Raw genomic sequence first — 68,117 nt, 5'->3', positions numbered from 1 at the left:
GAAGAACAAAGATCCCCCTCTCTGGAGCCCCAAACGGACTCCAAATCTGGCCTCCTGGTGAAGAACAGGAGGTGACGGCGGCTCCGTCTCGTGGATCACGATAATTCTTTCTCCCTGATTTTTTCTCCAAATATGTGATTTTATAGTATAAGGGTTCAGGTCTGCGGGTCCACCAGGTGGGGACAACCCACCTGGGCATGCCAGGAGGGGGCGCACCCTGGTGGGTCGTGCCCACCTAGGCGCCCCCTCCGTGGATCTTGGCTCCAGAAATTCTCTTTATTTATATAAAAATTCCTCGCAAAGTTTCGTTCCATTCCGAGAACTGTTATTTCTGCACAAAAACAACACCATGGTAGTTTTGCTGAAAACAGTGTCAGTCCGGGGTTAGTTTCATTCAAATCATGCAAATAAGAGTCCAAAACAAGAGGAAAGTGTTAGGAAAAGTAGATAGTTGGAGACGTATCAACTCCCCCAAGCTTAAACCTTTGCTTGTCCTCAAGCAATTCAGTTGTTAAACTGAAAGTGAAAAAGGAAAAAATTTACGAACTCTTTTGCTCTTGTTTGCATAAATAAGCTTAAACAACACCCAGGTTTTCAGCCAACATTATAACTAACCATGCCGACAATAACTCTTAAAATTATATTAACTCATATCAATGACATAATCAGCTAGCTAGCAAATCTCAAACGGCAACACGTTGTCAAAAAAACCATGATACAATATGACAATAATGGTATCTCGCTAGCCCTTTTTGAGACCGCAAAACATAAATGCACAGCACCTCCAAAGTTCAAGCAGCGACTAAACATTGTAATTCATGGTAGAAAATATCCAGTCATGATGCACCCAACATTAGCTACACACAATGCATAAGCATGACAGCAGTGCTCTAAGGTTCTGGCTCTTATTTTAGAAGGTGATGACACAACATAAAAGTAAATAGATAGTCCCTTCGCAGAGGGAAGCAACGTTTTGTAGAGGTGCCAGAGCTCAAGTTTTAAAACTGAGGTAAATGATATTTTGAGACATGCACCCTTCTTATTTACTTCACGACCATTAGTTATCAATATTTTCCATGCTAAGCACGCTAGTGGCGGTTCCCAAGCGATAAAAGTAAAGGTTTTGACTCCATTGGGAGTTTTTGTTTGATTATTTGTAAGCTTTTTCTGTTTGCAGTTTGGGACTGGGCGTTCCTATTACCACCCTTTTCTCGTGCGATGGCGAATGAATAAACACTCGACCTGAGAATAACCCGCTTAGCATGGAAGATACCGACCACCTCCTGTCATTCCATGAATGATCCAGGCACACAAAAAGGATATTTATTAGAAGTTTTCAGAGGTGGCACATGCAAATTTACTTAGGACGGCAGGGTAATACCGCATGAACATGCAAAGTAATGTATTATGATTAGATTGGGTTCAAGGTTTTTGATGTACAAGCATAATTCCCACTTAGTACAGGCAAAGGCTAGCAATTAGATTGAGAAGCGGCCAGCTAGAGAGCAACAACGATCATGAACATGCATTATGCATAAGTAACATTGGACACTAGCATGAGTAGGATATGAACACCATGAACATAAATATCATAGAGGCTATGTTGGTTTTGATTCAACTACATGCATGAACATGTGCCAAGTCAATCCACTCGAACATTCAGAGGAGGATATCATATCATCATACTACATCACAATCATTTTAACGTAATGTTGATATCCAAGATAACTCATTATCTACTCCTACTACTTATGCATGTGGTTTTCTTTAATGAAAATCGGAGGGGGTGAGAAGCCCTCTCTTTCTTAAAAAAAGCTACTTATGCATGGCATGAGAAACTATAATCTCTAATTGTCATTGTAAACATGTTTAATCATAATGGGTTGAATCATGGATACTAGTTTAAACATATTTACACAAACAGAACAAGTCGAGTTCATACCCTTTTCTCTCTGCCATGGCCAGTTCATCGAATATCGTCATTATTGCCTTTCACTTGCACGACCGAACGATGTGAACATAATAATAGTGCAAGAGTGTCGTGGACTAAGCTGGAATCTGCAAACATTTTATTCAACGGGAGAAGACAAGGTAAAATGGGCTCTTTATTAGATCAACAATTATTCAAATGAGAGCCACTCAACATTTTCATCGTGGTCTTCTCCTCGGTAAGACTCGAATAAAAAGAAAAGAAATTCAGAGAAACACACTGAAATATTTTTGAAGTTTTTGGTTTTCTTGATCAAGCAAACAAAAAAGGAAAGCAAAAACGAGAAAAATAATTTACACGAGAAAGCTCTCAACAAGAAAAAGAAAAACAAGGAAATATGTTTGGGTTTTCTTTTTAGTGCTATAGCTAAGCATGCATGAAAAGTAAATTAACTACAACTAATTTTTTTGGTTTTCCTAAGGTTCTTCAAACACACAAGAAGAAAGCAAGAAAATAAAATTAAGCATGGATGATACAATGAAAAAGTGTAAACACCGACAACTCGAATGAGATGTGTGAACATGAATGTAATGTCGGTGAGAAACACGTACTCCCCCAAGCTTAGGCTTTTGGCCTAGCTTGGCAATCGATCAGTAGCTTGGATAGTAGTCGGAGTGGTAGTTCACGGAGCCTCTCGGTGTGGATGCCTCGGCCTACCGTGCCGCCTCGACCGCAGCGTTGTGGGCTCAGGCCTCGCTCTCAAGGACGAAGTATCCTCCCTTGCTGTGATAATCAAAAAGAGCAGGCGCAGGAAAATATGTGTGCGCAATATATATTTTGTTAAACAACAAGTTATAGGTGAAATTTTGAATATTTCCTTTAAGGATCTTATGATTTTTATAGCATCAAAATCTAAATACTGTGTGGGTAGGATAGGATCAAAGGGCAAAGGTGAAACACCTAGCTCTCTTGCTAAACGTGTGGCATAAATTCCACCATAGAAATAGCCATTGTTAGCATTGTGTTGTAACCTGCATGCAACAATCGCCCCAATATTATAACTTCTATCACCAGTGAGAGCAGTGCGTATGAGGCTCAAGTCTGGAGCACAAAGTGTACTACAATCTTGTTTGCCTATAATTTTTCTTAAAAAATAGGTGACAAAAATTTATCAAAAAAACTTTACAAGATTGGTAGCAACTACTCATAGGGATACATAGAGGCCATAGCAAGCATTCAAACTACTTAGAACTCTAAGAATTCAACATGCAAGCTCATCTATAGCAGCACCAAGAGTAGCTAATTATTCAAAATATAAACAACTAAAAAAAACTATTGGACAAACGGTGGAGTCACATACCAAGCAACAATTCCCCGAAACAGTTTCGAAAATGGAGCTTCGAGCAAAGAGATCGAAATCCGCGGGTTTGAGAGTAAGGACACGGGAGAGAGAGCTATGGGGAATTTTTTCTAGAGGTAAGTGATGATGTGGTGTGAAGGGATAAGTGAGGGGGACCATAACCCACCAGGGCGCGCCTGGGGGTCCTGGCGCACCCAGGTGGGTTGTGCACACCTGGTGCACCTCCCTCTAATGTTATTTGCATCAAAAATTCTTAAATGATCAGAAAAAAGTCATATTAAATTTTCAGGGCATTCTGAGAACTTTATTTTTGGGTCATTTTTTATTGCACGGGAAATTCAGAAAACAGACAAAACATGGCATTTTATTTTATTTAACTCATAAAAATAGAAAACAAAAGGCAGGGACAGAAGGTAGTGCTTACTAAATTCATACCTCTCAAAAATGATCCATTAGTAAGGTTGATCAGGTCTTATTAACAACCATTTTCGATTAGCATGAAACCGAAGAACTTTCGTAAATCACTAAGTTACCTCAACGGGGATATGAATGTCCCCAACAATAAGCATTTCATATTTCTTTTTGGCAGTAGGTTGAGGTATTTGAAAACTTCCAATAGTGATTGTCGGAGATTTTTCAATAACATTAATACCATTCACTTGGAATTGTTTCTTCGGAAAGTGCACCGTATGCTCATTACCATTGACATGAAATGTGACTTTGCTTTTATTGCAATCAATAACAGCCCCCTGCGGTATTCAAGAAGGGTCTACCAAGGATAATCGACATGTTGTCGTCCTCGGGCATCTCTAGTATAACAAAGTCAGTCAAAATAGTAACATTAGCAACAACAACGGGCACATCCTCACAAATACCAATAGGTATGGCAGTTGATTTGCTAGCCATTTGCAAAGATATTTCAGTAGGTGTGAGTTTATTCAAATCAAGTCTTTTATATAAAGAGAAAGGCATAACACCAACACCAGCTCCTAAATCACATAAAGCAGTTTTCACATAATTCTTTTTGATGGAGCAAGATATAGTTGGTATTCCTGAATCTCCAAGTTTTTTAGGTACTCCATCCTTAAAAGTATAATCATCAAGCATGGTGGAGATTTCAGCTTCCTGTATTTTTCTCTTATTAGTGATGATGTCTTTCATATACTTTGCATAAGGAAGCATTTTCAAGATATCATTCAAGTGAGTACGCAAAAAGACTGGCCTCGGCATTTCAGCAAAGCATTCAAAATTCTTCATCATCTTTCTTTTTAGTTGACTTAGGTGGAAAGGGCATAGGTTTTTGAACCCATGGTTCTCTTTCTTTATCGTGTTTTCTAGCAACAAAGTCTCTTTTATCATATCTTTGTATTCTTAGGTTGTGGGTTATCAAGATCAACTGGGTTCTATCTCAACATCATTGTCTGGTTACTATTGTTGAGTATTTTCATGAACCCATCATTATCTTTTTCATTATCAGAAGGTGGGTGTTCACTACCAGGTTGAGTTTCAGCATCAGAGATAGAAACTTCATTATCATTATCAGGAGGTTTTTCTACTTCAGGTTCACTAGAAGCATGCAAAGTCCTATTGTTTTTCTTTTTCTTCTTCTTTTTAGAAGGACAAGGTGCATTAGTGTTAGCTCTTTGAGAGTCTTGTTCAATTCTTTTTGGATGTCCCTCGGGATAAAGTGGTTCCTGAGTCATTTTACCTCCTCTAGTTGCAACTCTAACAGCAAAGTCATGTATATTATTATTCATTTCATCTAGCAACTCTCTTTGAGATTTAGCAACTTGTTCTAACATCATTTGAGATTCTAAATAACAAGTCACTCAAGCGAGCAATCATGTCAGAATTGTATTTCAATTGTTTCATAACATTTGCATTAAAGTGATCTTATTTTCTAATATAGTTTTCACACTCATAAAGGCATTGGCTAGGGTGCATATTGTGAGGATTGTCATTATCATTGAATTTCATAAAAGAATTTACCTCTACCACCTTAGGAGGTGGTGGTGTACTGAGCCCATGTATTTCTTCGATAGGAGGTAAATTTTTAACATCCTCGGCTTTAATACCATTTTCCTTCATGGATTTCTTTGCCTCTTGCATATCTTCAGGACTGAGATATAATATACCCCTCTTCTTCGGAGTGGGTTTAGCGGTGGTTCAGGAAGAGTCCAATCATCATGATTTTTCAATATGTTATTCAATAATTCTTCAGCTTGCCCAACAGTTCGTTCCCTGAAAACACAACCAGCACAACTATCTAGGAAATCCCTAGAAGCATCGGTTAGTCCATTATAGAAGATATCAAGTATTTCATTTTCCTTAATAGGGTGATCAGGCAAAGCATTAAGTAACTGGCAAAGCCTCCCCTAAGCTTGTGGGAGACTCTCTTCTTTAATTTGCACGAAGTTAAATATTTTCTATAAAGCAGCTTGTTTCTTATGAGCAGGGAAATATTTTTCAGAGAAGTGATAAACCATATCCCGGGGACTACGCACACAACCAGGAGCAAGAGTACTGTACCAAGCTTTAGCATCACCCTTTAATGAGAACAGAAATAATTTAAGAATAAAGTAATAACGAATCTTCTCATCATGAGTAAAAAGGGTGGCTATGTCATTCAACTTAGTAAGATGTGCCACAACAGTTTCAGTTTCACAACCATGGAAATGATCAGATTCAACCAAAGTAATTAACTCTGGGTCGACAGAGAATTCATAATCCTTATCGTCAATAAAGATAGGTGAAGTAGCAAACTTAAGATCATATTTCATTCTAGCATTCAGATATTTTTCTTTATACTTGCATAGTAATTTCTCTAAATCATCTCTATCCTTACAAGCAAGAACTCTAGTTGTCTCATCATTCATAACATAACCTTCCGGTACCTTATCCAATTCATATCTCAGAGGGCTAGTTCTAGCAAGTGTTTCAGGAGTTTCAGTTTCAAGCTCATCATCAGATTCAACAACATCATGTTGTCTTACTCTAGCAATTTGTTCATCAAGAAAATCACCAAGTGGCACATCATTATCATCAAGCAAGGTACTAGCATCATCATAAGCATTATCCATAGCAGAAGTAGCATCATCAATAACTTGCGACATATCAGAATTGATTGCATGTGGTGGTGTTGCAAGTTTACTTATAACAGAAGGTGAATCTAAAGCAGAACTGGATGGTAGTTCCTTACCTCCCCTCTTCTTAGAGGGATAAATCTTAGTCTTAGCATCCTTCATAGTGATAAATTGATAATAATCCCAAGTGACTCAACAAATATAGCTATGCTCCCCGGCAACGACGCCAGAAAAAGGTCTTCATAACCCACAAGTATAGGGGATTGCAACAGTTTTTGAGGGTAGAGTATTCAACCCAAATTTATAGATTCGACACAAGGGGAGCCAAAGAATATTTGAAGGTATTAGCAGCTGAGTTGTCAATTCAACCACACCTGGAGATTAATTATCTGCAGCAACATGATCAGTAGCAAAGTAATATGATAGTTTTGACATTAGTGACAATAGCAATAGCAATAGCAATGGTAACAATGATAGCAGTAATTTTGTAGCAAGTGCAACAGTAACGATAGCAGTAGTAACTTAGCAAGAACAATATAAGATAAATTCATAGGCATTGGGTCGGTAATTTGTTGGGTGATATTCATCATGTGACAGTCATAACCTAGGACGATACGGCACTAGCTCCAGTTCATAAATATAATGTTGGCATGTATTCCGTAAATAGTCATACGTGCTTATGGAAAGAACTTGCATGACATCTTTTGTCCTACCCTCCCGTGGCAGCGGGGTCCAATTGGAAACTAAGGGATATTAAGGCCTCCTTTTAATAGAGAACCAGGACAAAGCATTAACACACGGTGAATACATGAACTCCTCAAACTACGGTCATCACCGGGAGTGGTCCCGACTATTGTCATTCCGGGGTTGCCGGATCATAACACGTAGTAGGTGACTATAACTTGCAAGATCGGATCTAGAACATGTGGATATAATGGTGATAAGCATTAAGCCCTAACAAAACTCATAGCACCCGGGCCCAAAGTGACAAGCATTAAGCATGGCAAACTCATAGCAACAACAATCTCAAAACATAGTGGATACTAGGGATCAAGCTCTAACAAAACTAACTAGATTACATGATGAATCTCATCCAACTCCTCACCGGCCAGGCAACCTACGAAGGAATTACTCACTCCCGGTGGGGAGCATCATGGAATTGGCGATGGAGAAGGGTTGGTGATGACGAAGAACGAAGATCCCCCTCTCCGGAGCCCCAAACGGACTCCAGATCTGGCCTCGCGATGAAGAACAGGAGGTGACGGCGACTTCATTTCGTGGATCGCGATAATTCTTTCTTCCTGATTTTTTCTTCAAATATGTGATTTTATAGTATCAGGATTGAGGTCTGCGGGGCCACCTGGGTGGGCACAACCCACCAGGGCTATCAGGGTTGAGGTCTGCGGGGCCACCAGGTGAGGACAACCCACCTGGGCGCGCCCTGGTGGGTTGTGCCCACCCAGGTGCCCCCCCCCCCTCCGATGGATCTTGGCTCCAGAAATTTTCTTTATTTATATTAAAATTCTTCGCAAAGTTTCGTTCCATTCCGAGAACTTTTATTTCTGCACAAAAACAACACCATGATAGTTCTGTTGAAAACAACGTCAGTCCGGGGTTAATTTCATTCAAATCATGCAAATTAGAGTCCAGAACAAGAGGAAAAGTGTTAGGAAAAGTAGATACGTTGGAGACGTATCAGCTCACTTTGTATTTTCTTCTCCGGGACAGCGACTTGCAACGTAAACTATGAGTGCCGACATCTTCTGGTCTACATCGACGACTTCCAAGGCCACTGCTTACACAACCTCCTTGATTTAAACAAGTTTGATATGCTGAGACGGAGGTGTAGCAAACTTTGCTCACATTGCCCACTGATAGATGCAAGAGGAAGAAGACATCGACATCCTCAAGTATCTCGATATATTTTCTAATTTGTATAAGTTTTTTTTAAGGATTTGTGCCTTTAGTCTTTTTTGCAAAAAGAAAGAAACTACTACTCCGTCCTATAATGTACTCTCTCCGTTCCGAATTACTTATCGTAGGTATGGATGTATCTAGATGTATTTTAGTTCTAAATACATCCATTTCTGCGACGAGTAATTTGGAACGGAGGGAGTAAGACGATAGTACACGACTACAACAAACATAATACGTGAAACTAAAAACCGACACCTAGTAAACTACACAATATATATGTATTTGTTTTAACTTACACTCACATTTTACCTTAGAGTTCGTGTTGTAATTATATTTTAATCTACAACTTCCCTTCTCTCTACTTTTATCTCTCATCCAACTCAACAAAAATATAAGAAATCTGGTAACGCCCGAACATCCATGTACGAGCATATGGCAAATCTAACGCTTTCGATGATAAGTTTAGTGACGCGAGGATGACAATTTTAGTTGGCAAGTATAGTAACTTCGTGCTTCAATTTATTTTTGATAGAAATTGTTGTGTGTGTCAACTAACTTGTTATCTCTACATTACTGGAATTGCCATAAAAAAGTTCGATCTGCCGTATGCTCGTACCCGACGTCATGTATTTATCATTTTTGAAATATAATATCACTTTAATTCTTACCGCATGCTTACATCATCTTATTGTACAAGTCTCCTGACCTTGTTGCACGCGTCTCCTGATGCTAGCAGAGGGAAACGTGTATCATTCTCTCGACCCACACTACACCTTACTTTTCTCTTTCTCTCGAGGAAATTAGCATCTCTAGGTGCTTTGCTTGGGAGCAACAAAGCGCAGGAGTAGAGTACAAGTCACCGTTAATACTACTACCACTTGTTTAGTATAGTACCACCACCCAAATTAAATTACTACCAACATCTTACACAGACAGACACACGAAAGAGGGATGGTGGCGTCATCTCATCACCAACTGTAAAAGGTTAAAATGCCCATCTTTTGCTTCCAGCAGTGTTTGTACTTCGCTTTAAGTACAGGTCGCACTCAACCTGATTCCCAACCAAACCATGCGCTCTACTCATCCATCTTTGACCACTCAGTCAGCAGCATGCCAGTACATGCCAACAACGTTAGCACTTCTCAGCAACATTGCCCAAGCAACCATGGGAAAACACGCAACAACAAAGCTCGAGTCTCAGGAAATTTCAGGGAACGTCACACAGGCCACAGTTTTCAGTAGAGTCGCCCAGAAATATTAGGCGTTCCAAAGGGAGCCTGAAGAATCTCAAACAACCAAAGGACCTGATCTAACGACGTCAATCGAAATTTGCATCAACACCAGCAGCACAGCATGGCAATGCTTGGTTGTTGCTCTTTGATAATACCACATTGACATATGTAACATTGGATAATTTGCACTGCAAGTGTACCACAGGCAGAGTTAAGCAATGCCGATGTCAGTCCATACATGTTCCAGTTCCACAAATCAGATTAGAATTATCTCACGGCCGAGAAAAGAGAATAAACTATATCAATCAGCCGCCCCGTGCCTCCCTCCTGGTGGCATCATGGAGGATGTCGATGTCAACCCCATCCTGCGGAAGCAGGACGTAACGCACCACAGATCCCCTGATGAAGCAGTTCCGCACCGATAGCTGCCAACAGGAATTGTCAGATTAGCGTGTGCAAATGAGATCAATGTTAGTACTACTTTACTAGTTTCCATAGTAGCGACGAACAGATGCATCCGAGTGTTCTCCAGATATACTAATTGACCGGCCGAGCATGACAAGAGTGGCGTAACATACATGGTTTGGTGACCAAACACGGACATGAAAGATATCTGACATACAGGCAACTATCACGGCCAACAAAACATTATACTATATGATACTAGCTTTACTTCCCTTTGGGAATACCTATATGCACTCGTCCTTTATTAATTCACTATAAGCTACCTACTCCCTCTTGAAAGAGTGTACTTCCAACTTTGTTGAAAAGTCAAACTTCTTTATGTTTGACCGTATTTATACAATAATAGACTAACATTTATGCTATCAAATTAGTCGCATTAGATTCCCAGCAAAAAAAATAGTAGCGTTAGACTCATGATAAAATATATTTTCGTCATATACCTATTTGGCTTCACAAGCATTGATATATTTTGCACAAACTCGGTCAAACTTTGAGATAGTTTGACCCTCCAACAAAGTTGGAAGCTCTTTCAAGGACGGAGGGAGTAGGGGTTAAAGCTCTCACAGTCAATTAAGGTGTACAATTTGAAATTTTGCCCCACGACTTTGACTTGGTCACTCGATGGGTCCCTTTGGTCACTACATGGGATTTACTTTTTGTCACTGCATGGGATGTCCGTTAGACTAGGCGTTTGGTCTAACCAAATCGATCAGTTCAGTTCTTCAATTAATAAAGAAATTTGGTTCCTTCGTGTATGTGATGACTGGTCGGTTACTCCACAAATGCAAAACCGATTGATTTTTGCACCTAGAACTTGGTTCAGCCCTCGGTCATGACTGAAGAGGACCGGTATTTTCTGGGAGGAACAAATCAGGAGTCAAATCTTAATAAGCAAGAAACGATGGAACATACGAGCAGAAATCAAGCACTGGCAATAATGGTAGGAGAAAGGAAATGCCAGAAATCGTTGTTGGCGAGCCGCAGGCTATGAGAGTGCTATGAATGCTATCATCGACCATGAAGGAGCCATGGCCATCGCACGTGGAAGCCATGTGAACGACCGGACACTGTGCGTTAGGAGATCCAGGCACAACCTTCGGCCATGAAGGACAGAAGGAGCCATGGCCACAGCCGCGTACAAGTCATGGACGCTGGCGATTACTGGGACTATGCGAGGTAGGAGAACGGAGGTGGCCGTGCTACGGTTTAGAATGGAACGCATTACGATTGGGGGTTGCGTACGTTTGGGCAGATGTAAGGCTACGTAGGTGTAGTTGGTAGATGGGCTATTGCCTATTCGGCTTAGTTTGCTAGGCCTTGATGCAATATCTGAGTCCAATGAGCTAAGTTCGGTTTTGAACATTGCTAACCTTTTTCGACTTTGGCCTTGGTTTTCTCGATCCAGTTTTCGGTTCACGGTTTTTCTGCCCACCCCTACCGGACACTTGTTACACCTAGCCCAATATGATGTCCCGTGTCACTTAGTTGCCCTTTTCGGCGGTGTGTGTCTGCTGCACATGTGTTTGCTTAATTGGGGTCCTTAGGAGAGACGAGAAGGGTCACTTTGCTACTTGCGACCGAAAACTATGGCGTCGGTTCACTCGACTGTTGTGTCACTCTATCTTTCTATTCTAGCTTCCCTTCAAGTCCGTGCTCTTCCGCACCTATTGCATCAACGAGATTGGGCAAAGTGGACGTCGTCCGCTCCTCCGTGTTGAACCTCGACCTATTGCATCAATAAGATTAGGCGGAGTGTAGACGTCGTCCGCTCCTTCGTGCTGGACCTCGACTGTTTCAGCATGGCCTTCAAGCTCACCGGGTTCACCACCTTCTATTCACCGTTGACACTCTGAACCGGTGTAATGCCGCCACAACGGATAAATGATTTCTTGGCCTCGTGGGTGCTGATTTTGGTGGTATAGGTACAGATAGCTCAACTTGCCAAGGATGAAGGAGGGGAAGAAGGCCAAGTTCAATGTCGGCATCATGGAGCCCAAGGTTGGGTTCCACATCACCGAGGCCACCAGAATATGTTGCGAGTCCAGCGAGTATGTGTAGGAACTACTTCATGTCGTGTGACTGCATTTCGATTAGTTCATTAACCATCCTTGATTTTCCCTTTTGTTGTGATCCTTCTTTTAGTTTTGGTTTGGTTTGGGGATAGGCAATGAGGAGAGGTCATGTCATTCTGAATCCTGAGATTCAATGTTGATCACTCTAAAGCGCTTCCACGAGAGACAGATGGACTTTGAGGGAGAAAACAAGAAGAAGATTGTTCACCAGTCTGTCTCCCAACCTCTTTAAAGCAGCTACCTACCGTGATCTGGTCTTGGGACAGCATTGGCACCCCCGTTTGCTGGATCTTCTAGGCACTCTAAAGCGCTTCCACGAGAGACAGATGGACTTTGAGTTATAGACGGAGAAGAGACTTTAGAGGATCAAGAGTGATTCCTCAATAAAACAAATGGGAATTTGAGGGAGGGCTGAACGCGAGGGTGTTTGGTCGATGGGTTTTGGGCGACGTGTTTCCATTTTGATTTGATGGATCTTTGGGGGTTATGGTTGTTGCGATGGTGCGCACGTGCTGTGTGTTCTTGCATTGGGGAGCATGGTGCGGTCTGTCACTTTATTAGGGGCGGTGTCTTAAGATTTTGTTGTTATTTCTTTGCGTTTGTTGGTTGGAGTCCTTCGGTTTCTTTGTTCTTGACTTCTTGTGTTGCCTAGGCCTTTGTTCTTGTGTGTGTGGCTGACCGTGTTCTACCAATACAAGGAACACTGAAGCAACCAGTGAGACGCTCGGAGGCAAGCGGTGCGGCATAGCACCCGCACGCTTCTAGTAACAAGCAATCTTCACTAATGGTTATCTACTCTAAATACCAATGAGAGCAGTTCAAAAGGGTATCCACTCTGAAATACCTCCACAGAATATCAGTAGTTCAACTTACCTGCCCAAAAGGACAACTACAGATATACAATACTAGATCAGTGCATTATATTCTATCCAAAATGGCATGCATCGCCCATTTGGTCGTATGGAGAAAAAAATATTCCAGACATTGTTTTAAAGGCGTCTGTAAGGCGACGACAGGGCACCCTCCGATGGCAAGACGTCGAGCCTGCCCTAGACAGCTTTGTAAAGCATTCACTTTAGACCATAGGGTATATGAATCATCTTCCTAGGCATGCAAGGTGGCGCCTTGGGCCATTCAGATGCCTTTGGCTGCTCCCATGCGAGGAAGAGTGAACCGAGCGGGAAACTTCCGCAGGAAAGATTGGGCCCACGCACAACTGCAAACAGGTACAAGGTGGAGGGTGGGAGAGAGGATCGAACCAATCGTCCAATCCACGCGAAAGGGATTCCTTTTCTCCTCTCTGACCTTTGGCAGCGGCTCCTTCCTCCATGGCTCCGATCTGTGCCTCTCCTCTCCGGGCTCAGCTCCCCCTCCTCCTCTGGAGCAACAGCAAGGTGTGACTCCCATTCTAGTCTCGCTTCTCACCTGCCCTTCTCTGCTTTTATTCCACCCCTCCAATACTCTGTTTCTCCCTGCAGTGTAGCTAGATGTGCTTGGCTGCTTGCCTGTTCCTTCTCCTCTGCATCCATTTCCTCCCAAATCTGCTTCTCCATCCACAAGGCAGCAGCCCCACCACCTCTTCTCTCCTTCCCCATGTTTGATCTGGTTGCTCTAGTGATTTGGCTCTTCTCTCTTTTTATTTCATGGCTGATTGGGCCTTCTCTCAGTGTTGCTGCAGTAGCCAGTTGTCCTCATGGATCCTGTGGCTGGTAATGCTTATGATCTATTCAACGATCCTAGGAGAAGAGCTACATCCGATGATCCAGCTTGGAAGTATGGGTTCTGGCCAGATTTAGAGAGGAAAGATTTACTCCAGTGTACATTGTGTGGCAAGATAGTCCATGCTGGAGTGAGAAGGCTGAAGCAGCACCTTTCTGGGGGTTATAGTGATGTGGATAAGTGTCCCGAGGCATCCATGGAGATTAGGATAGAGATGCGCAATTCCTTAAACACATATGTATGTACAGTTTATTATGTTAATGCTAGTTGTTAAATCTCCTAATTGTCTGCCATATATTGTATATGTATGTGTCTAAGGCGTCGCCTCGCCTTACAAACATTGATTCCAGCACAATGTTGGCTTTTAAACAACAAGGTTCACACAACAATTCAATTCCAACTGTTCAGATTGTTACATGTGTAACGTGTACTGGGATTAAGGGACCAACATTTCCTGTGCCGGTAGTAACAACACCTTCTATAACATGTTATAAACCAGGTGAAGCACTCATTACCAATCTAGTACAAAATTTGTTGCATGTATGCAGCTAGAATCTTAACCTTATGAAATTACCTGGCATTGTTATTTCAAGAAGCTTAACGTACCAAGATCAAACGAGTACTACCAGATTTTTTGGTACAGCATGAGCTAACCATGTCTGGTTAACACTAGAGGCCCTAGTTTAAAACTTAACCGAATCAACATATGAGGTATGTGAAACATAACACAGAGACCCACTAGAGACACTCGTTTAAGACTTTAACTGAATCAGCATATAGAATATACAGAATATAATCAGGTCGCACACGTTATGCCTTATTATTTCTACCATGTCTTTAGAGCTTTAGACTAAAATTGTATGTTTTTCAGGAAGCGTGGATAGCATCCATTTAGACAACACCCCTGAATTGAGCTCTAACTAATGATATTAAGGTAGACTGCTAGGAAGTCGAGATGACGCAGCGCAACCATCACTGGTATATAACTTACAATTAGATTGCTTGCTTAAACCTACTCTTTGGTCTTAACTTCCAAGATAAAACCTTAACCATTGCACCAAGAATCTGGAATCGCAAGTCTATGATCCCAACATATGAACCAACCACTACCCTGTGTTTCCTAAGTCAACGAACGCACCTTGCAGCCTATAACAAGAGTATGACACAAAAACAATCACCTAAGCAGCAAGATATTGGGTTAGTCTTCATCTAGGGAATCAAGCGATCCATACAGCGCTCTACTAAAACAGGCAGGCAGCTTATAGGCATTGACTAATTAAGCACTGGCATAAGCCGGATGAAGATGGTCATACCATGTGGGGATACTTGTCCTGGTCGACGACCCGAGTGTTCTCGAGCTTGATGTTGAGGTACTGATCCACCGAGTGGAGCGTGCCGCGGATGGCCAGGTCGTTCTTGAGCTCGACCGTAACCTCCTTCCCGACGAGCTCCTTGAAGTAGGAGAAGAACAGCTGTACAACAAACGAGCATCAAATCAACCATGCCGGCTTCAGGACCTGGCTCAAAAGCCTGAGCTACTCACCATATTGGCTTCAGAAAGCTCGCCGCCGATCCGCCGGAGGGGGGCAGGACGCTGGTCGGCAGAGCCAGACGGTGGTTGACGGGGTTGGGGCGCCGCCGCCGGATGGGGGTCGTGAAGGGGGGAGAGGGAGATTGAGTGGGAGGGACTCTGGTTTCTGGGAGACGGACGACGAGAACCCTAGGCTAGCGTCGCGGGCTGATTGGGCGGACAAGGCCCAACCTGCTGTTAATGGAGTATATGGGAACGACCGACTAACTTTTGTTTTTGAGCAAATCCGACCGCTGTTTCGGCGATTCTTTTCACCGGGGGGAACGACTTCTTCAAGGAAGCAGCAACTCTTCAGGGGAGCCTGGTAAATGGGCCGACCCACATACTGCTCGGCGAGTTTTATCTTTTTTTTGTTTTATATACAACTTAAAATTTTCAATATTACCTACAAAACTTAAATTTTCAATTAAGTTCAGGAAATTAAAAAAATATTGAAAACGTTCAAAAATGTGAACAATTTTTGAATACATGTAGTAACAAAAACATGTTCACGTGATTCAAAAAAATGCACGTGATATTATAAAAACAACGTTAACCAGGTATCTAAAAAATGTTAAACATCTATAAAAATATTCCTAATGTATACGACAAAATGTACAACGGACATGAAAACATCGAAATGTAAAACATACATGAAAAAAAGTAGACATCAAAACATAGAAAAAATGTTAATTATGTATAAAAATGTGAAATTGGTATAAAAGAATGTTCCTAGTGTATAGGAAAAATGTACAACATACATGAAAAAAGTAGACATCAAAGGCATATATTGGGAAAATGTATTTTTGAAAAATGTTAAGCGTGTATAATAAATGTACATTCTGTCTAAAGAAGAGTAGACACGTGTTGAATTTTTTTTGAAAATAAACAGAAGAAAACAGGTGAAAAATAGAAAGAAGAAAGAAAACTGACAAAAAAACAAAGAAAAGAAAAAACAGAACAAAATTGTGCATAACATGAGAAACAGAAAAACCTTGTCCTACAGTAAAGGGCCGGCCCAGTAGAGCGCTCACGAAAGGCGAGACTGAACTTCACCTCGCAATGGGTGATACATAGCTCTGGCGACTAACTGGAGGGTACCCCCTTCACGAGGACCTCTAAGGGGCACCCGGGACACTCCTGCATTGACAAATGGTGCACCCGGCCGCCGTCACATGTCGCGCGGTTGGCACACCTGTGGGGACGTCTTTTTTATTCATTTCTGCATGCATTTTGGATTATTTTTTTGGTTTGGAGTGGATTTTGCTTGTTTTTTCCTATGTTTTTGTGGGAAAAAAACTATTTTGTCTTTTTCTATCATGTGAAGCACTCCGTGTGAAAAAAGTAGAGTTGTGCTTCACAGTGAAGCGCTGACGTGTTTTTCACTATCAGGAAGCATAGAAATCACAACTTTGCTTTTTGAAAAGTAAAAAAGCATACTTGTGCTTCTGTGAGAAGCACAACTATCCTTCTTGGAAATGGTTCACGAAAAGTGAAAAGTACGGTTGTCTTTCCGGGTTTCTGTTTGTCGTTTTTTCCATTTCTTTGTTTCCATTTTTTTAGGAGGGGAATTTGTCCAAACTTATTAACATGGGATCTATTTTAGAGGATCTCGATGCGAGAAACACAACGATAAAAACTATTTGGGTGTACGGTTCAAGAGGTAATACATTTAGAAAAAACATGAAACTCTCAGGTTGCGACAAGTGTTACACATGCAGTGAGCCACTCGTCACCATAAGAGAAGATGAGAGTGTTTTTTGTAACGGGTACCCTCCAACTAGTGATTTCAGAAAATTATACTTTTCACCCCGAATCCACTTCAATAGGACCATAGTTAATAAAAGGGTAAATGTAGCCTTTGAGTGGCTTTGCGACACATCGAGGGTGGTTTTGGTTGTAATAAGGCCGATTGAATTATGAATGGTACAATGATGTGTCACTAAACGGTTTGGGGTGAAATTTCCCCGTTTGCAAGACGAACCCTAGCTCCCGAGTTCCTCTATCTCCCTGGAACCCTAGAAAACGATTTCCCCCAAGCTCACATCCGACAAGGATTCATCAACTTAACGAAATGCATTGAGGTGCCTTCACATGACAATGGCACCAGCGATTGTTGTGTTAGATCCTGATGACCCACAAGTATAGGGGACCTATCGTAGGTCTTTCGATAAGTAAGAGTGTCGAACCCAATGAGGAGCAGAAGGAAATGATAAACAGTTTTCAGTAAGGTATTCTTTGCAAACACTAAAATTATCGGTAGCAGATAGTTTTGTGATGAGGTAATTTGTAACGGGTAACAAGTAATAAAAGTAAATAAGGTGCAGCAAGATGGCCCAATCCTTTTTGTGGCAAAGGACAAGCCTAGACAAACTCTTATATAAAGGAAAGTGCTCCCGAGGACACATGGGAATTATCGTCAAGCTAGTTTTCATCACGTTCATATGATTCGCGTTCGGTATTTTGATAATTTGATATGTGGGTGGACCGGTGCTTGGGTACCGCCCTTCCTTGGACAAGCATCCCACTTATGATTAACCCCTATTGTAAGCATCCGCAACTACAAAAGAAGTATTAAGGTAAACCTAACCATAGCATGAAACATATGGATCCAAATCAGCCCCTTACGAAACAACTCATAAACTAGGGTTTAAGCTTCTGTCACTCTAGCAACACATCATCTACTTATTACTGCCCAATGCCTCCCTCTAGGCCAAACAATGGTGAAGTGTCATGTAGTCGACGTTCACAAGAGGGGTATTAATATGCATAATGGATCTGAACATATGATCTTCCACCGAATAAACCAACTAGCATCAACTACAAGGAGTAATCAACACTACTAGCAACCCACAGGTACCAATCTGAGGTTTTGAGACAAAGATTGGATACAAGAGATGAACTAGAGTTTGAGATGAGATGGTGTTGGTGAAGATGTTGATGGAGATTGACCCTCTCCCGATGAGAGGATCGATGGTGATGACAATGGTGATGATTTTCCCCTCCCGGAGGGAAGTTTCCCCGGCAGAACAGCTCCACCGGAGCCCTAGATTGGTTCCGCCAAGGTTCCGCCTCGTGGCGGCGATGTTTCGTCTCGTGAGCTTGCTTATAATTTTTTCCCGGACGAAAGACCTCATATAGCAGAAGATGGCACCAGAGGGCTGTCAGGGGGCCCATGAGGGAGGGGGCGCGCCCCCACCCTCGTGGATGGTGGGATGGCCCCCCTCTAGTACTTCCTTCGCCCAATATTTTTTATATATTCTGAAACGTGCTCCCATGAAGTTTCAGGACTTTTGGAGATGTGCAGAATAGGCCTCTAATATTTGCTCCTTTTCCAGCTCAGAATTTCAGCTGCCGGCATTCTCCCTCTTCATGTAAACCTTGTAAAATAAGAGAGAATAGGCATAAGAATTGTGACATAATGTGTAATAACAGCCCATAATGCAATAAATATCGATATAAAAGCATGATGCAAAATGGACATATCAACTCCCCCAAGCTTAGACCTTGCTTGTCCTCAAGCGGAAGCCGATATAGAAAAATATGTCCACATGTTTAGAGATAGAGGTGTCGATAAAATAAAATACGGACATGAGGGCATCATGATCATTCTTATAACAACAACATATATATATATATACATATATATATATTGTCATATGATTTCTTATGCTAAAGTACCAATTCATTCACAATTTCAAGTATGAATCAGAAACTTCATTGAAAACTAACAAACTATAATCTCGGCCATTGAAGCAATTGCAATTTATCGTAACATCAGAAAGAGTCAATATAAGAGCTTTTCATCAAGTCCACATAACTATCATTTAGTCTTTCACAATTGCTAACACTCACGCAATATTTATGGGTATGAAGTTTTAGTCGGACACAGAGAAAGATAGGGGCTTATAGTTTTGCCTCCCAACCTTTTACCTCAAGGGTAATGTCAACAATAATAGTTCATGAAAACTCACATCCAATTAGCTATATATATCAGGATCTTTCCAATACATTGTGCTTGCCAAAGGATAAAATGAAAAAAGGAAAGGTGAAGATCACCATAAAAGATAGGCCCTTCGCAGAGGGAAGCAGAGGTTGTCATGTGCTTTTATGGTTGGATGCACAAAATCTTAATGCAAAAGAACGTCACTTTATATTGCCACTTGTGATATGGACCTTTATTATGCAGTCCGTCGTTTTATTTCTTCCACATCACAAGTGAAGGAAATATGCCCTAGAGGCAATAATAAAGTTATTATTTATTTCCTTATATCATGATAAATGTTTATTATTCATGCTAGAATTGTATTAACCGGAAACATAATACATGTGTGAATACATAGACAAACAGAGTGTCACTAGTATGCCTCTACTTGACTAGCTCGTTAATCAAAGATGGTTATGTTTCCTAACCATGGACAAAGAGTTGTCATTTGATTAATAGGATCACATCATTAGATGAATGATCTGATTGACATGACCCATTCCATTAGCTTAGCACCTGATCGTTTAGTATGTTGCTATTGCTTTCTTCATGACTTATACATGTTCCTATGACTATGAGATTATGCAACTCCCGTTTGCCGGAGGAACACTTTGTGTGCTACCAAACGTCACAACGTAACTGGGTGATTATAAAGGTGCTCTACAGGTGTCTCCAAAGGTACATGTTGGGTTGGCGTATTTCGAGATTAGGATTTGTCACTCCGATTGTCGGGGAGGTATCTCTGGGCCCTCTCGGTAATACACATCACATAAGCCTTGCAAGCATTGCAACTAATGAGTTAGTTGTGAGATGATGTATTACGGAATGAGTAAAGAGACTTGCCGGTAACGAGATTGAATTAGATATGGGATACCGACAATCGAATCTCGGACAAGTAACATACCAATGACAAAGGGAACAAAGTATGTTGTTATGCGGTCTGACCGATAAAAGATCTTCGTAGAATATGTAGGAGCCAATATGAGCATCCAGGTTCCGCTATTGGTTATTGACCGGAGACGTGTCTCGGTCATGTCTACATTGTTCTCGAACCGTAGGGTCCGCACGCTTAAGGTTTCGATGACAGTTATATTATGAGTTTATGAGTTTTGATGTACCGAAGGAGTTCGGAGTCTCGGATGAGATCGGGGACATGACGAGGAGTCTCGAAATGGTCGAGACGTAAAGATCGATATATTGGACAACTATATTCGGACATCGGAAAGGTTCCGAGTGATTCGGGTATTTTTCGGAGTACCGGAGAGTTACGGGAATTCGCCGGGGAGTATATGGGCCTTATTGGGCCATACGGGAATAGAGGAGAGAGGCCAAAAGGAAGGAGGCCTGCGCCCCCCCTCTGGTCCGAATTGGACAAGGGGCGCAGTCCCCTTTTCCTTCTTCCTCTCCCCCTCTTTCTCCTTCTCCTACTCCAACAAGGAAGGAAGGAGTCCTACTCCCGGTGGGAGTAGGACTCCCCTTGGCGCGCCCCCTCCTAGGCCGGCTGCCCCCTCCCCCTTGCTCCTTTATATACGGGGGCAGGGGGGCACCTCTAGACACACAAGTTGATCTTCGTGATCGTTCCTTAGCCGTGTGCGGTGCCCCCCTCCACCATATTCCACCTCGGTCATATTGTAGCAGTGCTTAGGCGAAGCCCTGCGACGGTAGAACATCAAGATCGTCACCACGCCGTCGTGCTGACAGAACTCCTCCCCAACGCTTTGTTGGATCGGAGCCCGGGGATTGTCATCGAGCTGAACGTGTGCCAAGAACTCGGAGGTGCCGCAGTAACGGTGCTTGGATCGGTCGGATCGTGAAGACGTATGACTACATCAACCGCGTTGTCACAACGCTTCTGCTGTCGGTCTACAAGGGTACGTAGATCACACTCTCCCCTCTCGTTGCTATGCATCACCATGATCTTGCGTGTGCGTAGGAAATTTTTGAAATTACTACGTTTCCCAACAACAAGATCATATAAAGCTTATTTTCTCCACACTAACAAATCATACATATTTAGAGAGCAATTTTTATTGCTTGCAATAATGACAACTTACTTGAAGGATCTTACTCAATCCATAGGTAGATATGGTGGACTCTCATGGCAAAACTGGGTTTAAGGATATTTGGAAGCACAAGTAGTATTTCTACTTGGTGCAAAGAATTTGGCTAGCATGAGAGGGAAAGGCAAGCTCAACATGTTGGATGATCCTTGACAATATAATTTATTTCGGATGTAAGAAAACATAACCCATTACGTTGTCTTCCTTGTCCAACGTCAACTATTTAGCATGTCATATTTTAATGAGTGCTCACAATTATAAAAGATGTCCAAGATAGTATATTTATATATGAAAACCTCTCTTTCTTTATTACTTCCTATTAATTGCAACGATGACCAAAACTATGAATGTCAACTCCCAACAATTTTTATTCATCATACTCTTTATATGTGAAGTCATTACTCTCCATAAGATCCATATGATATCTTTATTTCCTTTTTTATTCTTTCTCTTCTCCTTTATTTTTATTCCCTCCAGATCATAGCAAAATAATCAGGCCCTTGACTCATAACTAATCTTTATTATATATAGCTCACGGACTCGATTACATAGAAGGATCATAAAGCAAAACTCAAAACTAGATCATACTAAAACTTTATTCTACTAGATCAAGATATTATCAAAAGGATCGTACTAAGAAAATAGGTAAAGATAGGAGTGTGATGGTGATACGATATCGGGGCACCTCCCCCAAGCTTGGCAGTTGCCAAGGGGAGTGCTCATACCAGATACTCAGTTCTTCTTTGTTGGTGAATAAGATGTTGGTGATGATGACAATTGTGCCTTCAGCTTTTTCATATTGTAATTGAGAAGAGCGATCTCCTCCTTTAAATCATTGACCTCTGCTTCTAGCTTCAAGATCTTGTCGCATAAATCTCCTTTGCTTTTCTGCCGAAAACAAGAAGGAATAGATCGGTTGTTAGACAGTTTAGCCCTCTTGGGGAGACTAGACTTCTTGAACTTCACGTGCATACCCCCAGGTTGAGGTAGAAGGACATCCTCCTCCTCCGAACTTGAATCATTGATCATTCTCAAGTCAACATCTTCCTCATCATCTGTAGTTCGACCACAAGGAGATAGGTGTAACGCCCCGTATGTAACTTTCCATATTTGTATTCCAACTCTTGCCATTTTCGTCTCTAAGTTATGATATTCCCTCGTGGTTGGGTTTCGTCTTCGTTTTGCTTTTTTTCCATGTCATGCATCTCATATCATGTCATCATGTGCATCACATTCGCATACGTGTTCGTCTCATGCATCCGAGCATTTTCCCCGTTGTCCGTTTTGCATTCCGGCACTCCTATGTCCTCCGGCGTCTCCTTTTGCCTCTTTTCGTGTGCTAGTGTTAAACATTCTCGGATTGGACCGAGACTTGCCAAGCGGCCTTGGTATACCACCGGTAGACCGCCTGTCAAGTTTCGTACCATTTGGAGTCTGTTTGATACTCCAACGGTTAACTGAGGAACCGTAAAGGCCTCGTGTGTGTTGCAGCCCAACACCCCTCCAAAGTGACCCAAAATCCATCCAAACCCCCTCCATCCTCTCGGCCGTTCGATCACGACCGCGTGGCCAAAAACCGCACTCCATTTGGACTCTCCTAGCTCCCAGAATCTATAAATAGCCCCCCCCTCCGAAATTCCGGGTCCTGAAACCCTAACCTACTCCCTCTCCACGCCGGACACGTCCGGACGACGCCGGACGCGTCCGCCGCCGCGCCCAGCCAGTCGTGAGCCGCCACGTGTGCCACCGTCCGCTCCTCCGTGCCGCGGCTCGCCAGGCCCGACGCCGGCCCCCGCAGGCCCGCTCCTCCGTGCCGCCCGCGCCCGCCACCTGCCGCCGCCCGCTCCTCCGCGTGCCCTCCGCCGCCCGCTGCCGAGCACGCCGCCGCTCACCCCGCGCCGCTGGCCGCCGGATCCGTCAAGCCCGTGGCCGGATCCCGCCGCTCCGGCCTCCTCCCACGCCTCCCCGCACCTCGCCGGCGAGCTCTTCCAACTCCGGCCGTCGTCTCCTCCAACTCCGGCGTCGTCTCCGGCGAGTTCCGCCGCCGCCTCGTTTTGCATGCCTGGGTCAACCCTAGATCCGGAGGTGATTTTTTCTTCCAAGTCCCCGGATCTGTAACTTTTTCAGGCCATGTTCATCGCATCATATCTCATCATCCGTAGCTCTGTTTTGCGCGTGTGAGATATCAAATTGTTCGTTAAGATGTCCTCTTCATTTTGTTCCATTGCACCATACTTGTTTGAGTCCATCTTGATGCCTAAAATGCTGTTGTAAGAGTTCTTCATAATGTTAGTTCCTGGTTCTTAACGGATTATGAGTATTTGTCATTTTTGCCATGATTATTGTGTGCCTCCTATGAACTTGAGCCCTACATGTGTTTTGGGCTATGCCATGCCATCTTTACAGGGGTGTATGCCATGTATTTTTGTGATCAATGTGGTGACTAGCACAAGCATGCAAAGTAGCTCTCATGATGTTGCTGATTTCAGGGACTTAGAATTCTTCTAAGTCATTTCCCTGATGTTATTTTTATGCCATGTATTCATGTTGCTACAGAGTGATCCATGCCTCTTTTGAGCATGTTCAGTAAGGATGATTTTGAGATATTGTTACGTTATATACATCTATGTCTTTGTTTGCAATTATGGAGTACCCTAGCATGACTCAATCTTGTACTACTTTTGCTATAAAATGTTCCTGGCAGATTGGTTACGTGTTAATGTAAGTGCATCTAGTGCCACCCCTAGTTGGTTTTGGAGTATTGACGACAAACCTAGTTGAGACTATGTGTTATGAGAATTGCAGATAACACAGGTAGAAGTCCCTCATTGATTCGATTCCTAACCCAGAAGAATGACCCCATAAAAGTATAAAAGACACTGATTCAAAGGTGTATAAGATATTCTCATTGAAGACTATGACAAGAGAAGACATCGCATGAAAGCTATGGAGCTCGAAGACTCAGATCTCATAGTTCTTTTCTTCTTATGAGTCATTAGGAACCACCGTACTATTAAGTGGGTCCAAGAGAACCAGTCAGAATGACTGAAGTGAATGCTTTAACCAAAACCTATGTCTTCGAGTGAAGACTATGAAGAGCGAATCTTGTCCAGAGTCGACAAGTTAGCTTTGCTGTAGCCCAGTAAAGTTGCCCGTGTGTGTTGATATGACCGTTGGAACACGTCTCCAGTTCCTTAGTGACCCAGGGTCATTTCGGACCAAATCAGTCGGGTTGTCTAGTGCTATAAATAGCCCACCCCCTACAACCATAAACGGTTGGCTTCTCAGAGTTAGAGTATGACTTTTGTCGTTTGAGAGCAACCCACCTCGAAGCCTTTGAGAGAGAATTCCTTGCGAGGATAAAGCCCTAACCACCCAGAGCCAAAGAGTGTTAGGCATCACTTAAGTCTTCTTGTCTGTGTGATCTGAAGACTTATTACACTTGAGGACTGTGAATCCTCCAGCCGGTTAGGCGTCGCGTTCTGAGCATCCAAGAGTCATTGTGGATCGCCGGTGAACAAAGTCTGTGAAGGTTTGGGAGTCTACCTTGAAGAATTACCAGAGTGATTGGGCGAGGTCTGTGTGACCTTAGCTCAAGGGGAATACGGTGAGGACTGGGTGTCCTGAGCTGCGTGTTCAGGACTGGGTGTCTAGGACTGTGTGTCCTCAGGTTTAAATACCTAGCCGCCCTAACCAGACGCACAGTTATCACAGCAACTGGAACTGGTCCAACAAATCATTGTCTTCAACGAGTCACTGGTTTCATCCTTCCCTTCCCTTTACTTACTGTTGGTCCTTGTGAAGTCATTGTATGATTGCACTATCTTCTGTCTTCACTGAGTGACTGCTTGTTCTGATCGGCTTCATAATATCTTACTACCTGATCCTTACTACCTAGCTGCTATTAGTCATTGTGCTTTCACTTCATTGAATACTTGACTATGGTTTGCCTAGTGTAGTCTACCTTCCGCTGCATGGTAATAGGTTTATTTCTATCGTTTGTCTTCGAAACTTCCACATTTTGAAGACTTTCATAAAAATCGTCTATTCACCCCCCCTCTAGTCGATATAACGCACTTTCAATTGTATCAGAGCAAGGTGCTCCCTTGTTCTGTGTGATTCGGTTTAACCACCTGGAGTTTTAGCTATGTCGACTGCAGGGATAATTAAAGTCTCCGCTGTTGCCCGTCTTCGATGGAACTGAATATCCCTACTGGAAGAATAAGATGCGCATGCATCTTGAAGCCATTGACGTCGACCTATGGTATGTCGTCAAGAACGACGTTCCCAAGGCTGGAGAAGGTGTCACTGCTGCTGATGTCAAGAAGTTCGTTCAACTGGACTCTACTGCCAAGAATATCATCTGTGGTCATCTGACCAAAGGACAGTATGGCCGCGTGAGTGCTTTGGAAACATCTAAGCTAGTCTGGGACTGGCTCTCCAAGGTCAACGAAGGCGTCTCAACCCAGAGAGATCAGAGAATCAGTGTCCTTCGCAACCTCTTCAACCGCTTCAAGAGAAATGACAATGAGAATGTCCAGCTCATTGATCGACTCACTGACATCACAAATGAGCTTCAAGCCTCGGCGCTACTGAGATCACCAAGCATGAAGTCGTCAAGACACTCCTGAGATCACTTGACAGTTTGTTTGACACCTAGCCCTGATGATTCAAGAACGTCCTGACTTCAAGACACTCGATCCGTCTGACATACTTGAGAGGCTCAACACACATGAGTTTCAGCTTTCTAAGAAAAGAGATATCTACGGTTCCCAACTATGGGCGAACTCGTGCCTTGAAGGCAAAAGCTGTCTCCTCATCTGAAGAAGAATCTGACAGCAGTTCTATGATCCTGAAGACATTGGAAAAGACTTGCTATGCTTTGAAGAAGTTCCAAAAATTCACCAAGAAGAAAGGCTTCAGAAATCTTCACGATCAAGCTCAAGGAATGATGAAGCTTCTGCTCATGACTACAAGAAGAAACATGCCACAAGTGCAAGAAACCTGGCCACTACATCTCTGAGTGTCCGTAGTGGGACAATGAGAACAAGAAGAAAAAGAAGAGCAAGGAGATATGATTCTGACGACAAGAAGAAGAAGAAATACTCAAAGTCTTCTTCCAAGTCTTCCTCAAAGTCTTCATCACACAAGAAGAGCTCATCTGGCAAGGCACGTGCGTTTGTTGGCAAGGAAATGGATTCAGAGGAGGAGTCCGCTTCTGAGGAGGCGGAGGTGGAGTCTGAGGAGGAGTCCGATTCTGGCGTTGCGAGTCTGGCTACAGCATACGTTGCCAAGTCCATCTTCAACACTGAAGACAATGACTCCATCACCGACACCGATGCAAATGACAAGGACTACTCCGCTCCTACCTACTGCTTCATGGCACGCGGTGCCAAGGTAAACACACGCACTACTCACTATCAAACATCTAGTGACGATGACTCTGATTGTGGTTCCAAACCCAGCTACAAAACACTCGCTAAAATTGCAACTGAACAACAGAAAACCATGGAACACATTCAAAAACTGTTAGACAAAAGCGATGATCTGTTAGACGCTGAAATGACTCGATCTCAGTCCTTAATTGAAGACATAAAAAATCTTCACGTTAAGTATGAGGAACTTGAAAGTCGTCATGAAACGCTCTCAACAGCTCATGAAAGGCTTTCCTATGATTATCTTCAAAGGAAGCAAGATCTTGAGAAATTGAGAGCGGCTCATGAAGATCTTCAAGAAAGAAAACGAGTCGCTTCGCGCCGAACAGATCAGTTCAGCTCAGGAAGGATTTGAACCACCATGTCTTAAATGCATTGAGCGTGACAACGCTACTTCTGTTGCTGGGTTCTACTGCTACTATTGCAATATCTTCAACTGTTGATGTGGTAACTAACCCCTCTGCTGAGGATACCACTGCTATTGCTGATGAAAATGCAAGGTTGAAGACATTGCTTGAAACAGGGATGTACAAAAGTCTCAAAGGGCATCAGACACTATGTGATGTTCTCAAAAGGCAGATCCTGAACCGAAACCCTAGGAAAGAGGGTCTTGGGTTCGAAGGAAAATGAATGATGATGGCTCTTACTGGAAACCTGAGCAGTACCCCAAAACCACATGGGTTGCTGCAAAGGAACCTTCAGTGGATCCATCCACCTATCTGGCTTCACTTGTGCTAACCCCATTGTCATTGATGAATCCTTTGATGCAAACTATAAACTGTTTAAGAATCAGAATGGTGAAGTGTTTGCCAGGTATATTGGTACTAACTGCAGGAATGGACCGCCTATGAAGAAGATCTGGGTCCAAAAGTGTCTTGGAGAATCTTCCTGTGAATGTCATCATGACACCACAGGTGAAGAAGACAAACCCCAGACCACAGGCTTCATACGGTCCAAAGGCTTCATACAGACAGAGGACTCACCTGAGTCGCACTAACGCAAATGTTTTGCAGGGAAACCATACTCAGGCCTATGAATATGAGCGCGGTTCATCAAACCGCCATGTTCATAAGACCAAGAACTATTCTGCTTATTCTTATGAGTACTATTGTCCACCTGCAAGACGTTTGCTAGGGCTCCAAAGCCAAAGTTCTCAGATGCTGCACTTAGACTTATTGCTTCTAAGCCACCCTTGAAGATGTGGGTGGCTAAGAAAGCTTAACTCTCTTTTGCAGGGAAAGGTCTCCAGCAAAAACCAAAATCGTCTGACGCTATTCTGGGGACCTTAAACATCTTGTAGGGCGCAAGATCAAATGCCCGAATGGTCATGTATGTACTTCGTTCCTGAATCGCTTGCTACTCTCCCTATCAGTCCTAATCTGGATCTAAGCTTTCATAACCCACTGTGTCAAATGTTTTTGCTTCACAATTCTCTTCGTGAAGCCTATCCCCCTAACTGCACTGTAGGGTACGACACCAGCAGTCTTCAGAATGGATTATTGATAGTGGGTGTACAAATCACATGACTGGCAAAAGAAGCCTCTTATGGACTCAACCTTACGTCCATCCGACAAGAGCCACATCACATTTGCTGACACTGGTAAAAGTAAGGTATTGGGTCTAGGTAGAGTTGCAATCTCAAGGATCAACACATGGATAAAGTCATGCTTGTTGAATCCCTTGGCTTCAACTTAATGTCTGTCTCAATGCTTTGCGATTTAAACATGATCGTGAGTTTGGAAAATATCGTTGCCTTGTTCTAATGGAATCTGACAAGTTCTCTAGTGTTTGAAGGGTATAGGAAGGATGATTTGTACGTGGTAGATTTCTCAGCAGGACCACAGCTTGCCATATGTCTTTTGGCAAAAGCTTCAGAATGCTGGCTCTGAAGGAAATATGCCCTAGAGGCAATAATAAAGTTATTATTTATTTCCTTATATATCATGATAAAAGTTTATTATTCATGCTAGAATTGTATTAACCGGAAACATAATACATGTGTGAATACATAGACAAACAGAGTGTCACTAGTATGCCTCTAGACTAGACTCTTGTTAATCAAAGATGGTTATGTTTCCTAACCATAGACAAAGAGTTGTCATTTGATTAACGATCACATCATTAGGAGAATGATGTGATTGACATGACCCATTCCATTAGCTTAGCACCGATCGTTTAGTATGTTGCTATTGCTTTCTTCATGACTTATACATGTTCCTATGACTATGAGATTATGCAACTCCCGTTTACCGGAGGAACACTTTGTGTGCTACCAAACGTCACAACGTAACTGGGTGATTATAAGAGCTCTACAGGTGTCTCCAAAGGTACATGTTGGGTTGGCGTATTTCGAGATTAGGATTTGTCACTCCGATTGTCGGAGAGGTATCTCTGGGCCCTCTCGGTAATGCACATCACATAAGCCTTGCAAGATTCAACTAATGAGTTAGTTGTGAGATGATGTATTACGGACGGAGTAAAGAGACTGCCGTAACGAGATTGAACTAGGTATGATGATACCGACGATCGAATCTCGGGCAAGTAACATACCGATGACAAAAGGGAACAACGTATGTTGTTATGCGTCTGACCGATAAAGATCTTCGTAGAATATGTAGGAGCCAATATGAGCATCCAGGTTCCGCTATTGGTTATTGACCGGAGACGTGTCTCGGTCATGTCTACATTGTTCTCGAACCCGTAGGGTCCGCACGCTTAAGGTTTCGATAACAGTTATATTATGAGTTTATGAGTTTTGATGTACCGAAGTTAGTTCGGAGTCCCGGATGTGATCACGGACATGACGAGGAGTCTCGAAATGGTCGAGACATAAAGATTGATATATTGGACGGCTATATTCGGACACCGGAAGTGTTCCGGGTGATTTCGGAGAAAACCGGAGAGCCGGAGGGTTACCGGAACCCCCCGGGAGAAGTAATGGGCCATATGGGCCTTAGTGGAGAGAGAGAGGGGCAGCCAAAGGTGGGCCGCGCGCCTCCTCCCCCCTGGTCCGAATTGGACTAGGAGAGGGGGGGCGGCGCCCCCCTTTCCCTCTCCCTCCCCACTTCTTTCCCCCTCCTAGTAGGAGTCCTACTCCTACTAGGAGGAGGACTCCTCCTTGGCGCGCCTATAGGGCCGGCCGGCCTCCTCCCCTTGCTCCTTTATATACGGGGGCAGGGGGCACCCCTAGACACACAAGTTGATCCACGTGATCATATTCTTAGCCGTGTGCGGTGCCCCCTTCCACCATAGTCCTCGATAATATTGTAGCGGTGCTTAGGCGAAGCCCTGCGACGGTAGTACATCAAGATCGTCACCACGCCGTCGTGCTGACGGAACTCTTCCCCGACACTTTGCTGGATCGGAGTCCGGGGATCGTCATCGAGCTGAACGTGTGCTAGAACTCAGAGGTGCCGTAGTTTCGGTGCTTGATCGGCCGGGCCGTGAAGACGTACGACTACATCAACCAACGCTTCCGTTGTCGATCTACAGTACGTAGACACACTCTCCCCTCTCGTTGCTATGCATCACCATGATCTTGCGTGTGCGTAAATTTTTTTGAAATTACTACGTTCCCCAACAGTGGCATCCGAGCCTAGGTTTTATTGATGTTATATGCACGAGTAGAACACAAGTGAGTTGTGGGCGATAAGTCATACTTCTTACCAGCATGTCATACTTTGGTTCGGCGGTATTGTTGGATGAAGCGGCCCGGACCGACATTACGCGTACGCTTACGCGAGACTGGTTCTACCGACGTGCTTTGCACATAGGCTGGCGGGTGTCAGTTTCTCCAACTTTAGTTGAACCGAGTGTGGCTACGCCCGGTCCTTGCGAAGGTTAAAACAGCACCAACTTGACAAACTATCGTTGTGGTTTTGATGCGTAGGTAAGAATGGTTCTTGCTAAGCCCGTAGCAGCCACGTAAAACTTGCAACAACAAAGTAGAGGACGTCTAACTTGTTTTTGCAGGGCATGTTGTGATGTGATATGGTCAAGACATGATGCTAAAGTTTATTGTATGAGATGATCATGTTTTGTAACCGAGTTATCGGCAACTGGCAGGAGCCATATGGTTGTCGCTTTATTGTATGCAATGCAATCGCCTGTAATGCTTTACTTTATCACTAAGCGGTAGCGATAGTCGTGGAAGCATAAGATTGGCGAGACGACAACGATGCTACGATGGAGATCAAGGTGTCGCGCCGGTGACGATGGTGATCATGACGGTGCTTCGGAGATGGAGATCACAAGCACAAGATGATGATGGCCATATCATATCACTTATATTGATTGCATGTGATGTTTATCTTTTATGCATCTTATCTTCCTTTGATTGACGGTAGCATTATAAGATGATCTCACTAAATTTCAAGATAAGTGTTCTCCCTGAGTATGCACCGTTGCCAAAGTTCGTCGTGCCCAGACACCACGTGATGATCGGGTGTGATAAGCTCTACGTCCATCTACAACGGGTGCAAGCCAGTTTTGCACACGCAGAATACTCAGGTTAAACTTGACGAGCCTAGCATATGCAGATATGGCCTCGGAACACTGAGACCGAAAGGTCGAGCGTGAATCATATAGTAGATATGATCAACATAGTGATGTTCACCATTGAAACTACTCCATTTCACGTGATGATCGGTTATGGTTTAGTTGATTTGGATCACGTGATCACTTAGAATTAGAGGGATGTCTATCTAAGTGGGAGTTCTTAAGTAATATGATTAATTGAACTTAAATTTATCATGAACTTAGTACCTGATAGTATCTTGCTTGTTTGTTTGATTGTAGATAGATGGCCCTCTGTTGTTCCGTTGAATTTTAATGCGTTCCTTGAGAAAGCAAAGTTGAAAGATGATGGTAGCAATTACAGGACTGGGTCCGTAACTTGAGGATTATCCTCATTGCTGCACAGAAGAATTACGTCCTGGAAGCACCGCTAGGTGCAGCCTGCTGCTGGAGCACCAGATGTTATGAACGTCTGGCAGAGCAAAGTTGATGACTACTCGATAGTTCAGTGTGCCATGCTTTACGGCTTAGAATCGGGACTTCAAGACGTTTTGAACGTCATGGAGCATATGAGATGTTCCAGGAGTTGAAGTTAATATTTCAAGCAAATGCCCGGATTGAGAGATATGAAGTCTCCAATAAGTTCTATACCTGCAAGATGGAGGAGAACAGTTCTGTCAGTGAGCATATACTCAAAATGTCTGGGTATAATAATCACTTGATTCAATTGGGAGTTAATCTTCCAGATGATTGCGTCATTGACAGAATTCTCCAATCACTGCCACCAAGCTACAAGAGCTTCGTGATGAACTATAATATGCAAGGGATGAATAAGACTATTCCCGAGCTCTTCGCAATGCTGAAAGCTGAGGTAGAAATCAAGAAGGAGCATCAAGTGTTGATGGTCAACAAGACCACTAGTTTCAGAAAAAGGGCAAAGGGAAGAAGAAGGGGAACTTCAAAAAAAAGCAAGCAAGTTGCTGCTCAGGAAGAAACCCAAGTCTGGACCTAAGCCTGAAACTGAGTGCTTCTACTGCAAGCAGACTGGTCACTGGAAGCGGAACTGCCCCAAGTATTTGGCGGATAAGAAGGATGGCAAGGTGAACAAAGGTATATGTGATATACATGTTATTGATGTGTACCTTACTAGAGCTCGCAGTAGCACCTGGGTATTTGATACTGGTTCTGTTGCTAATATTTGCAACTCGAAACAGGGACTACGGATTAAGCAAACACTGGCAAAAGGACGAGGTGACGATGCGCGTGGGAAATGGTTCTAAAGTCGATGTGATCGCGTCGGCACGCTACCTCTACATCTACCTTCGGGATTAGTATTAGACCTAAATAATTGTTATTTGGTGCCAGCGTTGAGCATGAACATTATATCTGGATCTTGTTAATGCGAGACGGTTATTCATTTAAATCAGAGAATAATGGTTGTTCTATTTATATGAGTAATATCTTTTATGGTCATGCAACCTTGAAGAGTGGTCTATTTTGATGAATCTCGATAGTATAAACACATATTCATAATGTTGAAGCCAAAAGATGCAGAGTTGATAATGATAGTGCAACTTATTTGTGGCACTGCCGTTTAGGTCATATCGGTGTAAAGCGCATGAAGAAACTCCATACTGATGGACTTTTGGAATCACTTGATTATGAATCACTTGGTACTTGCGAACCGTGCCTCATGGGCAAGATGACTAAAACACCGTTCTCCGGTACAATGGAGAGAGCAACAGATTTGTTGGAAATCATACATACAGATATGTGGTCCGATGAATGTTGAGGCTCGCGGCGGATATCGTTATTTTCTCACCTTCACAAATGATTTAAGCAGATATGGGTATATCTACTTAATGAAACATAAGTCTGAAACATTTGAAAAGTTCAAAGAATTTCAGAGTGAAGTTGGAAAATCATCGTAACAAGAAAATAAAGTTTCTACGATCTGATCGTGGAGGAGAATATTTGAGTTACGAGTTTGGTGTACATTTGAAACAATGTGGAATAGTTTTGCAACTCACGCCACCCGGAACACCACAGCGTAATGGTGTGTCCGAACGTCGTAATCGTACTTTACTAGATATGGTGCGATCTATGATGTCTCTTACAGATTTACCGCTATCGTTTTGGGGTTATGCTTTAGAGACGGCCGCATTCACGTTAAATAGGGCACCATCAAAATCCGTTCAGACGACACCTTATGAACTATGGTTTGGCAAGAAACCAAAGTTGTCGTTTCTTAAAGTTTGGGGCTGCGATGCTTATGTGAAAAAGCTTCAACCTGATAAGCTCGAACCCAAATCGGAGAAATGTGTCTTCATAGGATACCCAAAGGAGACTGTTGGGTACACCTTCTATCACAGATCCGAAGGCAAGACATTCGTTGCTAAGAATGAATCCTTTCTAGAGAAGGAGTTTCTCTCGAAAGAAGTGAGTGGGAGGAAAGTAGAACTTGACGAGGTAACTGTACCTGCTCCCTTATTGGAAAGTAGTACATCACAGAAACCTGTTTCTGCAACACCTACACCAATTAGTGAGGAAGCTAATGATAATGATCATGAAACTACAGAACAAGATACTGCTGAACCTCGTAGATCAACCAGAGTAAGAGCCGCACCAGAGTGGTACGGTAATCCTGTTCTGGAAGTCATGCTACTAGATCATGATGAACCTATGAACTATGAAGAAGTGATGGTGAGCCCAGATTCTGAAAAATGGCTTGAAGCCATGAAATCTGAGATGGGATCCATTTATGAGAACAAAGTATGGACTTTGGTTGACTTGCCCGATGATCGGCAAGCAATTGAGAATAAATGGATCTTCAAGAAGAAGACTGACGCTGACGGTAATATTACTGTCTACAAAGCTCGACTTGTCGCAAAAGGTTTTCGACAAGTTCAAGGGATTGACTACGATGAGACCTTCTCACCCGTAGCGATGCTTAAGTCTGTCCGAATCATGTTAGCAATCGCCGCATGTTATGATTATGAAATTTGGCAGATGGATGTCAAAACTGCATTCCTGAATGGATTTCTGGAAGAAGAGTTGTATATGATGCAACCAGAAGGTTTTGTCGATCCAAAGGGAGCTAACAAAGTGTGCAAGCTCCAACGATCCATTTATGGACTGGTGCAAGCCTCTCGGAGTTGGAATAAACGCTTTGATAGTGTGATCAAAGCATTTGGTTTTATACAGACTTTTGGAGAAGCCTGTATTTACAAGAAAGTGAGTGGGAGCTCTGTAGCATTTCTGATATTATATGTGGATGACATATTACTAATTGGAAATGATATAGAATTTCTGGATAGCATAAAGGGATACTTGAATAAGAGTTTTTCAATGAAAGACCTCGGTGAAGCTGCTTACATATTAGGCATAAAGATCTATAGAGATAGATCAAGACGCTTAATTGGACTTTCACAAAGCACATACCTTGACAAGATTTTGAAGAAGTTCAAAATAGATCAAGCAAAGAAAGGGTTCTTGCGTGTGTTACAAGGTGTGAAGTTGAGTCAGACTCAATGCCCGACCACTGCAGAAGATAGAGAGAAAATGATAGATGTTCCCTATGCGTCAGCCATAGGCTCTATTATGTATGCAATGTTGTGTACCAGACCTGATGTGTGCCTTGCTATAAGTCTAGCAGGGAGGTACCAAAGTGATCCAGGAGTGGATCACTGGACAGCGGTCAAGAACATCCTGAAATACCTGAAAAGGACTAAGGATATGTTTCTCGTATATGGAGGTGACAAAGAGCTCACCGTAAACGGTTACGTTGATGCAAGCTTTGACACTGATCCGGACGATTCTAAATCACAAACCCGATACATGTTTACATTAAACGGTGGAGCTGTCAGTTGGTGCAGTTCTAAACAGAGCGTCGTGGCGGGATCTACGTGTGAAGCGGAATACATAGCTGCTCCGGAAGCAGCAAATGAAGGAGTCTGGATGAAGGAGTTCATATCCGATCTAGGTGTCATACCTAGTGCATCGGGTCCAATGAAAATCTTTTGTGACAATACTGGTGCAATTGCCTTGGCAAAGGAATCCAGATTTCACAAGAGAACCAAGCACATCAAGAGACGCTTCAATTCCATCCGGGATCTAGTCCAGGTGGGAGACATAGAGATTTGCAAGATACACACGGATCTGAATGTAGCAGACCCGTTGACTAAGCCTCTTCCACGAGTAAAACATGATCAGCACCAAGGCTCCATGGGTGTTAGAATCATTACTGTGTAATCTAGATTATTGACTCTAGTGCAAGTGGGAGACTGAAGGAAATATGCCCTAGAGGCAATAATAAAGTTATTATTTATTTCCTTATATATCATGATAAAAGTTTATTATTCATGCTAGAATTGTATTAACCGGAAACATAATACATGTGTGAATACATAGACAAACAGAGTGTCACTAGTATGCCTCTAATAGACTAGCTTGTTAATCAAAGATGGTTATGTTTCCTAACCATGGACAAAGAGTTGTCATTTGATTAACAGGATCACATCATTAGATGAATGATCTGATTGACATGACCCATTCCATTAGCTTAGCACCTGATCGTTTAGTATGTTGCTATTGCTTTCTTCATGACTTATACATGTTCCTATGACTATGAGATTATGCAACTCCCGTTTGCCGGAGGAACACTTTGTGTGCTACCAAACGTCACAACGTAACTGGGTGATTATAAAGGTGCTCTACAGGTGTCTCCAAAGGTACATGTTGGGTTGGCGTATTTCGAGATTAGGATTTGTCACTCCGATTGTCGGAGAGGTATCTCTGGGCCCTCTCGGTAATGCACATCACATAAGCCTTGCAAGCATTGCAACTAATGAGTTAGTTGTGAGATGATGTATTACGGAACGAGTAAAGAGACTTGCCGGTAACGATATTGAACTAGGTATGGGATACCGACGATCGAATCTTGGGCAAGTAACATACCGATGACAAAGGGAACAACGTATGTTGTTATGCGGTCTGACCGATAAAGATCTTCGTAGAATATGTAGGAGCCAATATGAGCATCTAGGTTCCGCTATTGGTTATTGACCAGAGACGTGTCTCGATCATGTCTACATTGTTCTCGAACTCGTAGGGTCCGCACGCTTAAGGTTTCGATGATAGTTATATTATGAGTTTATGAGTTTTGATGTACCGAAGTTAGTTCAGAGTCCCGGATGTGATCACGGACATGACGAGGAGTCTCAAAATGGTTGAGACATAAAGATTGATATATTGGACGGCTATATTCGGACACCGGAAGTGTTCCGGGTGATTTCGGAGAAAACCGAAGAGTCGGAGGGTTACCGGAAACCCCCCGGGAGAAGTAATGGGCCATATGGGCCTTAGTGGAGAGAGAGAGGGGCAGCCAAAGGTGGGTCGCGCACCTCCTCCCCCCTGGTCCGAATTGGACTAGGAGAGGGGGGCGGCGTCCCCCCTTTCCCTCTCCCTCCCCACTTCTTTCCCCTTCCTAGTAGGAGTCCTACTCCTACTAGGAGGAGGACTCCTCCTTGGCGCGCCTATAGGGCCGGCCGGCCTCCTCCCCTTGCTCCTTTATATACGGGGGCAGGGGGCACCCCTAGAGACACAAGTTGATCCACGTGATCATATTCTTAGCCGTGTGCGGTGCCCCCTTCCACCATAGTCCTCGATAATATTGTAGCGGTGCTTAGGCGAAGCCCTGCGACGGTAGTGCATCAAGATCGTCACCACGCCGTCGTGCTGACGGAACTCTTCCCCGATACTTTGCTGGATCGGAGTCCGGGGATCGTCATCGAGCTAAACGTGTGCTAGAACTCGGAGGTGCCGTAGTTTCGGTGCTTGATCGGTCGGGCCGTGAAGACGTACGACTACATCAACCAAACGCTTCCGTTGTTGATCTACAAGGGTACGTAGATCACACTCTCCCCTCTCGTTGCTATGCATCACCATGATCTTGCGTGTGCGTAGGAATTTTTTTGAAATTACTACGTTCCCCAATAGGCGGCTATATCTCCCACGTGTCGGAGCACGACTTAGAGGCATAACCACATTGTAGGCATGTCGCAAGAGGGGTAATCTTTACACATCCCATGTACTGAATAAGAAGGAGATATAGAGTTGGCTTACAATCACCACTTCACACAATACATAAATATAGCATTACATCATCCAGAATACAATCAAGTCCGACTACGAAACCAAAATAAAGACAACCCCAAATGCATAAGATCCCCGATCGCCCCAACTGGGCTCCACTATTGATCGTCTGGAAAGGAAACATAGTAACGTCCTGAGTCCTCATCGAACTCCCACTTGAGTTCAGTCGCATCCCCTAGAATGGCATCGTCGGCACCTGCATCTGGTTTTGGAAGTAATCTGTGAGTCACGGGGACTCAGCAATCTCACACCCTCGCGATCAAGACTATTTAAGCTCATGGGTAGGAAAAAGGTAGTGAGGTGGAGCTGCAGCAAGCACTAGCATATATGGTGGCTAACATACGCAAATGAGAGCGAGAAGAGAAGGCAAAGCACGGTCGAGAAGCTACAAAGATCAAGAAGTGATCCTAAAACTACTTACGTTCAAGCATACCACGAGATCGTGTTCTCATCCCGGACTCCGCCGAAAAGAGACCATCATGGCTACACACGCGGTTGATCCATTTAATTTAAGTTAAGTGTCAAGTTTTCTACAACCGGATATTAACAAATTCCCATCTGCCCATAACCGCTGGCACAGCTTTCAAAAGTTCAAATCCCTGCAGGGGTGTCCCAACTTAGCCCATCACAAGCTCTCACGGTCAACGAAGGATATTCCTTCTCCCAGGAAGACCCGATCAGACTCGGAATCCCGGTTACAAGACATCTCGACAATGGTAAAACAAGACCAGCAAAGCCACCCGAATGTGCCGATAAATCCCGATAGGAGCTGCACATATCTTGTTCTCAGGGCACACCGAATGAGCCAGACGTCGGGTTGGCATAGACCCTGGTTGCCCAGGGGGCGCCGAACATCGCTCAGGTTGGACCAACACTTAGAGAAGCACTGGCCCGGGGGGGTTAAAATAAAGATGACCCTTGAGTCCGCAAAACCCAAGGGAAAAAGGCTAGGTAGCAAATGGTAAAACCAAGGTTGGGCCTTGCTGGAGGATTTTTATTCAAGGCGAACTGTCAAGGGGTTCCCATTATAACCCAACCGCGTAAGGAACGCAAAATCAAGGAACATAACACCGGTATGACGGAAACTAGGGAGGCAAGAGTGGAACAAAACACCAGGCATAAGGCCGAGCCTTCCACCCTTTACCAAGTATATAGGTGCATTAAAGTAAACAAGATATAAGAATGATATCCCAACAATAAACATGTTCCAACAAGGAACAAACTCCAATCTTCACCTGCAACTAGCAACGCTATAAGAGGGGCTGAGCAAAGCGGTAACATAGCCAAACAACGGTTTTCTAGGACAAGGTCGGTTAGAGGTTTGACATGGCAATATGGGAGGCATGATATAGCAGGTGGTAGGTATCGCGGCATAGGCATAGCAATAGAGCGAGCATCTAGCAAGCAAAGATAGAAGTGATTTTGAGGGTATGGTCATCTTGCCTGCAAAGTTCTTCGAGTTGACGTAAGCTTGATCCTCGTAAGCATACTCAACGGGTTCCTCGATCATGTACTCGTCTCCCGGCTCTACCCAAGGCAAGAACACAAGCAAAGGCAAACACAATCAACCACGATGCAATGCGCAAGCAACATGATGCAAAACATGGCATGATATGCGGGATGTCATATGCAATGCATATGCATGCTCCGGAAGGAAAATATTGAACCAGGCCTCAACTTGGCAAACCAAGAGCTCCGCTGGAAAGATGAGTTAATTTTGGTAGAAATCGATAAAGATCACCCGGAAATTGATGCACCGGTTTGCAAATGGGCAAGCAAACAATATGCACTATCTGCGATTTAAACAACCACCGATGCCATCTAATGCAACAAGAAAATAAGCTACTGCACTCTAACATAGCAACAAAGCACATGCAGTGATCCACTCAAGATGCTTGACAAAAGATGAACACTAGCTACGGCTAAAATTCACACATATCAGGTTCAAACAAGCATGGGCAAAAGTTGCAAAAATAACAAGCATCACAGACTTGGTGAAAATAACATGTCAAGAATTAACATCAGGAAGCAATGTTTAGAGCAAGATAACAACATGCTACATGATCAGATCATAGGCAAAGCAAGGCACGTCAATGATCTACTCAAAGCAATATAAAAAAAGTACCTTACTGACCATAAGCAAAAGGGATCAGAAAATATGATGGCACCCATGTAAACATAGCAAGTTTCGTAACAGATTTAGACCTCAGCAGAAAACTGGACATGGCAAAAACAGAGTTAACGTAGGGCATGTTTGGCGAGCTCGATGCACTCAACCACAAGGCATTGCATGACAACTAAGCATACACCCAGAATAAGACATGTTCAAGAAGCTAACATGGCAAAGAACAATCTCATAGCATGCATGGATCCACAACAACCTTGGCAAAAATTGATTAACTGAAAGTGCGTTATATCGACTAGAGGGGGGTGAATAGGTGATTTTTATTGAAGTCTTCAAAACGTGGAAGTTTCGAAGAAAAACGATAGAAATAAACCTATTACCATGCAGCGGAAGGTAGACTACACTAGGCAAACCATAGTCAAGTATTCAATGAAGTGAAAGCACAATGACTAATAGCAGCTAGGTAGTAAGGATCAGGTAGGAGGATATTATGAAGCCAATCAGAACAAGCAGTCACTCAGCGAAGACAGAAGATAGTGCAATCATACAATGACTTCACAAGGACCAACAATAAGTAAAGGGAAGGGAAGGATGAAACCAGTGACTCGTTGAAGACAATGATTTGTTGGACCAGTTCCAGTTGCTGTGACAATTGTACGTCTGGTTAGGGCGGCTAGGTATTTAAACCTGAGGACACACAGTCCCGGACACCCAGTCCTGAACACGCAGCTCAGGACACCCAGTCCTCACCATATTCCCCTTGAGCTAAGGTCACACAGACCTCGCCCAATCACTCTGGTAAGTCTTCAAGGTAGACTCCCAAACCTTCACAGACTTCGTTCACCGGCGATCCACAATGACTCTTGGATGCTCAGAATGCGACGCTTAACCGGCTGGAGGATTCACAGTCCTCAAGTGTAATAAGTCTTCAGATCACACAGACAAGAAGACTTAAGTGATGCCTAACACTCTTTGGCTCTGGGTGGTTAGGGCTTTATCCTCGTAAGGAATTCTCTCTCAAAGGCTTCGAGGTGGGTTTCTCTCAAACGACAAAAGCCGTACTCTAACTCTGAGCAGCCAACCATTTATGGTTGTAGGGGGTGGGCTATTTATAGCCACTAGGCAACCCGACCTGATTTGTCCGAAATGACCCTGGGTCACTAAGGAACTGACACGTGTTCCAACGGTCAGATTTCAAACACACACGGCAACTTTACTTGGGCTACAAGCAAAGCTGACTTGTCCGACTCTGGACAAGATTCGCTCTCATAGTCTTCACTCGAAGACATAGTTTTTGGTTAAGCATCACTTCAGTCATTCTGACTGGTTCTCTTGGACCCCACTTAATAGTACGGTGGTTCCTATGACTCAATAAAGAAGAAAAAGAACTACGAAAGATCTGAGTCTTCGAGCTCCATAGGCTTCATGCGATGTCTTCTCTTGTCATAGTCTTCAATGAGAATATCTTCATATACCACCTTTGACATCAGTGTCTTCATACATTTTTAGGGGTCATCTCTGGTAGGAAAACCGAATCAATGAGGGACTTCTACCTGTGTTATCCTGCAATTCTCACAAACACATTAGTCCCTCAACTAGGTTTGTCGTCAATACTCCAAAACCAACTAGGGGTGGCACTAGATGCACTTACAATCTCCCCCTTTTTGGTGATTGATGACAAACTAGTTGAAGTTTTCAACGGGGAATATAATATGTGAAATTGTAAAGGATAAGGAATTGTCTTCATAAGTTGCAAGGGCTCCCCCTGAAGATGTGCATATAAGTAATTTGCTTTTGGAATGCAAATGCACATGGTAGGTTGTACTCGTGGAGATCCTCGTCAACTTATGATGACAATTCATTATGCATGTGAAGGTATGTGAAGATAATGACATGCATAATGGAAAATGGACGTCTGCAAAATGATCTAAGTGCAGAATTTATCGTCGCACATGCGGAATTTATCATCGCATCACAAAGTAGCAAATAAGTAGCAGACGACCATCGAGTTTAGATGTTACAACTCAAAGAACCAAATGTATCAAAATGAGAGTTGTAAACACGAGGCAAAATATAAAGCAACCGCCCATGTGGACCCGCTTGAAGACTATCAAACTCATATGCTTCTCCCCCTTTTGTCAGTAAGGACCAAAAAGGTTTGAAGACATAGAGCATCTACTCGTTCCCATGAAGAGTAGGTGAAGCAGCAGGGTCGTCGGTGGTGTTCGGCAGTGCAGAAGAACTTGGAGCAGTGTCAAAGCGTGCTGAAGGTGGTGGCGGTGAAGTAGCATCGTCTTCGTCCTCGATCACTCTGGCATTCACAGTTGCCGCAGAGGAAGAGAACTCAGAGTCTTCAAGAGATGGAGTTCGTCGCAGCACTGCCCTTCGAGGAGGTGTGGAGTCAAACTTGAAGCGTTCAGAGAAGCCATCCTCTTGAAGATCATCTTCAGAGCACATAAGCGTCAGCCCTTTCCATGTGCGTCGAGAGGTTTCATGGGCAACAAAGGCATTCTTGGTGGCAAGATTGCGAATGCGGTTGACATCCACCAAGAGGCTTTGCATTTGGCGCTTCAGCCAGTCATGATGCCTATCCTATTTCTGATGAAGAGCCATCAGAAGCTCTCGGTCGTTGAGAACATGAGATCGCTTCTTGGGTCGTTGGGCAATAGTGCTTTCGGTGGCTTCAGTAAGGGCACGATGAGGTGCACATGTAGTTCCAGCCAGAGGATAAACACGGGTGACTGCTTCAACTCCTTCAATGTTCTGAGAGAAACTTTGATGCTCCGCATTCTGAAGACTAAGAGGCTCCTTGGCAGGCTCAGGATAAATGGCTTCAACGGACATATCCACATTAGGCAGAAAGATCCGATGATTGCGAGCAGATGGCTGATATGAGATAGCGGAGTGGAGTTTAATCAGCCGCATTATCCATGGAGCGTAGAACTTCAAGCCAAAAAGATCAGAGCCTGATGCAGCAAGTTGGCGGATGAAGAAGTCCTGTGCATTGAAGCATTTGCCATGAAGAATATAGAAGACCAAAGTCTTCATTGCACCTTCCAGCTTGGCATGTGGAGAATGTCCTTTGATGGGCCAGAGAGTTCGCCTTATGATGTGATAAATAGTCCTTGGCAGATACTCAAGGTCTTCAACAAAGAACTCCTTAGGATATGCAGCATCTTGTGGCAAGGGCTTCATCATACTGAGCATCTGACTCATGTTTGGTTCAGGCTTCTGAAAGATGCTCTCCATAGCTTCACTATGAAGCTGACAGCCAGGTTCGTAGAGATCGCCAGGAGTGGGCAGACCAGTGAGCTCAATGATATCAAAGGCTTTGGCTTCGTGATGAACATTTCCTGTCATCCACTCCAGGACCCAAGTCTTCGGATCTCTGTTGTACCCACGGATGTGAAGTGTGGCATAGAATTGGAGCAGCAAATCTTCATTCCAGTGCTCTTGGTCGGTGGCAAACGGCGACAATCCAACCTCTTTGAAGCAATCCAGAGCTTCTTCCAGACAGGGCAGACCAGCTATTGCTTCGGTGTCAAGACGCTTATATGGGAAGATGCGACCTTGATTGTACAGAATGCAGGAGTAATAGCTTCGCTGCGGATAGCTCCAGAACCGATCAGAATATATTCTTTCCCTTGAGTAGGGGTTCTTGGAGCTATTGAAGAAAGTGTTGTCTGCTTTGAAGCCATTGACATTGAAGGATCCAGGTGCTGATGCAGGACCTGGAAACCTGGGCAACCTTGGAATTGGCTTCTGTACCTGAGGCCTATGCTCAACATGATAGTCAAACTGAGGACCAGCAGCAGGCACAGGAACAGAAGCAGTAGCATCATTGGCTTCACTGACTTCTGGTGCTTGGGTTGGTGTGGGCTCCACATTTGCTTCAGCCATGACAGCGTCAGTGGTTTCATTTGTTTTGGTGGTGGCAGCCTCAAGATTCTCAACCTCCACTTGATGAGCTGGAGGGTCGGTCACAGTCACGTTCTCCTCGAGAACAGCTTCTTGGTGAGACGGGGGTGTAGCAACTCTTGGGGTTTCTTCTTCATCGGCTGATGCAGCCGGAACATCTTCAGCCACTTTAGCTCCAGACTCGGAGACTGGAGGCCTTGGTCCTTTGCGAAGCCTGCATAACACTGGCGACGCTTGTGGAGTTGGGGTTGGCTGGGCCTCAAAGTCATCGTCCTCTTGTGCTTGTGGGTGATCAGCCCATGATGCATCCTGAGCAATTGGCGTTAGAGGACGACCAATGCTGATGAGTTCGCTGTGCGTAAGCACAGGCGATGATACCTCTTGTTGCTCGATCTAAGGAAGAACTGCATCATCTTCAACATGGTCATGGTGACCAATGTCTTCAGCAGCGGTGGGATCAGCTGCTGGAAAGTCTTCAGCTTCATGAGCCTCTGTGAAAGCAGGCTCATGGACAGTCAGTTGGAGCTCTTGATGTTCAGTGGCAGGGCGAACCATGGAGATGGGTTCAACAATTAAGGGCTCTGTGGGAGCAGCCCATTCCTTCTTGGTCTTCCGCTTCTTCTTGGAGGGAGCAGTAGCAGAGGCTTCAGGATGTTTCCTCTTTCTGGCTTCAGCCTCAGCAGTCCTCGTCTTCTTTAGTTCTGAAGCGGTTGACCTGGCCTTTGGCTTCGAGCCAGTCATGCTAGTTGGGAAGACAATGGGATCTGCTTCCTGCCTTGGTGCGTTGGGTTCGGCCACAGTGGGCTTCTTCTTCTTTTTAGCAGCCATCCTGGGATCAATGCCCGGACGCCCAAGGGCCTTGCGCTTCTCAGCCTCGTTGTAGCCTTGCACACACTTGTCAACCAGGCTCTTCATGCGCTCACCTTGAGCTTCTGCACGTTTCTTGAGAAAGGCTTCTGAGCTCGCATAATCTTGTTTTCACCTCTGCACGCTGAGCTTGGCCATATGCTTCTTGAACTGAGCTTTCTCAAAGTCAATCTTTTGCTTCAGTTCAACAATGCGCTGGGCGATAGCTAATTCTGAAGCAATGGCGCCATGGAAGGCGACACTGAGGCCAATTGGAAGTTGCAGATCTTCGAAGCTGAGGTTGGGCGTGTCAAACCACTCATCAATGAAGTTGTGGATGATTGCCACGTCAAAGAGAGGCAGATCATTGAAGATTTCTGCTTCTTCTTTACTCTTGATCAGTTGCTCAAGAGCGTCATCTGCAAGATCTTCATCACTGGACAGATCGGTGGCATCGTTGCGCAGAATAGCAGCAGCTGTCAGTTCTTGGCCGGTGTGTGGCAGAGGCATCTTGACTTTCTGGGGCTTGGAGATGCGTGACAAATCTTCAGACTGCACACTGTCTTCAGGAGGTGCAGTAGCCAGTGGCTTCGCCCGTGAGATTTTTGGTGCAGAGGCAGGCTTTGAAGCTTTAGGCTGCTTCAACTTCTTTGTCTTCGGCGCTGCAGGCGCTTCATCTGATTCAGCGTCATCTGCAGGCCCATTCACGGCTGTCCCTTGAACCACGATATGAGTGATAAGACCTTCCAAGTTGTAGAAGGGCCCAAGAAGATTGGGTTCAGCTTCATGGGTGCCATCGGCACGGAGAGCAGAGGGACCAGGGTTGAAGTCTAATCCCAAAGACTTCTTGTTCTGCTTTGCCGAATTCTGGGCAAACTGGAAGTTGCGCTTGAACAGATTGTCATCACGACACCATAGCAGTGGCGATGGGTCAGCATCCGCAGGCTGTGGTCCACGGACCATGCAGGGATAGAAGCCTTGTTCAATGGCTTCATCTCTGGACCTGGGTTGAAGATTTTTGTAGAGGATGTATCCACATGGTCGCTTGATGGCATTCTTTTCAGCATATTCCTTTGTCACAAATCTGTACTTGAAACACTGTTCTGCCCAATATCGTCGAATCCATTGGATTCGTGTCTTGCGCTGATTGTAATCCTCTTCAGGATCTGTCTTGTATAGCTCTGAGAGGTCATCGGGCAGATCTCTTGATGTTTCTCCTTGATGCTTTCTGCCACCCTTCCTTGCTGATTTCTCTGCAGCCATGAACTTTAAACTGAATGGCTTCAATACGTTCAAAGGCTTCAAAGGCTTTCGCTTGCTGGACAAACAGGAACTGGCTTCGGGAAAATTTATGTGATACTGTAAGAATTCTGCAAATGAATGCAGACTATGAGAACCAAGGGATTCTCCCACGGACATGTACCTGTGACAGCATTAAGGTGCGAGGGAAGGGGAAGAGGTCATATGCATTCTCAGAAGATTATGAAGATAAATCAGTTTAGAAGACATTGACCTCATCGTGCGAAGACATTCACTCATAGATAAGGAGTTGGTTCCAGATTTGTACGAATCCACGGATCAGTACAAGTGAGGAATCTAACTACTTTGTGAAGCATAAGTGAATATACTAGGCATATTATGAGATGCAGTATGAAATAGATCCAACTTGTGTGAACAGAAACTGCTTGTGGTAGAAAGTGACGAATCTATAGGATCAAAGGGGCCGTAAAAAGGAAGTTTTATTTACCACACGAAGAACTGCTAGACGGAGTGGAAGAGGAGGCCGAGCAGTCCGATCGTCCATGCCCTAACTTGGCGACGGAGGACACCTACGGCGACGGTGGAGAAGACGATGTCTGCGGTCGGCGTCGGAGAGGTTGCGGCAGCTAAGCGCTTCGTCGCCGACGTCGTCGAGGGCTAGCGGTGGCGCTAGGGTTCGTGCGAGAGTGGAAGAAGAGATAATGACTGTGGTGAGGCGTGTATTTATAGGGACAGGGGCGGCTCAGTGTTATTACACAGGTGCCCCTGGCGATTCACATCTGAGGAACACGTGGCCATCATGCAGCATATCGGAGGTTGTTCCACGTCCCACGCACGCCTGGATTGTCGGGTGGTCGTTCCCACTTCTCCGGGTTTCAGGTGAAGGAATTAGCATTGAAAGCGGACTTAATGTTTGTCTCTGTATCTTCTGCTGACAAGGACACAGAGAAGACATTTGACAGTTTCAAAAGAATGCATATGATTTGGAGAGATAGAGTTTGAGATAGAAAGCATAGAGAGGTTAGGGTCCGATCACATTCACTTAGTTCAAAAGATTCAGCAAGAAGACATAGCTATAAGTGAATGTTGTAGAGGACAGAACACTAGTATATATATATAATAAACATAGTGAAGATAATCATGAAGACATGTTGAGATTGAAGCCAAACCAGATGTGAAGACATAGCAAATGTAACGCCATGAGTGAAACACTTCAAACAGAACATTTGGTGGTGGCGTTACCCACCGTATAGGAAGTATTAGACCTAGACACGACGCACAATTACCGTGGCACTCCAAAGTCAAATTCCTCATTAATGTATTCACACTTAGAATGCATGTCTTCATTGATTGAAGATATACTTTACTTCATGTGTTGCACATCTAAGTCATCAATATGCATAAGTGTTAGGATGTGTGCCTGATCACAGGACATTTGAGGATTCCAAGATATTTAGCTCACACCGTAACTTGCAAAATCTCTTCTCATCTAAGGGCTTGGTGAAGATATCTGCCAATTGTTCTTCAGTGTTGACGTGTATGATATCAATGTCTTCCTTCACAACATGATCTCTGAGAAAGTGATGACGAATCTCAATGTGCTTTGTCTTCGAGTGCTGAACTGGGTTGTTGGCAATCTTGATGGCGCTTTCATTGTCGCAGTAGAGTGGCACTTGCTTCAGATGAATGCCATAGTCTTTGAGTGTTTGCTTCATCCACAGAAGCTGAGCGCAGCAAGATCCAGCAGCAATGTATTCAGATTCAGCAGTGGAGAGAGATACACAGTTCTGCTTCTTTGAAGACCAACATACAAGTGATCGTCCCAGAAAATGACATGTGCCTGATGTAGACTTGCGATCCACCTTGTCACCAGCATAATAAGCATCCGAGAATCCAACCAGATCAAACTCTGAGCCCTTTGGATACCATAATCCTAGAGTTGGGGTGTGAGCCAAATATCGAAGAATTCGCTTCACAGCTAAGTGATGCGATTCCTTTGGTGCCGCTTGGAATCGAGCACACATGCAAACACTAAGCATAATATCTGGCCTAGATGCACATAGATAAAGTAAAGAACCAATCATGGAGCAGTATACCTTTTAATCGAACTATTTACCATTGTCGTCGGGACCCAGATGATGTTTGGCAGGCATTGGTGTCGTGAAGCCTTTGCAGTCTTGCATACCGAACTTCTTCAGGCAATCTTTGAGATACTTCTCTTGAGATATGAAGATGGCGTTGCGTTGCTGTCGTATTTGAAGACCGAGGAAGAACTTCAGCTCTCCCATCATGGACATCTGATATTGCTCTTGCATCATATATCCAAACTCTTCACTGTACTTCTGATTGGTGCAGCCGAAGATAATGTCATCCACATATATTTGGCACACAAACAGTTCACCATCATATGTCTTTGTGAAGAGAGTGGGGTCGAGGGAACCAGGTGTGAAGCCTTTGCTCTTCAGGAAGTATTTGAGTGTGTCATACCAAGCCCGAGGGGCTTGTTTGAGGCCATACAGTGCCTTGTTGAGCTTGTATACCATGTCAGGATGTTTTGGATCTTCAAAGCCAGGCGGTTGTGCAACATACACTTCTTCTTCAATCTTGCCATTGAGAAAAGCGCTCTTCACATCCATTTGATATAGAAGTATGTTATGATGATTTGCATAGGCCAGCAGTATGCGTATGGCTTCAAGTCGAGCCACAGGAGCAAATGTTTCATCGAAGTCAATCCCTTCCACTTGAGTATATCCTTGAGCAACGAGACGAGCTTTGTTTCTGACAACTTGACCATGCTCATCTTGCTTGTTGCGGTATATCCATTTGGTGCCTATTATATTGTGCTTCCGAGGATCAGGACGCTTAACCAGTTCCCATACATTATTCAATTCAAACTGTTGAAGCTCTTCTTGCATAGCTTGAATCCATTCAGGTTCCATGAAGGCTTCTTCAATTTCTTGGGTTCTGTTATTGAGACGAATGCGAAGTGCCCACAGAAATTTGCTAGCTGTGTTGCCCTTGAACGAGTGAGCGGACCGGGTGCATTGATGCTATCAATTATTCTCTCAATCTGCACTTCATTGGCAACACGAGGATGTACAGGGCGAAGATTTTTCTCTTGCTGATCATTGTCATTGTTAGAGGGATTGTATTCATGCTGAGCATTGTCTTCAGGTTGATCAGGTGCGGAGATGATAAGTTCCTCTTCAGATTGAGCTTCAGAGGGTATGATTTCTCCAGTTTCCATTAGTTTGATTGATTCACTGGATGGAACTTCATCTAGCACATTTGGCAGGTGCTCTCTTTGTGAACCGTTAGTCTCATCAAACCGCGCATCCACTGTTTCAACCACTTTATAATGAAAGAGATTGAAGACTCTGTAGGAGTGCGAATCCTTTCCATATCCAAGCATAAAACCCTCATGTGCTTTTGGTGCAAATTTTGAAGTGTGATGTGGATCCTTGATCCAGCACCTGGCGCCAAATACTCTGAAGTAACTGACATTTGGCTTCTTGCCAGTAAGGAGCTCATAAGATGTCTTATTTAGAAGCTTGTGAAGATAAACACGATTGATTGTATGGCATTGTCACGCCCTCGATGCGGCCATATCTCCCACGTGTCGAAGCACGACTTAGAGGCATAACCGCATTGAAAGCAATGTCGCAAGTGAGGTAATCTTCGCAAACAACCCATGTAATACAATAGGGGAAAATATACATAGTTGGCTTACAATCGCTACTTCACACAATTACATGAATAAAGCATTACAACATCCAGATACAATCAGGGCCCGACTACGGAGCCAAAATAAAAGAAGACTACCCCAAATGCTACACAGATCCCTGATCGACCCCAACTGGGCTCCACTACTGATCAACTAGAACGAAACAACATAAAGGACAAGATCTTCCTCGAGCTCCTCATTGAGCTCGGTTGCGTCACCTGCTCGGTTACATCGGCACCTGCAAACTGGTTTTGGAAGTATCTGTGAGTCACGGGGACTCAGCAATCTCACACCCTCGTGATCAAGACTATTTAAGCTTATGGGTAAAGTAAGGGTATGAGGTGGAGCTGCAGCAAGCGACTAGCATATTTGGTGGCTAACATATACGCAAAAGAGAGCGAGAAGAGAAGGCAAAGCACGATCGAGAAACTATGATCAAGAAGTGATCCTAGAACAACCTACGTCAAGCATAACTCCAACACCGTGTTCACTTCCCGGACTCCGCCGGAAAGAGACCATCACGGTTACACACACGGTTGATGCATTTTATTTAAGGTCAACTTCAGGTTTTCTACAACCGGGCGTTAACAAATTCCCATCTGCCCATAACCGCGGGCACGGCTTTCGAAAGTTCAAATCCCTGCAGGGGTGTCCCAACTTAGCCCATGACAAGCTCTCACGGTCAACGAAGGATATACCTTCTCCCGAGACATTCCGATCAGACTCGGTATCCCGGTTCTACAAGACACTTCGACAAGTTAAAACAAATCCAGCAACAGCGCCCGAATGTGCCGACAAATCCCGATAGGAGCTGCACATATCTCGTTCTCAGGGCACACTCAGATGAGACATCCTACAAGTAAAACCAAACCTCAAGTTGCCCCGAGGTGGCCCCGCAGTCTGCTCGGTCGGACCAACACTCAGAGGAGCACTGGCCTGGGGGGGTTAGAATAAAGATGACCCTTGAGTCTGAAGAACCCAAGGGAAGGTGGTAGGTTGTTAGTGCAAATGGTAAAACCAAGGTTGGGCATTGCTGGAGGAGTTTTATTCAAGACGAACTATCAAGGGGTTCCCATTATTACCCAACCGCGTAAGGAACGCAAAATACAGGAACATAACACCGATATGACGGAAACTAGGGCGGCAAGAGTGGAACAAAACACTAGGCAAAAGGCCGAGCCTTCCACCCTTTACCAAGTATATAGATGCATTAATTAAATAAGAGATATTGTGATATCCCAACACGTAAACATGTTCCAACAAGGAACGATCTCCATGTTCCAACAAGGAACAAACTTCAATCTTCACCTGCAACTAACAACGCTATAAGAAGGGCTGAGCAAAGCGGTAACATAGCCAAACAACGGTTTGCTAGGACAAGGTGGGTTAGAGGCTTGGTTCAACAATATGGGAGGCATGATAAGCGAGTGGTAGGCATCGTAGCATAGGCATAGCAAAAGAGCGAGCAACTAGCAAGCAAAGATAGAAGTGATTTCGAGGGTATGGTCATCTTGCCTGAGATCCCGCAAGGGAGAAGAACGAGTCCATGAAGAAGACAAATGGACGTAGACGAACGGGTCCTCACAAACGCGACGTTATCGGAACCAACCCGAAGAAGCAACACCGGAAAGAAGCAAGCACCATAGTAAACAACCAACACATAGACATGGCATGATGCACAATCAAGTATGATGCATGTCCGGTTTAATGAAGCATGGCATGGTAAAGTGCACAAACAACCCTACAAATTAAGTGGGGCTCAATATGCAATGGGTTGCATATTGACGAAACACCACATCAAGTTATTTAGTTCGATCTCGTTTATGTACCCAACAATATTAAATATTGTTAAACATGGCAAGAGGGTGAAGCAAAGTAAAACTACATATCTAGTCAAGTTTAAATGCGGCCGGAAGCAACGAGCAACACTTCCGGAAAATCCCCATATGCATTTATTAGGTTTGGTACTGTTCTGCCCTAAACACAATTTTAGAGTTGTTAAACATGCAAAGTGATGCCACCAAGTTAAACTAGACATTTTTCTACCCCATTTACATATCAAGTTTATTAAATTCTGAGCTACGGTTATTTAGTTATGAAATAAAGCATTTTAGCAAGTTATTTAAACAAATTTAAACAAACAACATTTTAAGCATTTTAAACATAGATGGAAATGGCATATAATGAAACTAGATCAAAAACTAAGCATTTTACATATATAATGTTTTTACAAAAGATGCACGGTTGGTGAGCTATGATATGCATGGAGCTTAGGGGTTTTTCTGCAAATCTGTAATTCGCTGGAAAATAGACAAATTCACAGATCTGAAAAAAAAAGCTACACCGGGCCAAAACTAGCTGGGCCAACAGGAGCAGGGCGTTGGAGGCTCACCATGGGCCTTGGCTCGGTTCGGTGCTGGACTGGAAGCGGTAGGTGGCTGGGCCGGTCACTGCAGGCTGAGGAGGCTCGCTGGGCCTTGTGCAAGGAGGCCCAGGCGCGGGCGAGGTGGAGATCCAGCGGGAGCCGATGCAGGCCGAGGCGAGGCCAGCCCAAGCAAAGTCAACGCAGGCGAGATGTTCGCTCTCTCGAAGGAAGCAGAGGATGCAGCGCCAGGGGCTCGGACACGGGCGACGCGATGCAGATGCAGAGGAGGCTGGCTCCGAGGCGGACAGGTGCGGGTCAATAGGGCGCGGAGAAGGTCCCTGGCAGCGACGGGGAACGACACTCCAGCGAGGTCCGCGAGGCGGGAGGGGAGCTGCTGGCGTTTGCTCGCCGAGGATGACGTGGGCCACGACAGAGGAACAAGGGCGTGGCGGCGGGACTTGGCGCGGGCTCCCGGCGACTCCAAGCGACGAAGTACGACAAGGGGGAGGGCGCGAGGCAGGGGCCTCTGGTTCTGCTGGAGGCGGCGGAACTCGTTCCCGGCGACGAGGGAGCTATGGGCAACCGTGGCGTTCCTGGTTTCCTCCTGGATCAATGAGGGGAAGGCATGAGAAATGAGGGAGTGGAGGAGGGAAAAGGAGAAGAAGAGAGAAAGGGGCGACGGGGATGGCCTGCTCAATCAAGCAAATCAGGCGGCAGCGGGATCGAGGGGGTGAAGCAGCGGGAGGGATCGAGCTTGTACCGGCCGGATCCGAGGCGATTGGTCGGGCATGGAAACTGAGGAGGAGTGGGGGTTGTTGGGGATCGATGGATGGATGGGTCGATGGAACAGGCACTGCTCTGGTTGGTGGGAGGCTGAAAGCGAGGTGGATGCGGGATAGATCCCGAGAGAACAGTGGAGGCGGTGATGGAATGGATGGGACATCTCCCTAGATTTTAGGGTTTGGTCTGGTTATATAGCAGGTGGGTGGGTTAGACTTAGGGGTATATCGTCCCTCCGATCGCAATCGAACGATCGCGAATAAAATAGATAGGAAGTCCGAATAAGAAAACGGTGACGTTTTGTAGACGTTTGGGGATGATCCCGACACAACGGTGGCGACAGCCCGGGTCGGGTCCAGGACAACTTTCGGACGCTCACGTGAGGGGTTTGATGCACTGTCCAGAGAGGGTTTCGGACCGTGCGGTCGCATCGGACAACTCCGGAAGCGAAGAGGGGAAGGAGGATGGACTAGGTGGGTTGTGGCGAGACTGCGAGGGGGAGGAGGGAGAGAGAGGGCCCGGCATCTGTTTCCGGAGACCGAAAACGTCCGACGTTAGACCGGCTATAATGCCGCTATAGTTATCTGTTGGGGCATCAAACGAACTCCGAATGCGATGAAATTTTACAGGCGGTCTATCTACACTATAATAGGACTACACGCCAAATTTCAACCCAATCCGAGAACATTTTCCGGCCACTTATAAAATAATATTTCGGACATGCCGCGGGCGCGTGCAAGTGTGGTTGGGCTCAGAACGGACAACGGACGGAACTGGGGGAGAAACCCGGACGGATGCAGGTTTCAAAACATGATGATGCAATGCGGATGATGACATGGCAAGATGCAACACGCAAGCGAATGACAAGCCAACAACAGCAAATAAGTGGAGGACACCTGGCACATCGGTCTCGGGGCGTTACAGGCATGCAGTATCAATGGCTTCAGGCCAGAATTTTCTTGGAGTCTTGTATTCATCAAGCATCGTTCGGGCCATCTCAATGAGTGTTCTATTCTTGCGTTCGACGACGCCATTCTGCTGTGGCGTGTACGGAGCTGAGAATTCATGTGTGATGCCCAAAGTATCAAGATATGTATAAAGGCCAGTGTTCTTGAATTCAGTGCCATTGTCACTTCTGATGTGCTTTATCTTGGCGCCATAGTTGTTCATTGTTCGCTTGGCAAAGCGTCTGAAGACATTCTGCACTTCAGTCTTGTAGAGGATTATGTGCACCCAAGTATATCTAGAATAATCATCAACAATGACAAAGCCATAGAGACAAGCAGTAGTAGTAAGAGTTGAGTAATGAGTGGGACCGAAAAGATCCATGTGGATCAGTTCGAAGGGTCGAGTTGTTGTCATGATTGTCTTCGAGGGAACACTCCACCACTACGAGAGGATCTCGTCCCGAGATCTAGAATGGCACCTGAGGGAAAACGGAAGAGAAAGAGAAGAGGTAAAACTAAGTTGCTCCTTTGACCAATGAGTGAAACCAAAGAACCTTGAAAGGTTAAACCATTTCGAGAAAAGAATACAACGAAGATGAATGAAGTTGAAAACACTCTGTTAGCAAAGAGGAACAAGGAAGAACAACTTCGGGCAGCACTCCGATTGAAAAGAGATGCAAGATTTGATAGGAAGAAAAGGACTTGAGCAAAAGGTCACAACACTCCGGTTAAACAAGATAGAGGAGGAATAAGACTGATATAGTTTGGACATCACTTCGACTGTAAATGGAAGAAATTGAACATGATCTTGACAAACAAGATGATGGGTTGAAAAGAGCAACATCACAATGTCTCCGGAATGAAAGAATAGAAGTTGGATAATTGAAGTGGAGATTGGAGAAGAAAATGCCAACTTCTGCCACAAAAGAGGTTGATAAGGCATCCTTAGGAGAAAGGTCGAACGGAGTTGTTGGAAAACCAACAACGAAAAGAACAAGGTTTTGTAGTGGGCTTATGGAGAACATCTCAAAACTATGAGGTGAAATTCTGCCACTAACGGAAACCAAGATTGGATTGATATCAACAAGGAGACGAGAAACTTATTTCACCGGGAGGATAAAGAACTTGGGTCCTTTATAAGCACCATAAATAGCAACAATCCTTAGGGAAGGCTTTAGGTGAAAATTAACCCAAGATAACTCCAACGAAGAGGTTGATGGATTTAAAATATCTCATTCTTAACAACATGTGAATCATGAACATGAACTCAAATTATGAAGAATGACATAATACCACCTCCAATGATATGGTAGAAGGAATTGCACTCCGGATTACAGGATGAAGAAAGCATGAGCTCCTCAGAAAAGAATGTTGATGAACGCTTCAAGAAGGAATTAAATCCTTTATGAACCATCATGTAGAGTCTCCATGAAGAACTGTAAGTGCATCTAGTGCCACCCCTAGTTGGTTTTGGAGTATTGACGACAAACCTAGTTGAGGGACTAATGTGTTTATGAGAATTGCAGGATAACACAGGTAGAAGTCCCTCATTGATTCGGTTTTACTACCAGAGATGACCCCTAAAAATGTATGAAGACATTGAAGCAAAGGTGGTATATGAAGATATTCACATTGAAGACTATGACAAAAGAAGACACGTTATGAAGCCTATGGAGCTCGAAGACTTAGATCTTTCGTAGTTCTTTTTCTTTTGTGTTGAGTCATAGGAACCACCGCACTGTTAAGTGGGGTCCAGGAGAACCAGTCAGAATGACTGAAGTGATGCCTAAACCAAAAACCTATGTCTTCGAGTGAAGACAATGAGAGCGAATCTTGTCCAGAGCCGGACAAGTCAGCTTTGCTTGTAGCCCAAGTAAAGTTGCCATGAGAGTTTGAAATCTGACCGTTGAGACACGTGTCAGTTCCTTAGTGACCCAGGGTCATTTCGGACAAATCAGGTCGGGTTGCCAAGTGGCTATAAATAGGCCACCCCCTACAACCATAAACGGTTGGCTGCTTAGATTTCAGTGCACGGCTTTTGTCATTTGAGAGCAACCCACCTTGAAGCCTTTGAGAGAAAATTCCTAGCGAGGAGAAAACCCCTAACCACCCAGAGCCAGAGAACCTTGGGCATCACTTAAGTCTTCTTGTCTGTGTGATCTGAAGACTTATTACACTTGAGGACTGTGAATCCTCCAGACGGTTAGGCATCGCGTTCAGAGCATCCAAGAGACATTGTGGATTGCCAGTGAACGAAGTTTGTGAAGGTTTGGGAGTCTACCTTGAAAACTTACCAGAGTGATTGGGCGAGGACTATGTGACCTTAGCTCAAGAAGAATACGGTGAGGACTTGGTGTCCTGAGCTGCGTGTTCAGGACGAGGTGTCCTGGACTGTGTGTCCTAAGGTTTAAATACCTAGCTGTCTGTTCTATCTTTTGTCTTCACAACGTGAGTGTATGATCTGTTTGGCTTCATAGTATCTTCCTACCTGATCCTTATTACACTACAGCTATTTGTCACTGTGCTTTCACTCTGTTGATACTTGACCATGGCTTGCCTAGTGTAGTCTAACTTCCGCTGCATAGTAATAGGCATATCTCTACTGTTTGTCTTCATAACTTCCACGTTTTGAAGACTTTCATAAAAATCGCCTATTCACCCCCCTCTAGTCGATATAACGCACTTTCAATTGGTATCAGAGCAAGGTGCTCCCTTGTTCTGTGTGATTCGGTTTAACCACCTGGAGTTTTAGCTATGTCGAGTGCAGGGATAATTAAAGTCTCCGATGCGTGCCCCGTCTTCGATGTAACTGAATATCCCTACTGGAAGAATAAGATGCGCATGCATCTTGAAGCCATTGACGTCGACCTATGGTATGTCGTCGAGAACGGCATTCCCAAGGCTGGAGAAGGTGTCACTTCTGCTGATGTCAAGAAATTTGTTCAACTGGACTCTACTGCCAAGAATATCATCTGTGGACATCTGACCAAAGGCAGTATGGCCGTGTGAGTGCTTTGAAGACATCCAAGCTGGTCTGGGACTGGCTCTCCAAGGTCAATGAAGGCATCTCAACCCAGAGAGATCAGAGAATCAGTGTCCTTCGCAACCTCTTCAACCGCTTCAAGCGAAATGACAATGAGAATGTCCAGCACACATTTGACGACTCACTGACATCACAAATGAGCTTCAAGCCCTCGGCGCCACTGAGATCACCAAACATGAATCGTCAAGACACGCTGCTGAGATCACTTGATAGTTCGTTTGACATCCTAGCCCTGATGATTCAAGAACGTCCTGATTTCAAGACACTCGATCTGTCTGACATACTTGAGAGGCTCAACACACATGAGTTTCAGCTTTCTGAGAAAAGAGATATCTACGGTCCAAACTATGGGCGAACTCGTGCCTTGAAGGCAAAAGCTGTCTCCTCATCTGAAGAAGAATCTGACAGTAGTTCTGATGATCCTGAAGACATTGGAAGGGAACTTGCAATGCTAGTGAAGAAGTTCCAAAAATTGACCAAGAAGAAAGGCTTCAGAAAATCTTCACGGTCAAGCTCAAGGAATGATGAAGCTTCTGCTCATGACTACAAGAAGAAAACATGTCACAAGTGCAAGAAAACTGGACACTTCATCTCTGAGTGTCCACAGTGGGACAATGAGAACAGAAGGAAGAAGAAGAGCAAGGAATATGATTCTGACGACAAGAAGAAGAAGAAATACTCAAAGTCTTCTTCCAAGTCTTCCTCAAAGTCTTCATAACACAAGAAGAGCTCATCTGGCAAGGCACGTGCGTTTGTTGGCAAGGAAATGGATTCAGAGGAGGAGTCCGCTTCTGAGGAGGCAGAGGTGGAGTCTGAGGAGGAGTCTGATTCTGGCATTGCGAGTCTGGCTACAGCATACGTCGCCAAGTCCATCTTCAACACTGAAGACAATGACTTCATCACCGACACCGATGCAAATGACAAGAACGACTCCACTCCTACCTACTGCTTCATGGCACGCGGTGCCAAGGTAAACACACGCACTACTCGCTATCAAACATCTAGTGACGATGACTCTGACTGTGATTCAAAACCCAGCTACAAAACACTTGCTAAAATTGCAACTGAACAACAGAAAGCTATGGAACATATTCAAAAACTGTTAGACAGAAGCGATGATCTGTTGGGTGCTGAAATGACTCGATCTGAATCCTTAATTGAAGACATAAAAAATCTTCATGTTAAGTATTAGGAACTTGAAAATCGTCTTGATACTCTCTCAACAACTCATGAAAAGCTTTCCTATGATTATCTTCAAAGGAAGCAAGAACTTGAGAAATTGAGAGCGGCTCATGAAGATCTTCAAAAGGAAAACGAGTCACTTCGTGCCGAACAGATCAGTTCCGCTCAGGAAGGATTTGAACCACCATGTCTTAAATGCATTGAGCGTGATAATGCTACTTTTGTTGCTGAATGTTCCACTGCTACTGCTGTTGCAATATCTTCAAATGTTGATGTGGTAACTAACCCCTCTGCTGAGGATACACTGCTATTGCTGATCAGAATGCTAGGTTGAAGACATTGCTTGAAATAGGGATGTACAAAAGTCTTAAAGGACATCAGACATTATGTGATGTCCTCAAGAAGCAGATTCTGAACCGAAACCCTAGGAAAGAGGGTGTTGGGTTCGTAAGGAAAATAAATGCAGATGGCTCTTACTGGAAACCTGAGCAGTACTCCAAAACCACATGGGTTGCTGCAAAGGAACTTTCAGTAGATCCATACAATCTATCTGGCTTCACTTGTGCTGACTCCATTATCATTGATGAATCCTTTGATGCAAACTATAAACTGTTTAAGAATCAGAATGGTGAAGTGTTTGCCAGGTACATTGGTACTAACTGCAGGAATGGACCGCCTATGAAGAAGATCTGGGTTCCGAAAACGTGTCTGGAAAACCTTCCTGTGAATGTCTTCATGACACCTCACTTGAAGAAGACAAACCTCAGACCAAAGGCTTCATACGGTCCAAAGGCTTCATACAAACAGAGGACTCACCTGAGTCACACTAACGCAAATGTTTTGCAGGGAAACCATACTCAGGCATATGAATATGAGAGCAGTTCATCGAACCGTCATGTTCATATGACCAAAAATTATTTTTCTTATTCTTATGAGTATTATTGTCCACCTGCAAGACTGTTTGCTAAGGCTTCAAAGCCAAAATTCTCAGATGCTGCACTTAGACTTATTACTTCTAAGCCACCCTTGAAGATGTGGGTGGTTAAAAAAGCTTAACTCTCTTTTGCAGGGAAAGGTCTCCAGCAGAAAAACAAAATCTTCTGACGCTATTGCTGGGGACCTTAAAAATCTTGTAGGGCGCAAGATAAAATGCCCAAATGGCATCATTATGTACTTCGTTCCTGAATCGCATGCTACTCTCCCTATTAGTCCTAATCTGGATCTAAGTTTTCATAACCCACTGGTTCGTCAAATGTTTTTGCTTCACAATTCTCTTCGTGAAGCCTATCCCCCTAACTGCACTGTAGGGTACGACACCAGCGTCTTCAAAGTCTTCAGAATGGATTATTGACAGTGGGTGTACAAATCATATGACTGGCAAAAGAAGACTTCTTATGGACTCAACCTTACGTCCATCTGACAAGAGCCACATCACATTTGCTGACACTGGTAAAAGTAAGGTATTAGGTCTAGGTAGAGTTGCAATCTCAAAGGATCAACACATGGATAAAGTCATGCTTGTTGAATCCCTTGGTTTCAACTTAATGTCTGTCTCAAATGCTTTGCGATTTAAATATGATCGTGATGTTTGGAAAATATCGTTGCCTTGTTCTAATGGAATCTGACAATTCTCTAGTGTTTGAAGGGTATAGGAAGGATGATTTGTACGTGGTAGATTTCTCAGCAGGACCACAGCTTGCCATATGTCTTTTGGCAAAAGCTTCAGAATGCTGGCTCTGAAGGAAATATGCCCTAGAGGCAATAATAAAGTTATTATTTATTTCCTTATATATCATGATAAAGTTTATTATTCATGCTAGAATTGTATTAACCGGAAACATAATACATGTGTGAATACATAGACAAACAGAGTGTCACTAGTATGCCTCTACTTAGACTAGCTGTTAATCAAAGATGGTTATGTTTCTAACCATGGACAAAGAGTTGTCATTTGATTAACAGGATCACATCATTAGATGAATGATCTGATTGACATGACCCATTCCATTAGCTTAGCACCCGATCGTTTAGTATGTTGCTATTGCTTTCTTCATGACTTATACATGTTCCTATGACTATGAGATTATGCAACTCCCGTTTGCCGGAGGAACACTTTGTGTGCTACCAAACGTCACAACGTAACTGGGTGATTATAAAGGAGCTCTACAGGTGTCTCCAAAGGTACATGTTGGGTTGGCGTATTTTGAGATTAGGATTTGTCACTCCGATTGTCGGAGAGGTATCTCTGGGCCCTCTCGGTAATGCACATCACATAAGCCTTGCAAGCATTGCAACTAATGAGTTAGTTTGAGATGATGTATTACGGAACGAGTAAAGAGACTTGCCGGTACAAGATTGAACTAGGTATTGAGATACCGACGATCGAATCTCGGGCAAGTAACATACCGATGACAAAGGGAACAACGTATGTTGTTATGCGGTCTGACCGATAAAGATCTTCGTAGAATATGTAGGAGCCAATATGAGCATCCAGGTTCCGCTATTGGTTATTGACCGGAGACGTGTCCTCGGTCATGTCTACATTGTTCTCGAACCCGTAGGGTCCGCACGCTTAAGGTTTCGATGACAGTTATATTATGAGTTTATGAGTTTTGATGTACCGAAGTTAGTTCGGAGTCCCGGATGTGATCACGGACATGACGAGGAGTCTCAAAATGGTCGAGACATAAAGATTGATATATTGGACGGCTATATTCGGACACCGGAAGTGTTCCGGGTGATTTCGGAGAAAACCGGAGAGCCGGAGGGTTACCGGAACCCCCCGGGAGAAGTAATGGGCCATATGGGCCTTAGTGGAGAGAGAGAGGGGCAGCCAAAGGTGGGCCGCGCGCCTCCTCCCCCCTGGTCCGAATTGGACTAGGAGAGGGGGGCGGCGCCCCCCTTTCCCTCTCCCTCCCCACTTCTTTCCCCCTCCTAGTAGGAGTCCTACTCCTACTAGGAGGAGGACTCCTCCTTGGCGCGCCATAGAGGGCCGGCCGGCCTCCTCCCCTTGATCCTTTATATACGGGGGCAGGGGGCACCCCTTAGACACACAAGTTGATCCACGTGATCATATTCTTAGCCGTGTGCGGTGCCCCCTTCCACCATAGTCCTCGATAATATTGTAGCGGTGCTTAGGCGAAGCCCTGCGACGGTAGTACATCAAGATCGTCACCACGCCGTCGTGCTGACGGAACTCTTCCCCGACACTTTGCTGGATCGGAGTCCGGGATCGTCATCGAGCTGAACGTGTGCTAGAACTCGGAGGTGCCGTAGTTTCGGTGCTTGATCGGTCGGGCCGTGAAGACGTACGACTACATCAACCAAACTCTTCCGTTGTCGATCTACAAGGGTACGTAGATCACACTCTCCCCTCTCGTTGCTATGCATCACCATGATCTTGCGTGTGCGTAGGAAATTTTTTGAAATTACTACGTTCCCCAATAGTGGCATCCGAGCCTAGGTTTTATATGTTGATGTTATATGCACGAGTAGAACACAAGTGAGTTGTGGGCGATATAAGTCATACTGCTTACCAGCATGTCATACTTTGGTTCGGCGGTATTGTTGGACGAAGCGGCCCGGACCGACATTACGCGTACGCTTACGCGAGACCGGTTCTCCCGACGTGCTTTGCACATAGGTGGCTTGCGGGTGACAGTTTCTCCAACTTTAGTTGAACCGAGTGTGGCTACGCCCGGTCCTTGCGAAGGTTAAAACAGCACCAACTTGACAAACTATCGTTGTGGTTTTGATGCGTAGGTAAGATTGGTTCTTGCTTAAGCCCGTAGCAGCCACGTAAAACTTGCAACAACAAAGTAGAGGACGTCTAACTTGTTTTTGCAGGGCATGTTGTGATGTGATATGGTCAAGACATGATGCTAAATTTTATTGTATGAGATGATCATGTTTTGTAACCGAGTTATCGGCAACTGGCAGGAGCCATATGGTTGTCGCTTTATTGTATGCAATGCAATCGCCCTGTAATGCTTTACTTTATCACTAAGCGGTAGCGATAGTCGTAGAAGCATAAGATTGGCGAGACGACAACGATGCTACGATGGAGATCAAGGTGTCGCGCCGGTGACGATGGTGATCATGACGGTGCTTCAGAGGGAGATCACAAGCACAAGATGATGATGGCCATATCATATCACTTATATTGATTGCATGTGATGTTTATCTTTTATGCATCTTATCTTGCTTTTGATTGACGGTAGCATTATAAGATGATCTCTCACTAAATTTCAAGATAAAAGTGTTCTCCCTGAGTATGCACCGTTGCCAAAGTTCGTCGTGCCCAGACACCACGTGATGATCGGGTGTGATAAGCTCTACGTCCATCTACAACGGGTGCAAGCCAGTTTTGCACACGCAGAATACTCAGGTTAAACTTGACGAGCCTAGCATATGCAGATATGGCCTCGGAACACTGAGATCGAAAGAGGAGCGTGAATCATATAGTAGATATGATCAACATAGCGATGTTCACCATTGAAAACTACTCCATTTCACGTGATGATCGGTTATGGTTTAGTTGATTTGGATCACGTGATCACTTAGATGATTAGAGGGATGTCTATCTAAGTGGGAGTTCTTGAGTAATATGATTAATTGAACTTAAATTTATCATGAACTTAGTCCCTGATAGTATCTTGCTTGTTTATGTTAATTGTAGATAAATGGCCCGTGCTGTTGTTCCGTTAAATTTTAATGCGTTCCTTGAGAAAGCAAAGTTGAAAGATGATGGTAGCAATTACACGGACTGGGTCCGTAACTTGAGGATTATCCTCATTGCTGCACAGAAGAATTACGTCCTGGAAGCACCGCTGGGTGCCAGGCCTGCTGCTAGAGCAACACCAGATGTTATGAACGTCTGGCAGAGCAAAGCTGATGACTACTCGATAGTTCAGTGTGCCATGCTTTACGGCTTAGAATCGGGACTTCAACGACGTTTTGAACGTCATGGAGCATATGAGATGTTCCAGGAGTTGAAGTTAATATTTCAAGCAAATGCCCGGATTGAGAGATATGAAGTCTCCAATAAGTTCTATAGCTGCAAGATGGAGGAGAACAGTTCTGTCAGTGAGCATATACTCAAAATGTCTGGGTATAATAATCACTTGATTCAATGGGAGTTAATCTTCCAGATGATTGCGTCATTGACAGAATTCTCCAATCACTGCCACCAAGCTACAAGAGCTTCGTGATGAACTATAATATGCAAGGGATGAATAAGACTATTCCCGAGCTCTTCGCAATGCTGAAAGCTGCGGAGGTAGAAATCAAGAAGGAGCATCAAGTGTTGATGGTCAACAAGACCACTAGTTTCAAGAAAAAGGGCAAAGGGAAGAAGAAGGGGAACTTCAAGAAGAAAAGCAAGCAAGTTGCTGATCAGGAGAAGAAACCCAAGTCTGGACCTAAGCCTGAAACTGAGTGCTTCTACTGCAAGCAGACTGGTCACTGGAAGCGGAACTGCCCCAAGTATTTGGCGGATAAGAAGGATGGCAAGGTGAACAAAGGTATATGTGATATACATGTTATTGATGTGTACCTTACTAGAGCTCGCAGTAGCACCTGGGTATTTGATACTGGTTCTGTTGCTAATATTTGCAACTCGAAACAGGGACTACGGATTAAGCGAACACTGGCAAAGGACGAGGTGATGATGCGCGTGGGAAATGGTTCCAAAGTCGATGTGATCGCGGTCGGCACGCTACCTCTACATCTACCTTCGGGATTAGTATTAGACCTAAATAATTGTTATTTGGTGCCAGCGTTGAGCATGAACATTATATCTGGATCTTGTTTGATGCGAGACGGTTATTCATTTAAATCAGAGAATAATGGTTGTTCTATTTATATGAGTAATATCTTTTATGGTCATGCACCTTTGAAGAGTGGTCTATTTTTTGATGAATCTCGATAGTAGTAACACACATATTCATAATGTTGAAGCCAAAAGATGCAGAGTTGATATGATAGTGCAACTTATTTGTGGCACTGCCGTTTAGGTCATATCGGTGTAAAGCGCATGAAGAAACTCCATACTGATGGACTTTTGGAACCACTTGATTATGAATCACTTGGTACTTGCGAACCGTGCCTTATGGGCAAGATGACTAAAACACCGTTCTCCGGTACTATGGAGAGAGCAACAGATTTGTTGGAAATCATACATACAGATGTATGTGGTCCGATGAATGTTGAGGCTCGTGGCGGATATCGTTATTTTCTCACCTTCACAGATGATTTAAGCAGATATGGGTATATCTACTTAATGAAGCATAAGTCTGAAACATTTGAAAAGTTCAAAGAATTTCAGAGTGAAGTTGAAAATCATCGTAACAAGAAAATAAAGTTTCTGCGATCTGATCGTGGAGGAGAATATTTGAGTTACGAGTTTGGTCTACATCTGAAACAATGCGGAATAGTTTCGCAACTCACGCCACCCGGAACACCTCAGCGTAATGGTGTGTCCGAACGTCGTAATCGTACTTTACTTGATATGGTGCGATCTATGATGTCTCTTACAAATTTACCGCTATCATTTTGGGGTTATGCTTTAGAGACGGCCGCATTCACGTTAAATAGGGCACCATCAAAATCCGTTGAGACGACACCTTATGAACTATGGTTTGGCAAGAAACCAAAGTTGTCGTTTCTTAAAGTTTGGGGCTGCGATGCTTATGTGAAACAAGCTTCAACCTGATAAGCTCGAACCCAAATCGGAGAAATGTGTCTTCATAGGATACCCAAAGGAGACTGTTGGGTACACCTTCTATCACAGATCTGAAGGCAAGACTTTTGTTGCTAAATTCGGAGTTTTTCTAGAGAAGGAGTTTCTCTCGAAAGAAGTGAGTGGGAGAAAAGTAGAACTTGATGAGGTAACTGTACCTACTCCCTTATTGGAAAGTAGTACATCACAGAAACCGGTTTCTGTGACACCTACACCAATTAGTGAGGAAGCTAATGATAATGATCATGAAACTTCAGATCAAGTTACTACCAAACCTCGTAGATCAACCAGAGTAAGATCCGCACCAGAGTGGTACGGTAATCCTGTTCTGGAAGTCATGCTACTAGATCATGATGAACCTACAAACTATGAAGAAGCGATGGTGAGCCCAGATTCCGCAAAATGGCTAGAAGCCATGAAATCTGAGATGGGATCCATGTATGAGAACAAAGTGTGGACTTTGGTTGACTTGCCCGTTGATCAGCAAGCAATTGAGAATAAATGGATCTTCAAGAAGAAGACTGACGCTGACGGTAATGTTACTGTCTATAAAGCTCGACTTGTTGCAAAAGGTTTTCGACAAGTTCAAGGGATTGACTACGATGAGACCTTCTCACCCGTAGCGATGCTTAAGTCTGTCTGAATCATGTTAGCAATTACCGCATTTTATGATTATGAAATTTGGCAAATGGATGTCAAAACTGCATTCCTGAATGGATTTCTGGAAGAAGAGTTGTATATGATGCAACCAGAAGGTTTTGTCGATCCAAAGGGAGCTAACAAAGTGTGCAAGCTCCAACGATCCATTTATGGACTGGTGCAAGCCTCTCGGAGTTGGAATAAACGCTTTGATAGTGTGATCAAAGCATTTGGTTTTATACAGACTTTTGGAGAAGCCTGTATTTACAAGAAAGTGAGTGGGAGCTCTGTAGCATTTCTGATATTATATGTGGATGACATATTACTAATTGGAAATGATATAGAATTTCTGGATAGCATAAAGGGATACTTGAATAAGAGTTTTTCAATGAAAGACCTCGGTGAAGCTGCTTACATATTGGGCATTAAGATCTATAGAGATAGATCAAGATGCTTAATTGGACTTTCACAAAGCACATACCTTGACAAGGTTTTGAAGAAGTTCAAAATGGATCAAGCAAAGGAAGGGTTCTTGCCTGTGTTACAAGGTGTGAAGTTGAGTAAGACTCAATGTCCGACCACCGCAGAAGATAGAGAGAAAATGAAATATGTTCCCTATGCTTCAGTCATAGGCTCTATCATGTATGCAATGTTGTGTACCAGACCTGATGTGTGTCTTGCTATAAGTCTAGCAGGGAGGTACCAAAGTAATCCAGGAGTGGATCACTGGACAGCGGTCAAGAACATCATGAAATACCTAAAAAGGACTAAGGATATGTTTCTCGTATATGGAGGTGACAAAGAGCTCATCTTAAATGGTTACGTTGATGCAAGCTTTGACACTGATCCGGACGATTCTAAATCACAAACTGGATACGTGTTTTTACTGAACGGTGGAGCTGTCAGTTGGTGCAGTTCTAAACAAAGCGTTGTGGCGGGATCTACATGTGAAGCAGAGTACATAGCTGCTTCGGAAGCAGCAAATGAAGGAGTCTGAATGAAGGAGTTCATATCCGATCTAGGTGTCATACCTAGTGCATCGGGTCCAATGAAAATCTTTTGTGACAATACTAGAGCAATTGCCTTAGCGAAGGAATCCAGATTTCACAAGAGAACCAAGCACATCAAGAGACGCTTCAATTCCATTCGGGATCTAGTCCAAGTGGGAGACATAGAAATTTGCAAGATACATACATATCTGAATGTTGCAGACCCGCTGACTAAGCCTCTTCCACGAGCAAAACATGATCAGCACCAAGGCTCCATGGGTGTTAGAATCATTACTGTGTAATCTAGATTATTGACTCTAGTGCAAGTGGGAGACTGAAGGAAATATGCCCTAGAGGCAATAATAAAGTTATTATTTATTTCCTTATATCATGATAAATGTTTATTATTCATGCTAGAATTGTATTAACCGGAAACATAATACATGTGTGAATACATAGACAAACATAGTGTCACTAGTATGCCTCTACTTGACTAGCTCGTTGATCAAAGATAGTTATGTTTCCTAACCATAGACATGAGTTGTCATTTGATTAACGGGATCACATCATTAGGAGAATGATGTGATTGACTTGACCCATTTCGTTAGCTTAGCACTTGATCGTTTAGTTTGTTGCTATTGCTTTCTTCATGACTTATACATGTTCCTATGACTATGAGATTATGCAACTCCCGTTTACCGGAGGAACACTTTGTGTGCTACCAAACGTCACAACATAACTGGGTGATTATAAAGCTGCTCTACAGGTGTCTCCGAAGGTACTTGTTGGGTTGGCGTATTTCGAGATTAGGATTTGTCACTCCTATTATCGGAGAGGTATCTCTGGGCCCTCTCGGTAATGCACATCACATAAGCCTTGCAAGCATTGCAACTAATAAGTTAGTTGCGGGATGATGTATTACGGAACGAGTAAAGAGACTTGCCAGTAACGAGATTGAACTAGGTATTGAGATACCGACGATCAAATCTCGGGCAAGTAACATACCGATGACAAAGGGAACAACGTATGTTGTTATGCGGTCTGACAGATAAAAGATCTTCGTAGAATATGTAGGAGCCAATATAAGCATCCAGGTTCCGCTATTGGTTATTGACCAGAGACGTGTCTCGGTCATGTCTACATTGTTCTCGAACCCGTAGGGTCCGCACGCTTAACGTTACGATGACAGTTTCATTATGAGTTTATATATTTTGATGTACCGAAGGTTGTTCGGAGTCCCGGATGTGATCACGGACATAACGAGGAGTCTCGAAATAGTCGAGACATAAAGATTGATATATTGGGCGACTATATTCGGACACAGGAATGGTTCCGGGAGATATCGGATATAAAACGGAGTACCGGGGGTTATCGGAACCCCCCCCCCCCGGTGGTTAATGGGCCTCATGGGCCCAAAGTGGAGCAGAGGAGGGGCGGCCAGGGCAGGCTGCACGCTCCCTCCCCCTCTAGTCCGAATTGGACAAGGAGGGAGGGGCGGCGCCCCCCTTTCCTTTCTCTCCTCTCTCCCTTCCTTCCCCCTCTCCTAGTTGGACAAGGAAAGGAGGGAGTCCTACTCCCAGTAGGAGTAGGACTCCTCCCTGGAGCGCCTCCTCCTGGCCGGCCGCCCCCCCCCCTTGCTCCTTTATATACGGGGGCAGGGGGCACCTCTAGACACAACAATTGATCCTTGAGATCTATTAGCCGTGTGCGGTGCCCTCCTCCACCATAATCCTCGATAATATTGTAGCGGTGCTTAGGTGAAGCCCTGCGATGGTAGAACATCAAGATCGTCACCACGTCGTCGTGCTGACGGAACTCTTCCCCGACATTCTGCTGGATCGGAGTCCGGGGATCGTCATCGAGCTGAACATGTGCTAGAACTCGGAGGTGCCGTAGTTTCGATGCTTGATCGGTCGGGCCGTGAAGACGTACGACTACATCAACTGCGTTGTGCTAACGCTTCCGCTTCCGGTCTACGAGGGTACGTAGACAACACTCTCCCCTCTCGTTGCTATGCCATCACCATGATCCTGGTGTGTGTAGGTAATTTTTTTGAAATTAACT

General features: G+C 44.2%; 1 protein-coding gene across 1 annotated transcript; it reads right to left on the bottom strand.

Annotated features, from left to right (window-relative positions):
* Positions 1-9,608: 9,608 nt before the first annotated feature.
* Positions 9,609-15,601, bottom strand: LOC125523278 (sm-like protein LSM2). The gene is made up of 3 exons (XM_048688331.1): positions 15,322-15,601; positions 15,092-15,250; positions 9,609-9,947 (listed from the first exon to the last, which is right to left on the bottom strand). Exons 1-3 carry the CDS (start codon positions 15,322-15,324, stop codon positions 9,828-9,830), a joined length of 282 nt encoding a protein of 93 aa, XP_048544288.1. The 5' UTR covers positions 15,325-15,601; the 3' UTR covers positions 9,609-9,827.
* Positions 15,602-68,117: the final 52,516 nt, after the last annotated feature.

Source organism: Triticum urartu, chromosome 7, assembly GCF_003073215.2.
Source record: "Triticum urartu cultivar G1812 chromosome 7, Tu2.1, whole genome shotgun sequence".
Lineage (NCBI taxonomy): Eukaryota > Viridiplantae > Streptophyta > Magnoliopsida > Poales > Poaceae > Triticum > Triticum urartu.
This window is presented reverse-complemented; position numbering and strand designations above follow the sequence as displayed.

Excerpts from the sequence above, each read along its gene's own strand:
- LOC125523278 (XM_048688331.1), bottom strand. Across the intron at positions 9,948-15,091 it reads AGGACAAGTATCCCCACATG|CTATCGGTGCGGAACTGCTT; the intron begins GTATGACCATCT and ends TCCTGTTGGCAG.